We start from the raw sequence: 72,089 nt of genomic DNA on the forward strand, positions 1-72,089 counted from the left end.
CTCACGTTGTTGCAGACAAATTAAAATAAATTTGCATTTTTATTTCGTTGACTTATTTTCCTTTTTTTTTTTTGGCTTTTGTTTTTTGTTTTTGGTCCCTTTGCCACAAAATCTTCAACTCTCTGCGGCTGCCACGGTTGCTACCATTGCTGCCACCACTGTTGCTGCTTCTGTTGCGACTGCGGCTTTTGGTTAACAAATTATGCAAAAGCTTGCTTAATTGGCTACGCGCTGTTGTTGTTATTGTTTATATGATTCTGTTTCCCACGTTTAATACCCAGCACAATGGCTGTACAGGGAATGCTAGAAGAGTGCTGATCTATAGTCGAGGTGTTGCTCACTTGACTCAAAGAGCTCTTTCCGTTTTATTTTTTTTTTTTTTTCATTCAATAATTTAGTTAATCTCAAAAAGTGTGCTTTGATTTTAAAAGCAAAATCAATTACTGGTTGAATTTCTAACTTCTTTTTTGCCCTTAAACACTGATCTATAGCACGCATCTTAAGGTTGAGAAGAGTTCAAGTTGTGCTTAATCAATATTCAATAAAAGTTGTACAATAAATTATTGCGAATTTCTCTTTTTTATCGGAAAAACTTTTATTTTAAATATAATGCTTTCATAATAGGCTTATGATTTTTTGTTTTGAAAATTTTACAACTAATCAAATGGTAACCTTGAGTCGAGCACGCTCGCTTCAAGTAATCTCTCTTGTTGCTTTAGGGTTCTTTTGCTGCTTTTGCCACAATCTGGTAAAGTTTTTTGCGTTCAGCTTCACTCAGCCATTTCCATATGACTTAAAAACGTATGCTGTTGCCCTCAGCCCTCTACCACCTCAACCTCTCCTTGTAGCTGCCTAGCAGCCCCCTTTGTTGGCACTTTGCGTGTAAATTGAAAAATTAACTTGGCATTAGATTGCTTAAAAAATAAACACAAAAAATATGTTAACTTGTTTCTAAGTTGGTCCACAACAAACAACACCAAAGTAAACAACATCGACCAACTAACTAATTTTAATAAAGTTATAAAGCTGAACATTTCACTTTGCCTGGCTCTTTTAATACCCTGTAGAAATATGCAACAAACTTTTCGAAATGTTATAAATTTTTTGATCATTCAATTTTTGTATTATTTATTTATGTTTATGGTAAAAAATACATTTAGTTTTAATTGCAAATTATTAGATCTCAACATTTTATAAAATGTTGTTAATCATATTATCTAGTCGATCACAATTGGGTTGTCTTATATAATTGCTTTTTTATCGCATTTAATTGTTTCGCAAATATTAAAATAACCGTTGCTGCATGCCGCAATATTGTTGTTTTTCCACATGACATGTGGTTTCAACTTTCGCTGTGTATTCATGCAATTTTCCAAAACAAACATATGTTCACTCGAGGGTATGTGTCCATTGATAAGTATGTGTTAGGGTCTATTAGACAGGAACAAGTACTTTGTACCTCAACTGATCAATGCTTTAAAAATATGTAAAGTAAATAATAAGAACTTTTGAATTGGCCATGACGGAACTAGCCATGTTACAATTAACATTAAATGTAATAAGTTAAAATAAATTTTTTTTAAATTGATTAGATATTAAAAAATTCATTTTCTTAAAAGAATTTATTATGGTTCTTAAGATTAACTTTGTTCTGCCTCGTCGTGTTTGAACTGATTTGCAACTGAAGAGTAACATAGAATAGAGACTAAGAATAGTAAATGTCTAATCGTGGAACCAAGCAATTCACAAGATTCATAACTCTTTCAGTTTGACATGCTGAAATCGGGACGTAACTATTAATCAAAACAAGCATTTAGTTTGGTTGAGCATATGACAGGCGTCCAATGAGATTTAGAATATATTTGCATACATCTGTAGAGGAATGTATGTTTTTAATTTAGTTGGAATTTTGGAAGAAAATCACTGTTAAGGTAGAGCACGCAGTTTGCGCCTACAAACATTCTTTGGGACGTGATGAATGGCCTTAGAACACGCAATGTTCCCCACGGCAAATGAAGATGAAAATGAATGACAGCGTTTTGATTGCCTGGAGCCATAAAGTAAACGAAAATTCGCAGAGACAATTCTAAAATGCAAATATGAAGTCCCCAAAGATGTAGATAGAGATAGACAGGGAGTATCCAGTACAATTTACTATATACCATAAAGATGACCGATAAGTTGGCTATAAAATTCAACCTTCAGTCACTATGGTGTTGGACACGATCTACCTGTTTTTTTTTGACATTTACGATGCGACAAGCTCTTTGCTCATTCCTAAAAACAAATCTTATTTATGGCTGAGTGGACAGTTTGAAGTACGAATTGCGAATGACTTGAACATTTTTTAAAGACATCAGTAAATAAAATTCAAGTTGTTTTGCTGACTGTGAATTAATGTCGTGTGAATATCTCAATTCATTTTAGTCTGCTTTTATTTTACATTTTAAACAAGCAAATCTTGACAACCAAATTTAATAAATACTATATTAATACAATTTTGTACAATAAAATACGTGACGTATGTGTAATATATAGAAGATACAGCATGTCGTCAGCTCTGAGTCCTGTGACGCGTTGCCTGGCCAACGTTCAAATGGCGAATTCAATTAAGACTTTACCTGCCACATGCGAAAACTGCTGCGCCACGGGCCACGAGCCACACGGCGTATGAGCGATGCGCTCGTAAAACAACAGCCAACAAAAGCCCCAGGATAGACCCTTTGAGACAGACAACCAAAAAAAAAAAAGTATAAAAAAAAAATAGAAAATACACGCCCTTTCCCATGAAACGCGTGCTGATGTATGTATGTGTGGTGTGTATAGCACAGAATTAAATAGAAAATTAAAAATCACATTAACTGCCAAAGGCAAAGGCAAAGGCAAACATTTAAGTCACAACAGCTGCGAGGGCTATTTAAAACATAAACGAAATTGTTCAACAATAAAAAAAAGCAAGTAAAATGTATGTACATTAAAGTGCATCAATTTGTATGGGCCAAAAAAAATTGACAAATGGTACCCCATATTCGTAATCTACGGTCAATTCTAAGATTTTTTTACTAAGAAACCATAGTTCTAAGGTCAATTCCGATTCCCCGCTTTTTGAGTTGAAAAACGTGTTTTTTTTATATTTTTATCAAGAATTATTACCATATTTTTAAAATTTTAAGTCCGATCCTGACAAGATTGGTATCAAAACTCGTGTTATGGCCAGGACTTTCAAATACAAAGACAAATTGTCCTTAAAAACTCAAAATTTTTCAATTAAAAAAGCGGGGACTAGGAATTGATTTTATAACTACGGTTTCTTGGTAAAAACATCTTAGAATTGACCGTAGATTACGAATAAGGGAGAATCATTTTTTTTTTCGAAAAAAGTGATGCACCCTAATGAACATACATTGTAATTTTTAAGAGAAAAAGTATTTAAAATACGTTTACAATAACATAAAACGTAACATTGTAGCATTTAACATTGTAATTATTTTATTGTTTACTTAACCTTGTGATTATTTATTTTATTTGACAATTATGAGAACGAACTTGAAGTTAAGCAAATAAAGCTAAGAAGAACTTCTTCTTTATCCTCGTTCTTCTGCTTTTAAATTAATAAAATCATTATAGCCAATATGTAAGATAGTTATTATTTATCGAAAATGGAGTATTTACTGAAAATCCAACCTTAATGTGAATGGAAGATAATACAAAAAAAAGTCTTAAAATTATTGACTTTGACTGAATTAACTTAAGTTAATTATATTGGCCAATTAACTATCGATCGGAACAATTGCCTGTTTCAACCTTGGATAAATGCCCCAAAAAGTGTGATATAGAAAACAAGCTGATCAGAAAGATTGAAATGATCTCAAGTTGTGCTAGACAACCCTCGTTTGTGATGCCTCTGGCCTATGCTAGCTAGTAGCTCCTACTTGCCACTTGCCACTTGCCACTTGCTACTTGCTACTTGCTACTTGCCACTTGCTACTTCAACATCATGAGCATCGTTGTCAGCATCGTCAACGTGGTTGTCGTTAGCATCGTCGGCTTTTGACTTTCGCTCGTCACATCGTCGTCTTGTGCACTTAATTTAATGACCAAAGTTCGCCGCACGAGGCGTTGGCATGACAGTCCAGGAGACGCCTCCTTTAGCCGCATTCTGTCTCGCTTTCTCTCAATGCTTCCAGGTTATTTCATTGCTTTTATTCCTGGTCTAGTGTGTGTGTGTGTGTGTGTGTGTGTGTGGCTGTTTCTCTTACTTTACATAAGCATCGCCGTGTTTATTTACATTTGAGCAAATTGTTATTTAATTAAATTTTAATACGCTTCATTAAAACTTCTGTTGTGGGGCCGTCTGCAATCCTGGCCAGCTTTCTACTGACTTGGCCAAAGGACGAAGCGCGGATTTAGTCATTTTATTATGCAATGATAATCAGAAACCAATTTATTGTGTATACAACAGCTCGGCAAGCTGGGCCGCGATGCTCTATCCGATGCTAGCAAATGGTCAGAGAATGTCAGGAATAAAAAAAATGAAATGCGGCTGACGCGCGAATCAAGTCAATAAAATTCAATTTGCTGCTCATCAGTGGATGGGCCAAAAGTGAAGTGGGCGCTAATGTGGCGCACAGACATCAGGACAATGCTTGGCCTACACTTGCCCAACCTCTGTGCCAAGTTGACTGAATTGTTGGCCCGTTTGTGCGTTTAAGTAAATACAAGCACATTAGTTCAACAAAAACAACAACTGTGAAAACTGTAGCATGCCACGCATTTTCCTTTTGGCCAAGTTCGAGGCACAAGTAAAAGCTACTTAGACAAACACGAAAAAAATTCAAAGAGCAGCGTAAAATGAACTGCCAGAGCACAAACAGAGAAAGCCGCTTTGGTCTCAGAAGAAAACACTAAATCAGACAGACAGTAAGACAGCAGGACGGACAGACGGACAGAGGAAGCCAGACAGAAAAGGATCGGGGAAAGTGGAGGAGAGATAGTCAATACAATGAACAGTCGACTGTCGTGTAGTCAATAAGCAAACGTTTAGATTAATTCCTTGAATGCTTTTGCAAATTCTCAACACTTTTAGAAATCTCCTAAAAATTTTTTTATTTCATTTTCTCTTTTCCTTTATTTCTTTTATTTCTGCCAGTGTGAAATTTTGCTGATAATTTGGCTAAGCGGATTCGGGTAAGTTGTTACCCAATGTTACCATTGAGAGCCGACTTATTGATAATGATAACCATATTACAATAAAGGGGACCAGCTTAGGATTACAACTTAAACTTATAAAATATTCGTGAAACCTCGACATTACACTTATTTGTCGTATCTGTTACTAAAACAAAATCATATCAGATATTAATTGGCAGTAAATCGAAATTAATATTTCTATTATTTTATCTTTATTTTTATTACTTATAAATAATAATAAATTTCAGTCGCAACTACACACAATAAAAATTTAACAATACAAGTTTAAAATTCCCTGATTTTTCAAGTAGGTATTCAGAATAATATTAATATTATTGTGATTGATATGAAATAAAACAATATGCGGATTAAATGACAATTATGCAACATTAAAATAGACATATATGCCTAATTTATTTGTTTTAAGTATATAACTCTTATGTTATACAAATTCAGTTATTAAAATCTTAGCTGAGAGCGAAATCAAAAAAATTGAGTGAATTCTAGACCATTTAAATTTTAATATTCTTTGATATAAACAACATTAAAACTGTATCCAAACTATCTCAATTTAAAGACCAACGAATATTCAGATTAAACACGAAATAAAAAAACCAACCGATTTTATAAATATAAAATTTAATTTAATCTAACCGATATCATAAATATAAAATTTAATTTAATCTAATAAGGTTCAATACCTTATGAGTAACTTTATTATGTTGTACTTTTATTTAAATTACATCGAATATATTCTCATAAAAAGAAGCTTTTGCACAAAGCAAAAATATAGACGGACTTAAATTCTATTCACGCGACATCAGATTTGAGCAGCCTGATAAATATATGAACCCCGGGCATTGCCCCCACTTTAGAAAGCGGCAAATTAATGTAATGGAAAGAACAAATTGGAGATGGAACATGAGAAGTTCAATCACACAACCCTGACATTGAAACTTGACAAGTTGCCTTGACTGGCCATTGTCACGCTCAAACAAAGTGTTGATGGCAAAAGTGCGAGACAGTTGAATATCTCGAGCCAACACTTGACTGAAGACACTCCCTAAATGCTGAGAAGGGGCATGTGAGACTTCAACGATGAACACTCCAAATAGAAACTGCGCAACAAGTGGCAGCTCTATAAATTGGGTTTAAACTCAAAAATGAAAAGATACATATAGCGATGAGCAATTGCTGTGCATACGAGTATATCATCTTTATTGTTGATTAAACAAACAAACTTGAGAATTTGTCAGAATTATAACTGTTGCCAGACATCAACTACAAATGAATAAATTGCGTATGAAATCAGTTTATGACTGACTGAAACGGACTGGACAAATCTAATAAAATCATCGCTCAAATATGCAAAGCCATAAAGTCTCAATAGAAACAACAAAAGGTTTGCAAATCTTCAACAAATTCTCGTTTCCTGTCTGTATACGTTCCCATACGCATTGCTAAACATACTTGTAGCCATGTTGTTTGTATTATTCTATTTTATGTAATTCCATGGAATCCAATCTTATGCCGTCTAGTCTGGCTTGGCAATTAGCATTCAGGCACTGACCTGATATGGAATATTTCTCATTATTGAAAGGCTGAGCAGAAGCAGCAGAAGTTGAAATAAATCAAGCAAAGCATGTATCAAATCACACATACGCTACGTTGTCCAGTGAAATGTGTAATAAAATATGCTTTGAGTGATGTTGGCCAACTGTCTTTCTGTCCGACTGTCTGACTGTTTATCTGTCTGCCTTGATTAAAGGTTAATAAATATTTCATTGAATTTAGCCATTTCGCAATTCGTTTAATATACAGCAATAACATTGAACGGATGCGTTCGGCATCCTGATATGCTTTAATGCTCTTTTAATGCCCTGTCCTCACTCCATGCACTCGGTGTGAGAATCCTTGCAACGGTTCAAAGGCTAAGCTCCTATTAAACGCTTGTAAATGTGCTTTAGGCCACATTAAAGCCATCACTCAACTGACTCGACGCTCAACTCACTCGGCCATTTGGATTTCACTGTGCCCAGTTCCATGTACTCTGTCACGCGAATATCCTTTGACTCGTTTCGTTGTCATTCACTCAGTCCGCAGCTGGAAAGCAACGCATTTGGAAACCTTTTTGCAAATGGCTTTTCAACCTGAGCTCTTCTTTCGTAATTTGAATTCACTTTGCGAAGATCAAGCTGTGGCTTTCAGACAAGTGAAGTGCTGGCAGCTGGGACACCATGGAAATTGGCCACTATCCTTTGGTAAAACGACTTTTAGGACAGTGACTGGATGCTCTTTGAGGAGCACTCCCGTATACAATTCCCTTGCAGACTTATACCCTATTTACACTACAAAAGTACTATACATACATTTTACATTATCCATGTACTAATGTTAAACAAAATAAGAATAGATTAAAGTTAATTATAATGAAAAATAAATTAATGCCATTAATTATTATAACGAAATTGTTATTGGAAGGCTATTCAAGTTGGTAATGCTAATATGAGTTTCAACAATATTCAAAAATTAAACTGAGAAAGTATTTAAGAAACAGAGAGAAAGTAAAACTAATTGTTTATCCAATAAGCGAAAAAAAAAGCCAGCACTCGACTGACTTTAATTTAAATTCATAAAAAATCTTTTTTGGAGTACCTCTAACGTTTGCTTCAGACCAACACATACATGTAGACATCGTATTTATAATCATGCGTTTCTTCTGACTCTTTTCATGCAGTAGAAGCAATTAAAATGCAAAAAAATTGTTACCTTCAGGGTGTCTAACATATATGTTTACCACCTGACAACGATAACTATGGGCAATCTGAGAACAAGAACCAAACCCTTTTGCAGGATAACGTAGGGATGGAGAATTGGTGGGAGAAGGGGCAAAAGTTATTATACAAGCATATTAATAAACATAATCCGGAAATCATATACGACGACATGAAGTTGATGTTGAGGGCTGACAGCGATGATACCAGTCATGATGATGACTCTGATGATAATGATGATGATGTGAGGTGGTTGGTGGGATGGTTTTGCTCAAAGTCCCTCGCTGCTTGGCAAATTTTGCCTACGAGTATTTATCATACTTTGTGAATATTAAATTCATTCAAAGATTTGAAACATTTTCTTTGCTGCCTGCTGCTCATTTTGTAGTCCAATGCAAATAACAAAAGGTGCTCCCTTCCGTCCCCCTCTCGTCCCTGCCACTTCTGCCATAAAGTAAACGTGGGCCAAATGTCTGTAAATGAGTAATAACTGCGCCTGAGAAAAACACCCATACGGAGAAGGAGATGAGAAGGAATCGACGGAGGGTAAACTTCAGATGGGAAGTTGAAGTCCCAGTTCCGTGGAAGGACGCGCCATGAAATTTGCTTAGGTTCATTCGCCTATTCTTTTTTTTTTGTTTTTGTTCCCTCTGGTTGGGGCTATTTTCTTTATGTGCCTCTTCAATAAAACAAAACAAAGCAAAGCACAAGAGAAAAATACCAAACAATGAAAAAATAGAAAATATTCAAAAATGTTGCAGCTGTTTGTTTTATTGTGTAAATATTGCTATTTTCCATATACAAGTATATCTCAAAGTGTATCTCTTCTAGAGGTGTTCAAGTAAATTCCATAGTTTAATTGGGCAACAGCTTTTAATTGATAGCACAAACAAAATTCACTTGACTGCCCAATTTGCAGTTCAATCAGTAAAAAGCAAGGCCCCTAATATTGATTAAATTATAAATAGCAAATGAGCGAAATTCTTCTTCTATAAATTTCGTTTAAGATAAGCCTTGAATATTGATTGTGTCGTAAATAGAGAAAGTTACCTAATTTCAGCCAAACATTTTATTTTGGTTCAGTCGCATATCCCAATGACAGTGCCTTAAAATAGCACTTAGATTTTTTTAAATTTATTTAAAGCTTTAAGTTTTATTTAAACTCTCAAAGACAGCTGCTAAAAAAAACTCATGGATATTACATTAAGCAGGATTGGTTTGAAAGAGAGTTGAAGAGTATTTAATTTTAATATGACTGAAATTAAGTAGTACCTACATAGGTACTTGGCGATAGTCGTGGGTAAAAAGAGAAAAATTAATTGTATTATTATTACATAGTAAATAATAGAGTAGAATTCATTTACAGTGACCCTGATCCTTTAAATGTTTATATAATCCATGAAGCTTTAAGTCAATACACTTTTCAAATTCATCTCTAAATTGATTACACATAATCTAATCAGTTTAGCTGCTTTAACAAATTGTATTTATAAGAATCAGATAAATTTTATTGCATTTGATGAATATTTGGTGATATCTTCGTAATAATTGTTTCACTTTTATAAATGATCTTTAATTTGTTGAAGAAAATGAGATTTGGTGCTCATTATGAAATATCTCTTTCACATTGTATATCAAAGAAACCAAATTACTTGCTAGCTTTATACCCTTATAGTAGATATAAATCTTATGCATATGTTTGCTAGGATAAATACGAGTATTCGATACAATACGCTGATTTATGCATAGCATTTAACATAGACATTGGAGAATCTGCTGGAGGCCACCTGGTTGAATTGCCAGGCACAGGATGTTTGGTATTGTTTCCTTTTGCTCTTTTTTTTTTTTGTTGCCTCATTTTGTGACTGCTTCACGCATCGGCTCTCTTCACGCTCTGGCTGCGGAGTCTAGGAATCTGCCCCATTCCACATGCCACACCGGCGGCACATGCAAACTTTCTCAGCGATGTCAGCGAGACGGCGACTGGCACCCCGACAAAAAAAAAAAAAACACTTTGCAAGCAATAAAATGAGCAATTTTTACGATTAATGGTAAAATTAAATATCGCTTTTTTCCCCATTTTGGGCAAGTTTGACGCTTTGACGCCTTGAAGCATCAGTTCTCGGTTTAGCTCAGTTTGATTTCGTTTTCGATTCAGCTGGTTTTCGAGAGCCATGTGAGTTTTTGTTATTTTTCTGCTATTTATGCCATGAACCCATTAACAATACACAAAAAACGGTGTAATGATGTTGTGCAAATGTAAGGAGGCACTTTCGAACTTAAAATATTTTCTTTATCTGTCGAGTTGATTTTGTAACGTCGATCTCCGAAACTATAAGAGCTAGAGACACCAAAACTTGGAGCATATTATTAGCAGAACAGGTTTATTATAAATTTTGTATCATTGCCCACAAATCGAAATAATAACAAGAATAACGAGAGTCATTCATAAAACAATAAACTTGAGTTTTGCCACATACGATAAGATTCATAGTCCCGATAAGCTCTAAATTTCATCACAATTGAAAAATAAATTCTGAAGATCTTCAGGAAAAACACAATAGTGTACTGACATCACTACATGACATAAATGTCTCTTATATGAACTAATCTTTGTGAGAATACGTATTAGGGCATCTAACAGCCGAGGTGCAGGGTATCTAGCTGTCGTGCCATCTCTACTAGAGCGTTCTTAAGTTATTTCTGACCAAGTTACTCGAAAGCTTATAACAAAATCACGCACGAAAGTTGGCAGAGATGTCTTTAACCTGACATATGAGTACGAACCCGTGAACCGTGAACCAAGAGTCGCTTACGGCTGCAGTTGCTCATAAAAATGCCAAATAAAATCGGGAATTAATCAACTGAGCGACGCCGGCAATAGCTGAAGGATTTACGTGCACCCAGCCTGACCCTGGTCCTTGGTGCCTTTATTCCTAAACCTGATCCTGAACTTATTGTCATCGGTTGGTCGACCTCGCATGCTTTCTAATTTTATGGCAGCTGCTGTGGCTTTGATTAAATTGACCCTCCCGCCCAGGCCAAAGTTGTAAACTTCTAATATCGCCAACAACAACTCTGTCTGAGAATCTTGAAACAGACACTCGTCTTCGTCATTTCGTTCCATCATCAGCTCTGCCTGGCTACATATGAGTTACTTAGTCAACATTTTAATGAGTGCAAAAAGCAATCGAAACGATTCTTGTGGTTTTATGAGTCATGAATTATGCTTTGATATCTCGATATGTAAATAAGATACTTGTACATATTCACATACATGTTCATATGAATACTCCCATATATTATACTCATGAATTGTAGCAGTGTATGGGAATTAAATTGAGCTTATTACGAGTACACTCGTCAACGCATGTGCTTCGTATTGTACTAGAGTGTCTAATTCAATTGATGATGCGCATGTGTATTTAATTGGATTGTACATCGATTTCAATGTGTTTCTTCTGCACACAAGTGGACAAGATCCTAGCTCTTAAGGTCTTAGCTAACTAACTGTTATTTATTTTGACTTTAAATGTAAGGAAATTAATGTCAAAAACTAAAATTTCTCTCAGCTAAAATTTAACAAGATTATTTATAAATGTTACTTTATGTTCCTTACATTATTTTGTTCCGGTTTTCACTTCATATTTTATCGGTTTTCAAAAAAAAGTTATTTTTTACGTTGCATTTGGGCTAACCACTTTAAAATAATATTTTATCACTTCATTCGACTTAAATTCACCAACTCAAAGTAAATTTAATACGCAAAATATTTGCAGATTGATATTAAAACAGGATAAAGATTTTCACTTTTGACAAATCTTGCCGAAAGTGAAAACCGCAACAGACCTAAAATATTTTTAATTTGAACTCGTTGATCAACTTGAAAGCTGATTTTCTAATTTATTTATTTCGAAACAATCAGATGTACAATAAAAATTGTACATAATACTAACTATAACTAGCTTTAATTTAAATATGTAAAGCGAAACACACCATAAACTATAACTATTACCCAAGTGATTATCAAGTTAATAACTCACATGTGGGAAAATATATAAATAGAATAAGTATCAATATAATTAACAGTGTAGATTTGAAGCAAATAGGAAATGACATTAAGTCACAAGTTTTTAAACGTTAGGAAACATTAATCATGAATATATTTTAAATTCGGTGAAATAGATTTTATTTAGATTATACAATAAACTTTTCCACTTCGGGAGATGAACTATCTGAAATGATTATACATTTTATTATATTTTATATGCTTGAAAATGAGCTTTATCACTCTTGGGCATGGCATTTTTTAAAATCCCACTTCAAAATTTATTTAAGTCTTATATGAAAGAAGTTGCATAGTAAAAAGGTCTACTTCCCAGACTTCCCAGACAAATTGGAGTAAGCTACTCGAATGAATTCCCTTGAGGGTAAATAATCATCGACATAATATAATCATTCAATAAGAGCCTGCTCTCGGCAGATGTAATTGCATTTGATATTTAACTGTATCGAATATTGTTAATTTGACCTGTAACTGTGTTTTAGGTCAAGCATATCAGTCAGAGCACAACGCGTCGTCAATAACAATGGAGTCGTTTTTTTTTTGCGTGGACAAAAGGGGGATCGTTATATAATAGGAGGGAAACTCTTGCCTGTAGGCGTCAGCATAATGTGTCTTATTGAAAAGACGATGCCTATAGGACAAGGACGGAGTCTAAGGCGAAAACCGAACGCCGACGCATATAAGATTAATATCAAAGGCCGGGCCAAGTGTGTGGTGCCTGGTGCCTGGTGCTTGGTTCCTGGTGACTGGAGGAGATGCCCACGCAATGATGGTGACTCCACAGCATCCAGGTTCACTTCTTATGCTTCCCACTGTTTCTTGTTTCTGTGTCTTTTTGTCTATGTATCTGTCTGTTCTTTTGCCACTGTCAGCTGCAGTATATACTCGAATTTTGTAATTTATGATGGCAAACGTTGAGTGTTTCATGTGTACATCATACTTATACATGAGACCTGCCTAGATACTCTGATGCGACAACACGTGCCAGTCTCGAGAACTTCAATAAAAATTCATAAATTATTGTTTATGCGTATTGAATTAAGCGACACACACACGCACACACACACACGCACACACACACTCGTGTGTTGTGGAAAAGTTAGCTGTGTTTTGAAATATATGCAAAAAATGTTTCAAGTCGTTGGAAAACTTTCGCTGTCAATAAAATTGAAATTTTCTAGTCACGCCCACAAAATGCCAACTGAGAGGCATTAAACAATGAGCCAACAGTCGGACGATATTTGTTATTTATTGAGATTTGTTTACATTACTGTATTCGGAATCTGGAATGCCACCGCTCATCGCATCCTCCACTTCCTCCACTTGGGCACTTAACATATTTCTCACACTTTCTTTCTTGCCAGCATTTTAATATGTGTTTACTACGGTGCCTATGTCAACTGTGTGTGGGCGTGGCATGTCAACAAGAAACAGGAAAGTTTCCTTTCCTTTCCTTTCCGTTGGGGGAGGAGGGGAAACAACCTGAACAGCGACATGAACATTTCAGACCATCGCTGAACTTGCCTCCAGCTACAATTAACTAAAGACAAGACAATTCTATGTTGTCGATTCAATGTTATTTATTCAATTAGGATCTATTGTATTATTATTAATGCATTTACCAAATTAAGCTGCTGCTTATCAAGCATAGATCCCAAAAAGTGTTAAAAAAAACACAAATTTTGAAATAAACTGCTGGAACCAAAATGTCTCATTCTAGAATTAAATTAATGTATTTGAGAACCTATACAAAATAAATGAAGACTACAATTTTAGTTAGTTATTACATTTTTAACACTTAATAAAATATTTTTAAAACATTTTTTGAATCAGTTTCGAAGCTTTTATTGTTCATAAACATCCGTGGCAAACGCTTTAACGCGACTTGGATAAGCTAACCGCCTGCGTGAGTTCTATTTCATTTCAGCTATCAGATGGGCGTACGCACCACGCGGCGTATGAGTTACGTGCGCTGTCCATGGAGTTGTTTTGTGGCACATACATGTCAGATACAAGCAGAAACGACAGCAACAGCAGGCAGTAAAGCATACAAACACCCACACACTACACACACACACACATACTATTCATGTAGGCGTGTCACTTAATTTGGGTCGCATTTTGTTGGTTGTATATCTATGTACATATTTCTACCTGCATTGAAAATATATATGTTTTATGTTTCTGCTGCTCTTGTTGGTGTTTATTTTCGGGGGTAAATAGAGGCAAATATTTAAAGTTCATAAGCCGTAGAAATCCCTTGCAAAATTAATTAAAAATACGACAAAAACAAAATACAGCCGAAGGAACATTTGAAATGTTGTTATTGTTGTTGCTGTTGCTGCCGTTGTGATTGACTTGATGAAGGACAACAAGGACGAGATTGTTAGCTAATGCCTAAGCGGTAGCTTATGCGACGCATTAATTAACTTAATTCACGAACAAAATATTGAAATGAGTAACAAAAAGAGACATAAATGAAAGGAAAAATACATAAATAATTAAATACGATAAATATGCGCATCATATTCAGTTAAGGGGCGTAAACGGGGGTGGGGCGTATCCATTTAAAACACTCCGACAGAAGCCTGACACAAATGGGCGAATCGAAATGAAGACATTAACCCAACAAACACAGATAGAAACATTCACATGACACTCGTAGATCCCATCCAGGACTTGGCTAACCATCCCCCTGAAAATGCTCTGGCATTCCCATTAGACCCAGCTAATGACACAGACCTTTTAAATACATGCATATTTATGTTGTAAGTTTGTCTCCCCCCGCGTATCTTTATAAATTTATGGAAATCCGTCAAAAGACTTTTGCCTGACATTTGCAGACTTTTTGGCAGAACGGTTACCAAAAGAATCCTAATCACTGCGCCATTAGCTAAGTTTTCGCAATTGAGTCAGCAAAATCATTGATTCCAGAGGAGCATGAGTTTCCGTTTGATAAATGTGAAGACAATGGGTGTCGACGAGAAACCCAACGGAAATTGGAAAACAATTCACAAGCATGTCGACTAATGCATGGACAAAAGTTTTGTACTGTCAGTTATTAACTATAGCACATTTATGACTGAGAAATACTCTATCATAATTCTAAAATATTAAATAAGTCAAGTTAGTTCTTAAAACTCCTTTGAACTTATCATTTGATTAATAAATTCTTTTTCAATATGTGTTTTTCGAAAATTCAAAGGTATTAGATTTTAACTAACTTTTTATATCATAATTAATATAAAACAATCTTTATAAATTTTATGTTTATTCAAAATTGTGTTTTGTTCCGGAACATACTGGTACTGATACCGGAACCGAAAACCGAAAAGAAAAAGATCCGGAAATGATATTTAATTCCAGAAATTATTCTATAAGCTATTAAAGTCTATTTAAATTTAATTAAAAAACTATATAATATATTTAATATTTATAATAAAATGAAAATAATATAACGAAAAGCATATTGAATTTTATTTTTAGTTGAAATCTCTCACAAAATACAGACATAATGACAAATTTCCCAAGATTAATCTGTACCTATATTGATGCATCTAATTTTTAAGCAAACAGGTTGTCTCAAATTTAAGCCAAACAAGTGGGCGGCTACAGTCGAGCACGCTCGACAGTAGGATACCCTGTGCCCAGGTACTCTGTACTGAAAGTTGATTTTCGACCGATTGTTCCTATGGCAGTTATATGATATATGGAACCGAACTAAACCAAATTTGGTTAGAATGTACAAAAACAACTTAAAGTCTTATTTTAAAAGTATGGTAAAGATATCTCAAAAATCAAAAAACTTTTTCATACTAAAAGTTGATTTTTGACCGATTGGTCGTATGACAGCTACATGATATAGTCAACCGATTTGAACGAACTTCGGCCAGGATGGACAAAACCAAGTAAAATGCATATTATATCACTTTAATTAAGATATTACAAAAAACAAAAAACCTTTTTCATACTAAGACTTAATTTTTTATTGAGCGTCTCTATTGCAGCTATATGATATAGTAGGCCGATTTTAACCAAACTTAGTCAGAATGTATAATATCAGCCCAAATGCATATTCTATAAGTTTGGTTCTGATATCTCAACAAATAAAAAACTTTTGCATACTAAAACTTCATTTTCTATGTATAGTTCCTATGGCAGCTATATGATATAGTGGTCCGATCCAAAAATAAAAACAAACTTGATCTGCCTATGGTATCCAGAAACTTATATATCAAGTTAGAAGTCTCTAGCTCTTATGGTTTCTGGGATCGACGCGTTCAAACAGACGGACAGACAGAAGGACAGACAGATCAAGAATATATATACTTTTGGGAGTCTGCCACGCCCCCTTCTGCCTGTTACATACATTCTGCCAAACACATTATACCCTGTTTTGCCTATTTTCAATGGACTCAGGGTATTAAAATCAACAGAGCAAATTGGTATGAAGTTTGAAATCCTCAAAAATAAAGAGAAAATCAGAATAAAGTTGTCATGAATTTAAGATGGCATTTTGACCTTGTCCCTGTCATGTCCTGGGGCGTTCAAGGCTCCAAATATTTGAGCTAAGGACCGGAACACGAAACTGGTTTATGTTGGGGTGGGAGGTGATGGAGAAGTTTCCGGCTTATAATAGTCGCTAAACTGCTCCGAATAGCAGCACAGAGAAACCCGAAAGATTAGGGAAATCTGCATGCATAATGGGATACTTAAACGCACACACCATTATATTTTTCATTCTTTTTTTTATACACATAAATGTAAGTATATGGATGTGAGTGTTCGAGTATATATATATTTTTTGTTGCTGCCTGACTGACGCCCATTGGCAGACGCATAATTTATTGCTTCGTTTAATTTTTGACAAGCCGAAGTAGCGGATGAAGGGTTGCCCAGACCCAGACCCAGACGCAGACCGAAACCCCAAACCCAAACCCAATCCCAATTCCCAGTCAGACAGGGTTTTGGTCGCATGCAACAGTGCGTATGCTTGATATGCCGCGCTACCAAGCGTTAAACTTTACACAGACAGAGAAACTCATACTCAAACCAAACACTGATGCTCTCGGTGCCTTACGGCATTGGCCCCCTTAATATAAATTTGTGAATGGCAACGGTCATATCGATAGTGACAGCGACAGCGGCAACGACAGCTCAACCGCTTTGGGCCAGCCGTAAACTGAAAACAGAAAACTGAAAGCTGTAAAGCAGTAAAATGTTTTAACTTTTTGCATATTCTTTTTATTTCAGTTTGAAAAAGTGGCATAAAAATAACGCAAACAAGTTAAATTACTGTTGCAACTCCCCAAGAAAGTTGTCACCTATGTTTTGATATCGTCTTTATATAGTACAAAAGGTTAACTTTCCAGAGAAAGACTTGGCCATAACTTGATTCAATTTAAATATTCACAATTTACACAAATGTCTTACTTTTAACGCTGAAGCACAACATGCGACACACATACACACACACACACCACCGTCCATACATACACATACACAGAATAATCATAAATGTTGTTAGTTGAGTTGCCATTATCATTAACTGTGAGTATTTAATACTATGTCACTTTGTGTGTGTATTTCTTATTCAATAGATTGCTGAACGTAACTGGGTTAAACCACAAAAGTCCTTTAGAATCAATAAGAAATTCACAAAACGATATAAAATAAATTTCATGCATTGTTTTATTTGAGTAATTTCGAAAGTAGTAAAAAATATTGCTTTTACTATTAATAATCAATAATATAGCATACTACTTGGATTATATATTTTGATCTGTTCGAAAAGTCTTTTATTTGTATTATCAAAACACAGATGTCATTAAATTTTAAATAATATTTATTATCGATAATAGGTTGTTATAATTGTCGATCTTATGTTATTATGTAAAATGTACTAAAAGTGTTTTTGTGTTTCAATTTCGTAAGTAGAAAGAAAGATTAATCAATTTTCAGTAAAATTAATTATATTTCGTTGCAAAAATAAATAATTACAGTTAAATCTGTTTAAATATTCTTAAGATCTTCGTATTATTGTGTCAATTTAAAACATATTATTTGCTTCTTATGAATAAAAAAAATAGGTATAGGAAAGAGTTGCAACTAAAAGTTTTAAGATTTGCAAGGGCCGATGATCGATAACTACTGTTTTCACATGAATGTGTTATCGGCTGTCAATCGATCCACTGATTGGCCGATCAACTTGTTGGCTTATCAATTTTATTGGCATTTGTCACATATTGACAGAAACACTACTATCATGGGACTATGACTAGACTGCGACTGATACAGAGACTGAGAATGAGGCATGGTGTGTGAGTGTGTGTGTGTGCGTAGGAGTCAGGCTCAGTGATGTGGACACACACACACACATCAGTCAAACGGGATTCAACATTGACACGTATGAAACATTAGCATCGGTTATTGTCTTAGCGGAAGCGGATGCGATGAGACCATGGTTGAAGGCAGCAGTTTGGGGCGTGTTTTGACTTCACATGCCTTACCGATAAGAGCTCGACCCGTTTATCTTTTACCGTTACCGGTTCGCTCTCCTGCTGTTCATATAGCCAAGTCAAACATTTAGTCATCACGTTTAGCACCTCAGCGCTTTTACCAATGCCAATGCCAATGCCTTGCCACATGTCCTTGCCACGTTTGATTTGTTTGCTGTTCTTACGTTTGTTTCAATGGCAGGCACGTTTCTGTAGACATGCGTATGTGTGGGTGTGTATGTGTGTGTATATGTGGGTGTGTATCAAGCTGAGTCTCAAACTGTAGCAACGTTTGAGACTGAGTCACTGGCAAATCTGCTACTATTTACATTAGCGTGCTCTATAATCCATTTAGTCATAAAACGTCAACAGATCGCAACAGCTTATACTTGGCTATGCAATACCCTATATTTATTTTTATTTTATTTTTCCATCCAATATATATGTATTAGATTGCATCGATTTGTATGGACCTTTAAAAAATTGAAAAATGGTAAAATGGTAAATTTTTAATCTACGGTCATAGCATTGTTGGATTTCAGTCTAGTGTTGGCAAACTAGAATTGGCAATTGAAAATTTAAAGAAAATTCTATGTATGTAGAATAAAAGTTTCTCTCACTCCTATCAAACTGGTATGTCAGAGAAATATCCCCGTTAAATATAAGCAACCGAGTGTCGCAAATAGAGGATTCTGTGAAAAAATTGGTAAGCCAAGGAATTGAGACATGTGGTAAGATGCTCGTATGTGGGGCAGGGGTAAGAAAGTAGGGCAAGTGGTGGGGTAGAGGGAGGAGGCACTCACACGCGGATACATTAGCATCTCAATGGGCAGAGCTTTGGAAACGCCTGTCTCTGAGATGATTCTTCAAACTGTCCATCTGACAATGGCATTCGGCAAACGGAAATGTGAATAAAAAATGTGGCACTTGAAGTGGTCCGTGCACCACAGAAACAACCACTCCAATAGGTTGATGTGGGCGAATGCAAGTGGTTCATTGTTAGAGATTCCATTCAAATGAATGCCAAATTCTCCAACGTTAAATGAACTACACATATGAGGAGATTATCCAGTATAATTCGTGCAATTGTACTCAACTACGAGCCAGTTAAAAGTTTAATTTAACCGCCATTCAGATAAAGTCAAGAGTTAAACATAGTTTAAATGGATGGTTGGAAACAAAAGTGAGATTAGATTTAATTATATGAATATGATGATATAATTATATTATGTTAGCAAATTCTAACTAAATTAATCAATATAATAGAATTATGTTAGGATAACATGCAATACACCAAAATTTCTTATTTTTGTGGTAATTAGCGATTTAAGCTAAAAACTTTAATTTCCCATAAAAATTATAAAAACCATTTTTAATTCTTATTTTTGATTTTTATTAAAAAAGTAAAATATAATAATTTAATAACAGTTTTTATTTAAAAGTTGAAAAAAAAAAACACTTATTCTTGATTTTTTTAATAAGTATTTAAATTAAGTGTTATATTTGATATTTATCTTAAATGTCGCAAATAAGAGTTGTTCAATAACTTTTAAGTAAAAAGTTATATCGAAATTTTTAAATAAAAGTTTGGAAATAATTGTTAAGTTGCAATTTTTTTTTTTTTTAACTTATAAAAGTTACGGTCACTAGTTCGGAATTATAACAGAACATCTTCAATGTCTTTTTAATTTTCATCAATTTAGTTCTCCACTGCAAAATATTTTTAAACATTACTTTAACCTATGTATTTAATATATAGAAAACCCAAAAAAAAATACATATAAATTGTATTTAATTAAAGCATGCCACTTGAAAACCGGATCATTTAATTTAACATGGTCGCAGACAAAATGCATAAAGTTGCCGGATCGAACGACAATGATGCTTCAGTTACAATAGCGAGAGAGCAAATATTTAATTTGTGTGAATGAGCGCATTCGTTACCGTTATTTCGTAATACGTATTTACCGTTACGCTTTCAACAATATATGTTGCAACCCCCAAAGTTGGAGGAAGTTTTTCCCCTGATATGACAGAGCATGGAGAAAAGAGAGTCGCACCCGCCGCTGTGACAGAACTCTATGAATGGACACGCAAAGCAGAAAAAAGAAAGAAAAGGCATGCTAAAAATGGGTGTGCTCGACTAAAAGATAACCTTTAAGTAATGGCAACGACTGCCTTACTCATACCTAGGCATATTAATATATACCCTATCCGAGAAGGCACAGCGGCTTGCATCTTTTGCTTGAATAACTTCTGCTTTCATTATCCAATTCTATTGAAGCAAGCTATATTAAAATCTCCCTCTGCTGTCAACTACCCATGAACAGAGATTTCTGAGTTGATTTTCTTCAATTATGCAATTTTCAAAATATTTAAGTGATAATTAAAATTCAAATATAATAATTCTCCGTATACTTAATATTGTGGAAAACAAAATGGTAAAGAAACCGACGAAGCCTCCCTCTGCTGTCAACTACCCATGAACAGAGATAACTCATTATGCAGTTTTCAAATATTAAAGTGATATTAAAAATTCAACTATAATTCTTCGTATACTTAGTTTTGGGAAAAATGTAAAGGCAATGCTGTAAACTTCCCATGAACATTATCTACTTATTATACACTTTCAATATACTATAGTGCTACTAAATACTAATTTATAATTCCCTGTATACCTAATTTTGTAAAATAAATACGCTGAAGAGGTTCAGCTCTCTTCCTCTGCTGTAAATTACCCATTGCAATAAATAAAACCTCATTCCAAAAAGCTGCTTATTAAAAGCTTTTCATTTCATTGTTAAATTAGCTGGCGAAAATGTTGAATGCAAAAAACTCAACTTATGCTCGTTGGGTAATTAAACATTCAATATATAGTATGCAGATTATAATAGCAGAAAAAGTTGCATTTTATGAATTATGAATATTATAAAATTCCTAGAATACCGCAATGATTTAAAAAAACAAAAATCCTGATTCTTTAAGCTACCCATTCGAGCAAATTACCAGGTGACAGGGTATACAAAGAGAATGGCTGTAACGACCACTCACATGCTACATTAAATCCATTGCGCCTGGTCAACTTCTGACCGAGTTTCAACGGTGTCCTGACCCCGGCCTTACCTTCGGGGTTACGTTTTGTCATTTCTACTAATGATTTCATTAATAAAATCAAATTAGCCCTTCGCTGTCCCCCTCTGGCTGTATGTGTAGAGTGTGCGTGTGTGTGTGTGTATGTGTGTGAAACTACTTAACATTTAAGTAAAAGTTATGTTCGAGCCAGGCAAGGAAGGAAACATGCAACAGCGTGACAGCACGCGAATGTTTGCTCAAAATCGTAAACTCCTCGAATTCGCGTAACTTAGAGATATGAACAAACGTTAAATAACAAGTCAAATGTAAAGTTTTGGTTAAGTTGCAGACATATTTAAACATTACAAGGATATCGAGTTGGCGAAATAGTTAAGAATTGGAAAAGCGATTTGCAAACTTAGTTACAAGTTTCATTCACGCTATTCTGTAAATTTACGTCACTTTGAAATTGTGAGCGATGTGTGCGGTGAGGAGGTGAGGAGGTGAGGCGTGTGGCCACGCCCCTTAAGCTGTCTTTCAGTGAGCACCACCATAAAGCACCACATGCATTGTTGAGTTCATAATTTAATGCCAGGATCACGCCCCAAAATACCCTATTTTCTTTCCTCTTCACTTCCCTTTCACGTTGCCGTTGCTGCTGCTTAACCCGCTGACATATTTTCACATTTCTTTTGTTGAATTTTTTATGCTGCCTCCGTTGCTTAAGCAACATGCTCCTTTGTGACATTTGACTCCACACACACTCACACACACACACACACACACACACACACACACACACAGACAGATACACTTACGCACACCCACACGCACACAGTTACAGAGTACAATTGACTACAGTAACATGCACATTGCATACTTTTTGGGGGCGTAAATGTTTTATTACTTGAGGGGCGTACCCGACTTTACAATTTGGCAAAAGTTGTAAAACTTCTCCATCACAACGAACCACACCATCACACACACACACACACACACACATACCGCACATACACACTCGAACAGAGAGTAAAATCATAAATTTTAATAAGCAAGCACGTTGATGTTTAAATTAAATTAGTTTTAATCGTGTGAGAGAAGAAAATCTGCACAAATCCAGTTTCATTAAGAATGACAATTGTGATACGGTCTCAAAAGAGACGAATTTTCAGGAATGGCTAGGAAAATGGTCATCTTTGGTAATACTTTAAGAACTAGTTCACAAAAATCTGTTTTTAAAATATATTATTAATATAAAAATGATTTTGTGTGTATTAAACTGAAATATTTCGTACGATAACCAAAACTGTGAAAAATAAATCAAAGTTTATTTATAATGTATTTAGGAGAAATATGAGTTCTATGAACTATGAACTTTAGTCAAACAATAGTTAATCTCTGCAAGTCAGCTTATTAAAATGCAAGGAAAGTAAATATTAATAATAAGCATTTGAAACCAATTCGATTAAATAGAAACGAAGCCACTTCAACGCAGAATTTGACTTTATAATGTAATAAAAATCTACCACAAAGTAAATTAATATGCAAGTAAATTGCATAGTAACAACACCTTAACTTTAATGACATTTAAATATTTTAAGAACTTAGTTCACAAACTATTTATTTAGAGTAAAATTTAATTTGGGAACTAGCTCTTGAAATTTTAATTTAATAGATACTCATAAATATGTTAAAGCTATAGCCAGTTATAGCCGATTTCCCTAAGCTAATTTAGAGAATATGAACTTGAAAGACACAGCTAAAAGAAAGAAAAAAAAAACAACTTTACAAACCAATTTATTAATTAGTAACTAGTCCATTAAATTACAAGCAATACTCAAGCTCCTAAAAGTTGGCACCATGTGGCATGTTGTGCACTGAGAGTTCATTTGAACAAAATGAACTGGATTGCAAGTGAAATATGAGCGCACTGGCAATAGACAAACCAACAACCAACAGCTGATAAATTCGCAATTAACTTACTCGTCTAAGTCCTCTTGCTCTGTGGGTGTAGTTGTCTATGTGTGGGTGTGTGTGTGTGTGTGTGTGTGTGTGGGCTTGTGTGTGAGTATGTGAATGTGCGGGGGCGTTGCTCATTTGACTGCTAGCGAGTTCCCGGAACGGAAATGAATGTGCGCAATTTCGTGTGGCCAAAATGCAGAGCAAACTATTTTGCGGACAAAGTGCTCCGGCTCCGGCTCCGGCTTTGACTCCAACTCTGGCCTTGTGGCCCCAGTCAAAAGCAACAAGCTAGATACCATCCTTGCTTGTAATTTGTACATTCTTCTCCTACTTCTCCTGCTGACGTAGCCAGCTCTTATCCTCGTTCCAAGTCTGCGAACAAGACAAATACGGAGCATGCCAGAACGAACTTATGTATGACTGTTCTCCAGCTCAAAGGCAATGAAATCTTGACTCTGATGCTCATAACTTTGCTTTGCTTGTGTTCTTCATTTGCCACTGTGTGTGTGTAAGTGTGTGTGTAGGTGTGTGTCTTTTTGTCTGAAACAGTTTTCCATTTTTGGCATTTCACAAATGTTTGCGAGGCAAAAACTTTTCAAAATGTGCGCTTCCATTAGCTAGTTTAGCACAAGACTCTTTTAGACCCTGTACTTCAAAAGTATAAAGGGTCTATTAAGCTAGAAAGAGTGTACAAAAAAACTGTTGGTAAAGTGAAAGTGTATTAATTTATAATCAGCCTTAACAGCCATGTTTGTCTGTCAGTCTTTCTGTCCATTATTTGATTTATTTTTACTGAATAAATTCAGGGCCCCTCACAGTCGAGTTTGCTCGACTTTTCTTAATTCGCCAAAAAGCAGGCAACAAATAATGAACATGCAATATGTGTACATTTGTATGTGTCTGGGTGGGTAAGAGAAGATTAAAAACAGAAACAGTTTAATTTCTTAATAAATTATTTACAAATGCCGCGACAAATAAAACAACCGCATCAGAAGGTCCTGGGGGTATATTTTGACTCGATTAGCATGCAGCAGCAATTGCCACAGGCGCCCCCACATCCCCCCTGTTTCTCCCTCTACCCCTGCTCCAGTTACTTACCCACACTAGAACAAACCGCCTATCATGTTTTTGTGCAAGGAACTTCAAAGTAACTTTCTCTCTCTTTCTGTTTCGCATTCGCTTTCCCAGTCTCTTTTGCTGTTTGTTTATCTGTTTCATTCTGTGAATGTCTGTTGCTTCTAAGAAATGGAACTTCACTTTCATCTCGATGAAGTTGACGAACAGCTGAGCCAAGCAACAACAACAACAACAACAAACGCAATAACAAGATGAACAATTTAAAGTCAATTAACTAATTGTGAGCAGCGCTGTTGAAAGCATTTTGCAGTCTTGCAAACGACATTTCATATTCAATTTAAACATAACAACAACAAAATCACAAAAAGGAGTAAGAACAACACAAATGGACATCAAAACAAAACAGGCAGGCGTGTTCCCAATAAAAAAATCTCTTTCAATTCGCCCTAAACCCGTTCGCCCTTACAGTCACTACCGGACATTTGTGTACAGTACACGGTTCTCCCCTTATAAAAATATCTTTTTTTTAAGGAAATTTCGTTCAAAGTTATATATTTATTTTTTTACTAAATAATATATCTTATTTTTCAAAATCTTAATTCTATACTTATATAGTTGTATTATTATAGTAAAAGCTAAATTTATTTGTGTTTTCTTTGAGCCAATGAAATCGATCATAATTACGAATCGCTTTTAAAAATTCACTCATTTACTTAGTTAGTGAATGTTAAATACTATTACACAAACAATTGAAATAAAATTCAAAGTTACCATTAAAAAAAAAAGATCTTTGAACAATAAAAGCAAATTAAGTTTTATTATTTTCGGGAACGCTGCTGTGCATAAACAATTTACATGTCATTTGTTCAATTTGTTTACTGGCAAATTTTGTCTTTACGCTTAAATAATGTCAATCAATTAAATTTACGCACACACACACACACACACACACACACACACACACACAGGGGGGCAAGGCTACCGCCCGCTGGCAGCATTTCGTACATTTTTCATGATATGCATCAGCGACTGTATGCTCATGTGTGTGTGCTGTCAGTGTGTGGGACTAGCTCATAAAATTTGTAACCGTGTTACCTTAAAAATTTTCTCTCTGTTTTTTTGTTGCTCTTTTTTTTTTGCTTACTTTAGAAGCAGGCGCCGTAAAGTTTGCTACAGCTCATGTTGTCTTTGCATTCTGTCGGGAGTCGCGACGCGAGTCAAAACATTTAGAGGAAAAGGATGAAAATAATGCCTAATATATTGATACCCTTACAAAATTATTTTATTTAAATTATGAGCTGAATTTGAATTTCGTTAAAATACACATTTTGCAGTAAACATAGTGAAATGGAAATTATTTGACATTTCCATGAAAACAATAAATTTTGTACACAAAATTCTTATATTTGAATAATTAATAATTTGAATAATTAATTATGTGGATGTTACACATACATTCGTGATGTAAGCCAAACTGTGAGTCGAGTTTAAGATCGAATAGTAAAAATCAAATAAAAAAAGAATTGAGTTCTCGATCATTAGGCAAATAATGTGTCTAGTTCCGAATATTGGCTTCTCCAAAATGCATTGATTTTAAGTATGGCAAAAATGGACTGTGATGCAAAAAATTCTGATACAGAATGAAGTAAGGATAAAAATAAGTTTTAGGGCAATTTTATTATAAAATGAATTTATATTTGACCTTCTTTATTCGACAGCTTAGTAATGTTTTATATATTTTTTTGATTTCGATGATATTATAATTATGGTATGTTAAGTTTGATTAATAAACAAAGATTGTAGAATAACCACAAAGAACCTTAACTAACTCAAGAACAATTATTGCAAAATAGCTTTACACTATAGTGAAACGATCTAGGTTGCTGCGATAAATGAACTGTGAACAACAAATATAAGTGGTTTTTTTTAACATAGTTTCAAAGCTGATTGATAAGCTTGCACAGAAATAAACAGTCATGACTTTATCGACCACTGATCAAGAAATAAGGGTTTCTTAATCTCCCATCTACGAGTTACGCATTCTGTGACAAATAACTCATAACTTGTAAGCTTTATAATAGTCCGAGCATCTACTAAAGACCGATGGCAAAAGCTTCATTCACGAAAAACAGAATTCGAAATTAAAAGAAAACATTTAAAGGCAGCATCTTGGAAATTAGATCAGAATGCCGACTGCATTGAATACAATTTTATAAAGACAGCTAACTTGACTCTCAGCCAGGCTAATGCCAATGAAAAGCTTCACTGCAAAGCAAAAATGTGCGAGTATCTCGGACTGAGATACACTTTGTAGATATAAATTTGTTTTAACTGGCGCCACAAAGTATTCAGTTTCTTTGCTGCATTTGCTGGAATCAAGCGAAGCCAAGGACTTAGCTCTGGCCACAATTGTCCATGTCCATGTCGGACTTGAACATGGATATGGACGTGGACATACTTATCAGACTGTCATCCTGGCTGCAATTGCCAGGCCAACAGAACGACAATAAGCAAAACATTCAAACGGCAGAAAGTTTGCATAATAGGAAGGGACAAAATGCGAGGGATACTTATAGTGGGATGTGGTGAGTGCTTTGGTCAGGCGGATGCCACGCCCACCTGCTCTCATACCACAGCATTGTTTTGACTTTGCGTTGCGGTATTTTTATGACTCCGTTCCCATTTTTAGAGTGATGCAAGACACAGACTCTGGAGAAGTCAACGCTTTGCGTAGCTTTTTCATATGCATACCTTGTAATACATAACGAGCACTCGGTTGTACTGACTATGCGTAACAAAAATAGATATTCATATATTTTTTTCACATTACATAATATAATAATTTGTTTAAGAAACATAGACTTTTGTCTTAAAAATGTCATTTACAGGGTAATGCTAAGTCATGTCATCTGTTTCTTTTAGCACTCTAACTTGTTCATATTTAATGGCTTATCTTGGTCCATTTGCCTCAGTGTAGTACGTAGCTTGCTGCTACCGGGTTGAGGAAGAGTAGAGTGTGGGCTTTTCCTTGCCTGTAGCGTTAAATTCTTGTTAAAATATTATGAAAAGTTTATACATTTTTTTTTTCACTTTCTATAGCATAGCTAACCGGCAACTCGGATAAGCTTTAAGACTGCGGCCAGTAAAAGAATTTCCAGCAAGCTTCACATTTAGCCCCTCTCCGCTTTTTGGCGCCATTTAACCCATTCAAATTTGACATTTGTCTCATTAATTCAATGCGCAATTCGCATATCTCGCATTTGTCCCACTTCATTTCACTTCACTTTGCTGAGAAAAGTCTTCAGTTAATCACTTACTGCGAATGCTCACATACAATTTACGGCCATGTCGCACCTAATTAGGCCAATTAAATTAAGACGAAAATTACGCACATTAAATGCAAATTAAGTGGGAATTTAAATTAAATGCATGTCGCGTGCTTCTACCCCTCTTCATTCATATAAATATTAAAAGCAAAACCAGAAAAAATAAGAATCGCGTGCAAAGTGCAAGCTACTAAATGTAAGTGAGTTCTCCTCCTTTATTCGCAACTCCTCTCTAATAACCCGAATTTAATTTAATTGAATGCTTTCACTTGTTCCTAATCCGTTGACACTACCTTTTGTTAATTATACATATATCTAACCACAGGTTAGGCGACTTTTCTATTGTTTCTCAATTGAGAATCTAATGGGCTTCAGTTAATTAATTACTCGTCAATTTAACGATATTTACTATAAATATGTCATCAATTGGGAACAATAATATACAAATAAAAAGGTTACAGCAATAAATAATTAAAAATGTCATGAAAAATTTAAATAAAAATAACAAGTAGAGTCTAAATATTAATAGTTATATTTTAACTCAAATTTATTTTGGAATTTTTAAATGTGCAAATCTTAAGAATGAAACCGAAACATTTTTTCATTAGAAGTTTTTTTATATTGAATATCGAATATTTTCAAAATAAATTGAGCAGCAATAAAAAAATGTTTTATGTTTTAAAAACATTTATAGCTCTGCATTTTAGTTTATCGTGGGCTAATATTTATCTTCTGAACAAGCTCAAAGTATTTAAAGTACTTCTCAATACTTAAAAAAAAAAACAAATCATATTTAATTTAAGAATTCAAGAATTTGAAAATCACTTTTTAAAGAAATGCCAACTTTACATTATTGAGGAATATGTTTTGCTTTATTGAGAAATGGATTTTTTTTTTAATTTCTTCAAGGACATGAATACAAACGGTTTTCGTAAACTTAATTTAAATATATTAAGAATTTGAGCAAAGAATTTTGTCCTGTATTCCAGTTTTGAATCAATTACTGTATAAATAATGAGGAAAGCTGGAATGATTTCCAAATAAAATAATGAGTAAGGCAATGATTTCAACATTCTCTGCTATTTAAGATTACTTGAATTTAAAATTACAGTTTCAGACATAAAACTTAATGTTTTTAACTCTTTCATTTAGCATTCAAAAGAGAATTTATAATGGCATTAACAAAAATTATATATTAAACTATTTTTATTTTAGACATAAAAGTTTGTTTCCGAAAATTGAATCAAAAACAATTTTAAAAAATTAAAAGAAATTTGTAATTGACACATAAGACTTCAGTTCACAAGGGATTGTGAAAATTCCCTAAATTTAACTAAGGCAATGGTGTTTCATCTTTTTGTTTAATGCGTTCCATTTCTCTAGCTTAACAGAACAGAAGGTGAAATTTGTGAAGCGGCCAGCTCCTTGGCATATGGTCTGTCTCTGGGACAAGGACAAAGAGGGGAAAGTTAAATGAATCAGCATTTGTACTTTGTAACTAGGAGCTTGGCTCATCAATCAACTGGAAACTTAGAACTTGGAACTTGGAACATCTGCCTCTAAATTTGATGACCGGCGACAATATGCTAATGAGCTTTATGCTGTCTGTGAATTTAAATGTCGTTGGCTCTGCTCTGCCTTTGAAGCAACCATCCATTCACAAACTGAAAGTGAGAGAGGTCAGGGACTCTGCACCTTGAGCCCCAAATGGAGGCGCTACAAAATGACGGCCGCCTAATTAGTTTAGGTTTTAATAAAAATGAAAATAAAAATAAAAAAATTTTGAAAACTTTTGCGCCAACCTTTTGAGATGGAAAGTTTCGTTCGAATCGCCTCTGATTGGACAACCGCAAAATTTCATTTCAAAACAAATTGAAGCCAAATGAGCGCTAAGCGAGTACTCTGTCATTTTTGTTCGATGGTGCGAAAGGAATGAGAAAAAGTAATACAATTACCGTTTACAAACTCAACGCCTCGCCTCATAATTCAATTTCCAACAATTATGCGGTACACTCACCTGTTTAGATTTGAGGTCAAACACGAGACCAACAAATCAGGTGTTATTTTATCTAATGAATCGCGCGTTGAAGAGACAGGAGACATGAGCAATTCGCCACGCTCGAGACTCCTCCTTGCACTAATGTTTTGCTTTTGTTTTTTATTAATTTAATTCATTTTAGAATATTTAATTCCAATTTTGTAATATTGCACTTTAGATTTAGTCGCCTTTTCGATGTTGGCCACACAAAACAAAAATCAAGAAAATTATCTGCATATACACGTAGTATTTTGAAGTACTCGATGCAACTGCACACAATTTTACATTCCGAAAACTATTTTTGAATTGTTTGCTTGTTTTTTAAGATTGGATTCGGTTTGTTTGGATGCTGCGCCGGCCACACAACCGTGAGTCAGGACTTTCGCATGCGAACTGCGGGCTTTCAATTCAAATCCCAAGCCAAGTGCCCGTCTGTCGACTTAAACGTACCAACCAAAACATTAACGAACCAAAACCCGAACACGCATCCAACGACTGCCGACGCGGCGTATGAGTAATTTTTCTATTTCTTTTGAGCGCTTTCACTGTATCCGCCCACTCAAAGTCCTGAGTGAGCTTATTTCCTTTGAGTGTTAACAGAAAATAAATAAATGCAATGAATATGAAAGCAAGCTTATTACGATTTAGTTAAATTTAGCAAGAAAATTGAATTTATTTCTGTTTATTTTTCTGTTGTCATTTGTAACTCAATTCTGGGTACAAACGATTAAAAACAATTTGCAGAAATTTTACAAACTGTTTTAAACTCTCTAATATCCGATAATTTTGTTAACCTAATAAAAAATAAATTCGAATTTCGGGTTTTATAGAAGGTAGCTTGAAAAATTTAATTTGATTTTGTATTTGAAATTGTTTTAATTATTTGTAGTTCTTAGTTTAGACAAAACTGAAGTATTTTTAAGTACCATAATACATGTTCTAAACAAAAGGAATATTTGAAATATTTGAAAAAATTTTGAGACAAATACTATATATCGGCAAAAGTCACAGATGCCTGTTTGTCTTTTGTTATTCAACTTTGTCTATTGTTCTTAATTAATTTGATTTGTCAGTCTAAATTGCTGTCTTAATTGTTTTGTTGTGGTTTTTATTAAGGCACTTTGTACTATAAATCTTTGTTATAGTCGTATTCAGAGTACTGCATCGACAAGCTGAGCAGTTGATTAATATGAAATTAAATGGCAATGGCACAACTGATAATCAGATGGGAGGACCACATAATTTAATTATCACAAATACCCGTACAAATGTCAGCCAAGGCAGAATCCATTAAAGCAACATTCAACGGGCGCACGCAACAGGCGCGCATGGATATCTCTAAGGATTGCAAACACGACAGAATACTCGTATTTGTAAACAAAAACGAGTCAAGCTGCGGAACCGTGGCATCGCCAGAAAGGGGTTATCCCCGCCGCTTGTATTAGCTTCGTCTATTGAGATGCTTTTGCCCGAGGGGAGATTGAAGACGCAAGTTGAAGTTAATGAGAAAGTACTCGAGTTGAGTGAAATGTGAAGCAACTTGCCGTTATGAATGAAACTTAGCTACTTGACTCAATGGAGAAGTGCGGTCACCAACTGCGCCGTTGCAAATAAGGAATAATAGACAACAGCTTGGCTTTAAATCATGAAACGCATAATTGGGTCTAATGCATGTGACGCCATTGTTCGACTGGATTTGCTCTACTACTCATTTAATTCAATAACAAGTCGGTAATTGGTTCGCGACTGTACGAAAGTGACTCCTTTACTTTTATATAGTCTTACACACTTAGCACAATAATTAAATAAATACAATCAGTTTAATTATAAACAAACAGAAATTTATTTGAATTTGCAGCGCTCACTGAAACGATAACTTTATCGATATGACAACAAGCGATATATCGCACATCAGCTGTTCGCTGGTAGAGTTGTCAAGCGCAGTTGCTAAACAACTTTCGTCACAGTTTTTCACGTTAAAGAGCATTTCAATTGCTGAAAATAATTTTGCAGCATAGATGACAAAACTTGTAATATACAAACAGATAAATAAATTGCACTTAACTTTAAAAATAATATATTTGATTGGAAATTATTCAAAACTTTTCTTTCGATATTTTTAACAGGCAGTAAATGTATATCGGTCATAATCTATTTATCAATCATTTTCATAAATTGGGTATTCATATGCCTAATTGTGTTAGCTAAATAAATAATCGATACATGAAATGTTGCATCGATATAGTGTCTCGATATACGCACAACCCTAGCACCCAATACGCTCTGTGTTTTTTATTGCATGTATTAAACGAAACGGTCGCGACGTAACAAATTGAACAAAAGACGCGCGATAGTTAAGGGCACGAAGTCAATACAAAGTGCAAGTGGGCGAATGTCGCCGCCTACATATCGATATGTATGTATGAATCGTGTCTCCGACTGGTATGAACATAAGTGTTGGCTGTGTGTGTGTGTGTGTGTTTGTGCAACGCTGTGTGGAAATTAACGTAGTGTGAAGAAGTTGCAAAAACGACGACGAAAATTCGAAACTAAAATCAAAGACGCAGCAGCATCTCGAGCAGCTGCAACAACAACAACAACAACAGCAACAGTAACAGCAACGAAATTGTAAGTTTTACTTATGCGCTCGAACAACAGCTACGGGAACGGGAACAGATTTTGATTACAAATTCGATTCCTGTAAACAAAAACTAAATCAGAGGCAGCAACAACAAAACAAAAGGCCTGTCATTGAACAGCAGCAGCAGCAACAACAACGGCAGCGGAAACGGCGTTGAATCATCATGCGGAACTTGTTTTTGTTGTACTTTGTGGCCGCAGCATAATATAACACAATAAAAAAACAACAACAAAAAACAGCAACAACAAAGTCCACGATACAAGCGACGTCAACAGCGACTGCGACTGCGACAGCGTCGTTTCATATTGAAGTTCCAGCAAAAAGTCGCTTGGCTGTTTTATTTTTATTTTTACTTTGGTTTTGATTAAACTTGTGTGTGCATTTGTAATCAGCTTTTGGCGATAGCAGCGACGTCGGCAATGTAAACAATGATTTTCCCCCCACTCCCTCCCTCCTACTCCCACTCGCACTCCTCAGTTGAATCTATGGCGCTGTCTGTTGCCTTAGCTCCTTATTTTTTATCTTATCAATGGAACTTAACTTTTAACTTTTGGCATTTGCTTGCAGTCAAGGCACACACAACTACAGACGACCCGACATGGAGGAGAAACGTATTGCGGACTATTTTGTGGTAGCCGGAATGCCAGAGCAGCCGCAGCTGCTCCAGGAGAACATATTCAATGATTCGGGTCGCCTGCGGGCGGCCAACACAATAGAGCCCATCACAGATATTGGCGTCTACTTTCCACTGCTGGGCGAACAGTTGCCCGACGGCTATGAGCTGCTGGAGCACACGCCCACTGGTCTGCCCGCCAATCTGAATCATGGCTCGGTGCGTACCACCGAATGCTACATATACTTTCGACGGGGCAAAGATCGGCCGCCACTAGTGGACATAGGTATGTGTGTGAATCGCGTCAAATGAAACCATCTTAACTAAGCTAGCTTCTTCTATGTGCAGGTGTGCTCTATGATGGCCATGAGCGGATCATGTCGGATGCTGAAATAGTGGCCGAAACGCCAGGCGGCCGTGTGGCCAATGTGAATAACTCGTCGGCGAAAACGTTTCTCACATATCGACGAGCCCGTCCAGACATGCCCTGCAATGAGCTCGTGGTCACCGAACTCTGTGTGATTGTCCAGAGCAAGGGAGAACGCCCACCGCACGCCTTCTGTCTCATCTACAAGACACTGAATAAGGGTTACGTGGGCAGCGATGTCTATTTGTGCTACAAGAAGTCCATGTACCGTCCCAAGCATATTAGCTATAAACCGGAAATATTGTTACGATATCCCACCGTGGATCACACGGACTTTCCACTCAAACTGTGCCCAAGTGTGCCACTCTTTTGCCTGCCCATGGGCGCTAGTCTGGAGGCGTGGCCACATGTCAATGGCACCGAGAAGCGCAAACCGATCAGTCCAGTTTTCAGCACCTTTGTGCTGACTGTCGCCGATGGCACCTACAAGGTCTATGGCTCAGCTTTAACCTTCTACGAGGATTACGAGTAAGTAGACATGAATTTATTGAAAACTATCAATTGATATTCTTTATCCTAAACATTCAATGGTTACTTGCAGTGAGTCGCAGCTGTCGCCGGATCAGAAAGAGTTGCTTGGCTGGAGCGAGGAGTTTGGCTCACAGCATTCGCTGCACATGATCAAGGCCATCTGCCTGCTGTCACATCATCCATTTGGCGACACCTTCGACAAGTGGCTCAAATATTTGCACGTAAGCGCAATTTCACAGACAATTGCTAAACAGTTTCTAATGTTTCTCGCTCTCTCACTCTCCCGCTTAGCGCATGGTTCTGTATGGCATCAATATACCGATTCCCGTGGAGCGTTATATTATCCAACTGCTGGACGAAGTGCCATTCCCAGCGCCAAGCATACATCTACAGCTGTCCAGCGAATCGAATGATCGCATATTGCTCACACAACCCGAGGATTCGCCATTGCCGCGCAGTGGAGCCGGGTTTCATATGCTCCTTCAGAATCTGGGCACCGACAATTGTCTGCATGTGCTCCTGCTGGCGCTCACCGAGCAGAAGATACTCATACACTCGCTCAGGTGTGTCAACTCCTCGCCTCGGCTCCCCTTCAGGGCTTTTGTCTAATCTCTCTTAATCCCTTGTAGACCTGCTACGTTGACTGCCGTGGCCGAAGCCATTGTCTCGCTGCTGTTTCCCTTCAAATGGCAGTGTCCCTATATACCGTTGTGTCCACTGGGCCTGGCCGAGGTGTTGCATGCCCCAGTGCCGTACTTGATTGGCGTTGATTCGCGCTTCTTTGATTTGTACGAGCCGCCCACAGACGTCACCTGCATCGATCTGGACACTAATAACATTAGCGTAAGCCTTTCAATCCTTCAGTTAATACGATTCCTAATCTTTTAATGATTTCTGTATGCAGTTGTGCGACTCGCAGCGTCATTTGTCCCCCAAACTGCTGCCGAAACGTGCGGCACGTCTGTTGCGTCAGACGCTCACCGAACTGGAGAACGCCAAGCCCATTAGCTATGACTCCACCAATAGCTTGGATCGGGACATACGCAAACGCAAGCGTGAGGTAAATATGACATGCAACTCTCTACACATACAACTGGAACTTACTTATGTTTGTTGGTGTTCCTCATGCAGCTGGTGCTGGAGCAGCGCATTCAGGAGGCATTCCTGCTCTTCATGGCCTCCATATTGCGGGGATATCGTGACTACTTGGTGCCCATATCGAAGGCGCCGTCTGTTGGCGCCACAGATCCAAGTGCTCTATTCCAGCTTAAGGCTTTTCTACGCTCTCGCGATAAGGTAAATATCAATAAAGTCCGAAGTTCTCGCGTTCGCATATCTTTGGTTTATGTGTCTTTCGTGAAAACCAATAACAATCTATTATTTTACTCAATTGAAAAGCATATTTCTTGGCTGACGTCAGAATCGTCTTTGCGAGAAGCGTAGAGATAACAAAGGTGTCCCGTTTATATTTCCAGCTAAACCAATCCATAATCATGATTGACAAATATCATTTAAAAGTAAACAATCTTGATTTTATTATCAGTTTAGAGTTTATACCTACATTTATTATCGTTTAGTTGAAATTATTTACAGATGATAAATTTTTTGCAAAATTTTTAATTAAAATTGATTATTTGCAATGTTTGTTTATTAAGATCAATTGTTGTTTACTCTAGCCATTCAATTAAGTTCGAGAAAATGTGTACTATATGATCGTACGCGACTTAGAGATACCCTGTAGTCATGTATCTATTATTTGATATTTTAAATTTAAAATCAAACAATGTGTGTCTACTTTTTATATTCCCCGAGATAAAGAGAGTCGCATATACGTAAAATACCCCAAAGCTGGTCATGCTCTGAGTATTGCAGGGTATAAAAAAAAATTGATCGAATCATCTGTGAATCATTTGAAGTGATCTCATAAATTCCTAAAGCAACCACAAATGACTTATTTTGGGATATACGAAAAAAAATCGATGAATAAGAAACCCGCTTCAAATTTACATTTCATTGGTTATTAATATGATAATAATAAGTTAATGTTACTATGCGATGACATACTATAATTTTCAGTCCATTTCCTTTTTATATTGTTAGTATGCTTATCATTGCATAGTTCAAATGCACTTTTCGTAATTCCACTTCTTAAATGGCTTAAAACTAAAAATTTCCTTGCAATAATTGTTTTCCACTTAATACTTTATGGATTAGAAAATAATTGCTCACTGTTTAATAGTTAAACTTTAATCTTTTATTTACATTCATAAAATAACAAATTTTTTGATCTTTTTCGATATCAAATATACCAAAAAGTAAATAAAAAATATGTAGTAGAATTAAAAAATGAACTAAAACATAAATGTAAGTTTTGCGCGGATTTCTATAACTAGGACCATGCCATTTCCACCAAATTGATTAATTTAGTTAAAATTTGAATTTATTTATTTTTAACACTTCCCTATTTCCCCTTCTCTTGCCTTGGCAGTCGCACCAGAAATTCTTTGAGCTTCTGATGAAAACTCAGATGTTCATAAGATTCATTGAGGAGCGCAGTTTTGTGTCCGATGGCGATCATGGCTTGAGCTTCTTTGACGAGTGCGCCGAGAAGGTGGGCGGTTACGATGAGACGCCCGCCCAGCTGCATCTGGTGGATTGGGACACGGGACAAAACAGCGAACGGACCAAGTACATCTTTCCGCCGGACAGCGTGACGAGTGCGTCGGGTGGAGGCACCTCCAACTATCATTATCATAACTTTACGCTGCAGCCAGAGCTGTTGCAGAGCACAAGGAAGACGGCGCTGTCGCAGTTCCTGCAGCTGCAACTGAATGCTTCACTGTCGCCGGGTTCCCCCATCGCACGTCGGACCAAGCACGAGGTGAAGCTGTCGCAGAAGATGGCCAGTCGTTGCCAGCAGCATCCGGAGGCATGGTCCAAGTATCTCTTGGCCACCTGCTACTCGCTGTACTTTCTGATACTGCCCTCCATGGTGTTGGATACACGGCATGCGGGCAAGGAGCATGATATACTCCGTGCCGCCTACGATGTCCTGGTGCGTGCCAGCAAGCTGAAGATCACGTGTGATGAGTTCTGTTATCGCATCATGATGCAGCTCTGTGGCATTCACAATCTGCCGGTGCTCGCCGTCCGCTTGCACTATCTGATGAAGCGTTCCGGCGTTCAGCCGAATGCCTTGACCTATGGCTTCTACAATCGCTGTGTCCTGGAGTCGCAGTGGCCCAGCGACAGCACGACGCTTAGTCAGATACGCTGGAACCGGATTAAGAATGTTGTCATGGGCGCTGCGCACTTTCGACGCGCCGGGAAGCGTCGTGCCGCCTCCAAGGTGTGCAAATCTCTCAGCGCCTCGCATGATCACAATCTGAGCACCTTGGAGATGGTCGATGGCCAGTCGCGCAGCAGCCTGGCCAGCTCTGGAGAAGGCGGTGGCGGTGGCGGTGGCCTCCTTGACTTTGCCGCCTTCGATAGGTTGCGCAACAAACTGGGCAGCATTGTGCGTCAAACTGTAACTGGCGGTGCTCCAGATGCGCTGCCCACGGGAGATGTGGTGAACAGCGCTGGGCTCCTCATCAGTGGTGAATCCAACGCAAGCAGCGCCAATGGAAGCACTCCTCACACGCCCCATACGCCCACATATGGTGATGATTCCCAGTTGCTGAGCAAACCTCGCAAGCAAATCATGAGTATTGGCGATGGGGAAGATGATGACGATGATGAAGATGCTGATGGCGTTGCTGATGACGATGAAGATGGGCAGGTGGAGAGTGAGGAGCAAACGACGCCGATTACACCTCAAAAGATCAAACAGGATCGACAGTTTGCAGGCGGCGATTATGAGCTAGACGTGGATGTGGATGTGGATGAGGACCAGGACGTAGACGAGTTGGATGAGCATGTAGTTGCACAGCGAGCCAGACAACGTGTCCAGAGTCCCACCAAGTAAGTAGCAGACATCCAGCAAAAGTTCAAAATATTATTCATAAATCACCTTTTTTTTCAATAGAATCTCCCCGAGGACGCCCGTCACCCAAAACGATCCACTTGGGGCACTCAACGAGGAGGAGGCCACGCCCACACAGCAGCCAGAGACACAACCAGAGATTGCAGCAGCCACAGCTCTCAATAGCAACATGTACAGCGATAAACCGATTCTGTTCCGCGGACAACGTAGCGCCACCTTTGACGAGTCCACGCAGATTGGCAAGAGTATGCACAGGTCGGAGACGATGCCGGTGGCCAGCAGCGGAGTCACACACAGCTTGGCCAATATTGGGTCATCGCTCAAGTTCACATTCGGGTAACTATATCGCCTCCAGTTGTTGGTCACAAACAAAGTGAAACAAATATGATGATGATAAAGAAGATGGAAAAGGAGGCGACAACTTGTTGTTGTAATAAGTATTGTGTGCCTTTCACTTGCAGAAGAATCACTCTCACACGCAATCCACTTGCATTCCACAGTCACTACACATACACACAATCAGCTGCAATTTTTCTCTTTTTTTATTATTTTTATTTTTTTTTTTTAATTTGTTTATTTGAATTCTCTTGCATTTTATTCCATATGAAAACTCTCTCAAATCGCTCCAATTCGTTTCTGTGCAACGTTTTTTTTTTTTTATCGTAGACGTTATTCACCCGCACGATTGTCCCTTAAGAAAGACTTGAAATTGCCCGCCAATATTATAGAAAATATATCAAGCATAAGGTAAGTACGTCCTCGAAAAGATATTCGATTTACACACACAAACACATATAAATATATATGACATACACTAAGCGAATGCTATGCAATATATGCATAATTTACAATCCACAAACTCCACATTGCTATTAGATGCTCAAAAATGTGTGAGATTTTTTCATTTAAGATATTTAATTTTTTCAAGCACAAAAATTTTGTACTTGAAATTTATTTGAATTTATCACACTTATAGTAATTTTATTATTCGCTTTAAAAAACAATTTCCTTATCGAATCATTAAAGGAATTACATAACATAGCTATCTTCATTAATATTCTTTTGGAAATTGCCTTTTGAACTATTATTATTCAACTCCTTAAAGTTAATTTGCTTATAAGTCAAATAAGTTAATTAACTATAATTAAATACATTTATTTTGACGTAAAATATTTAATTTTAAATTTAAATTATTAATTGATCAATAATTTTCAGCACATCGTATTATATAAAAATTTATAAACTAGCATTTATTGCAAAGCATTTGTCGCCTTACACACTTACATATTACAATTGAATTTACTTATGTTCCACATGAGTTCCACATTGGAATAAGTTGCTTGCAGCTTTACACGTTTTGGTGTTTGGTTATCGGCTATCGATTGTCGTTTCGCTCTCTCAACTTTTATCTCCTTGCTTCGTCGTCGTTGTTTGTCGTCATCTACTTTATCTCAATATCGATGCCGATATCGAAGTCGTTCTGGTTGTTGTTGTTGGTGGCGGGCAATTCAAGGTTTGACACAAGCCTCACACACACACACACACACACACACTCACACATTGATCGTTAACAACTTACAATCGTACATTAAATTGCCAAAAACGAAGAAAACACCAAATTTAACATCCACATAACTGCAACAGCACTCACTCTTACCATTTCTCTCACTCTCTCTGTTTGTCTGTCTCTCACTCTCTCTCTCTCGCACTTGTGTAAGCAGCTCAGCAACTAACGAAAAATACCGTATATAATCCACATACACTTACGATCCATCGTTAACTGCTGCTGTTGTTGTTGTTTCTGTTATTTTTGTTGACATTACACTCTCTCTAACTGTATTATACACCCACCATGTGCTTGTGTAAACAGAAACTAACGGCACTTACTCATGCATAATTCTACAATTACATCCATATCCCCAACAGCCCCAGCCTGACGGGCAAAAAGTCCAATGAACTGATCCAAGGAAGCTTGAGTAGCATTAAATTTGCGGCGAATTCGTTGACGCGCAAATTTGATGAGATCAAGGGAGCAATTTCGGCGAATTCGACGCCGGTGAAGACGAACAATGGAAACTATGTGCATCATCATCCCCATCACCTGCAGCATCATCATCATCATCAGCATCATCAGCCGGATGCATATGCGGGCGGCGAGGAACATGACACACCAGGCGGCACCGAGGAGGGCAAATTGCGACGCGTCTCCAGCGATCTGGATCCTTGGGGCAGGTTGAGTGAGTCCCGCAAGTCCAGCTATAACAATTTAGTGCCGCTGGGTGAGAATAGCTCCAGTGCAGCTCTACAAATGCACGCATTCCCCGCGGTGCCCGACAATCTCTACAGCCTTATGACGGAGGTGAGTACACTTGCTGGAGGAATACATCTATCTATTTAGCATCATCAAGAAACTAAAGGAATCATATAAATACACTTTACAATGCAAAAATCATTTGACTTTGATAGATTAAGAACCAAAGGATCCCAAATAAGATTTATTTGTTAAAAAATGAACCAATTATTTGGATGCATGAGAAAATCACAAATTTTCTTTTTTTCTATGGGGTAATCTCAAAGAAAAAATTATTATTCTCAAAATTTTATAAAAAAAAAAAATATATTTGAACTCTAATTTTACATTTTTATCATAAAAATTTAATACTTGTTTGGTCAGTTTTTGGCTTGAGATTGAGATTATATTAATATGTTTTGCCTGACTTTAGCACAAAGAAATTTAAACACAAATACATATGTTCATGAATCTATAAGAACAGACAGACATCTCAAGTGATATTGATGATTATTTTAGGCTTCTGCGGATCCCGATTGCGATGTTCTGATACAGTTGACGACCTGCTCACAATGCCACAACTGCTCGGTGCTCGTCTATGATGAGGAGATCATGAGCGGCTGGTCAGCGGAGGATTCCAACTTGAATACCACCTGTCATGCGTGCAACAAGCTAACGGTACCCTTCCTATGTGTCCAAATCACACGACTCTCATCCACTGAGAGTGAGACAGATGGTGAGGGCGTCGCAGCTGACAATTCCAGTCTGACGGTACCGTATCTAAATCCACTGGTACTGCGCAAAGAGCTGGAGAATATACTCACCCAAGAGGGCGATATGGCGCTCATCAAACCCAACTTTGTTGAGGAACATCCTATCATCTATTGGAATCTTTTGTGGCTCATGGAACGCATCGAGGGCAAGACACATCTGCCGGAACTTTGTCTGCCGCCAACAGTAAGTGTAACGAGATTTGAGTATAATGAATCGGTCAGGGATTAATCCCTTCCATTCCAGAGTGATGAGGAGCAACTGGATCCACTGACCAAGGTCAAGACGGTGCACATACAATGCCTGTGGGATAATCTAAATCTGCATAGCGAAACCAGCGGTCCACCCATGTATATTCTGTATCGGGAGACGCAACCGACGAGTCCATTGATCAAGGCTCTGCTCACCGATCAGGCGCAGCTCAGCAAGAAGTAAGTTTTGGATTCGATTATTTAAGGAAATTCGTTTTCCATTGTTGTGTCAGCCTCTGGTATTAAATATATCGAAATTAGAATCCTTATTAATCATGAAGATTTAATAATACCTACAACAACTTACGGATCTTTTATGATATTAAAATAGAGACTTAAAACTTGGTTTGTAGGTTCCTGGATACCGTACACAGATCAAGTTTGTTTTAATTGTTGATTTGGACCACTATATTATATAGAACGATAGGCCGAAAATGAAGTTTTAGTATGAAAAAAAATGGTTGTATCGGGACGTACCGGAAACGAAACCGGGACCGAAACCGATATTTTTTTCGGTTTAATTCCCTGGTAGATTCATTAGTATTATTTGCATTTCTAGTTCATTCACAAATTAATTTTGTAATATTTTTTTTTTTTACAGCGTTATACAACAAATAATTTCGGCGATACGTTGCAACGATCTGGCAACGCCGCTAAAGCGGTTGGCCAACGAACGCCACAAGCTGAAAAATAACGGTGTGGAGAGATCGCACTCATTCTATCGGGACATACTCTTCCTGGCGCTAACGGCCATTGGGCGTGCCAATGTCGATCTGGCCACATTCCATCGCGAATATGCGGCCGTATTCGATAAATTAACCGAGCGCGAGTGCAACATGTACTATCGGAATCAGGATCTGCCGCCATCGGCCTCAACGATCTTCTGTCGGGCGTATTTTAAGCCCTTGTTGTTGCCCTGACGGGCGGCTGTGAACTATGGAGACTGTGACGAGGATGTGGATGCGGATGCGGATGATGAGGCGGACGATGATGTGAAACCCTAAAAGACAAGGCGACCAAAAAGTAACAAACAACAACAAACTACAAAACGCTTAACACAACCCACATCAAATGACAAAAACAAAAATGAACATGAAAAACAACAATTTGACTTGTAAATGACTTGAACTTAAATTTTAAGTACTTAATTTTTGTGTGTTTTCCTTTGAATTAATTGACAATGATTTTGTTGCTTGGCACTCTCTCTCCATCTCTTTTTTATCTAGCTATCTCTATCTAGCTCGCTCCTACATGCAGAGCCATCTCTTTCACACACACAAATAATCCTGTAAATGACTGGTTTCTAAGACAATACACCCCCTCCCCTACACACACACACACAGACAGACTCAACTGTTTTATAGATTCTTCTTCCTTCAAGATGACCCTCGTCATATTTGCCTTATTATATATAATATAACGGTACATATATGTATGTCTGTAATTAGTTTGTATATGAATGTTTGGATCTATGTATGTATGTAGGATGTATGTATTTATCATCATTGGATCGCATCGCATCGCCATTTTCATTGGCTAATTATTAATTAATATTTCTAAAATATTAATTAAACCGATCGATTGACATCCACTTTGTTGATAGCTATGAAAATGGAAAATCGTCTCGAAAAGAAGGGGGTATAGACTCGGGTGGGGTGGGATAGGCTCGGGGTTAGGATTTTACGTATATTCGGGGTAAAATGGGGCAACAACAATAGACAGCAACAACAACAACGATTACAATAGAATATATATAAATTAAATCGGTTATAAAAGTAAATAACATTAACAATACATTCACTGCACGTTTAAAATACATAAAGTCCCCTTTCACACACACACGCACACACACATACTGACACAACAAAAACATCGATAGCAAAAGAAAATTTATAAGATTACAATTGTGAAACAACTTATTTACATCTTCAGCAATTTTTTTTTGTCGGGCGTATTAATTAAATGTATATTTAATATATAATTAAATTAATTTAAAATAAATTGCAAAAATAAAAAACTACGATTAAAAAAGTGATTTTTTGTCAATGTTTTTAATTAAATTCAATTTCAACTAAAGATTGCTTAGATTAATTGTGCGACTTCTTGGCGCCGCTGCTTACAACATAACGGAAAGAGCACTCTTAACCATTGCGTACACATCCGATATACTATATATAATATCAACTTGCAAGCTATAAAAAGATTACGCAATTTGGCGTTAAAAAAATTAAAATTCAACCACAGGCACGTTGCAATTATCAGATCGTTGCAAAAGTAAAAAAAATTATATATATTAGAAGAAAAACATAATTTTTGAACGATTTTTTGTATCATTTAGTTATAAATAATAAACAAAATTTATTTCTTATTGTGGAAATACATACGGATCGAAAAAAAAATCATATTCTACTCGTAGATAAAGGCCGAGCTGACGGACAATGGAGCAATCCAAGTGGATATTGCGTTATTTGGATTGCCGATCATCGTTGACGACACAAATGTGGAACGTACACGGCTAGTACAGTGAACACTACGGCTAGGCGAACTTACAGACTACGTACGTGAGGCGACAAATATATAATTATGTATAAGCGGAAGAGGTAAACGGCTGAGGTAACTCTGGGATTAGATCCTCAGCCTAATCGGAAAGCAGCACAACATCATCAACGATGACGGGAGGAGGTGCTGGCGAGGAAGAGTGTTTGCTTTCGGGGGCTGTCGGTTCATCGTTCTGCTTGCGCAGATATTGACTGATGAGAGCATTCTTGGTGGGGGCATGGAACTGCTGATCCCGTGCCACAGACATGAGGAGTGTGCCACGTTTCTTGGTGCTCGAGGCAACTGTCGAGGGTGAGCATGTGGATGTTGTGGGCGTCGATGGCGTTGATTCGCCGCGCTTGGTTAGCTTTTGGATATCTTGGTTGGACTTGGGTGTGCCGCTCGCCTCAGTTGACTCTGGCGGTGGCGTCGGATCGCGCAACGAAGTGTCCGCCTTGCTGGCTTTGGGTGTGAGCGTATAGTTCCATTGATTCTGAAGCGTCAGGTCGTCTAGTTTATACTTTTGTAGCATTTCAGCGTTGACCACCCAGCAGAGGCGTTTCTTGGGCTTCTTGGATTTCTTTGTGTCGCTAACAGTGTCCACGACGACGGGCTTCCAGCTGGCCAGCTCATCGAACTTCTCACGGATAAGTGTCTTGGAGGGCAGAGCTTGTGTCTCCTGCGTCATCTGTGTCTTCAAATACTCCATATACTCGGAGATGAGAAAGACCTTGGCATTGCTGTTGCCATGGACTAGACGCACCAGCTGCTGCAGCAATGGCTCATCCAGCTGCAGCACCATGGGCTTGGCCTTCGTTTCCTCGAGCGGCTCCTCCTCCCGCACCAGCTCCGGCGGCGGCTCCAACGTCAGCGGCTGAAGCAGCCAGCAACCGTACATGTCGATGGTCTGTGTGAAGACAGCTGGACATAGCTGGGACTTGTTGCCGTTCTCGTCCAGCCAGACGGGTCCCAGCAAGCGAGGCTTTATCTTTTTGGTCTGTTTCTTCATCTCCTGGGCAAACTCCTGTTGCAGCACCTGCAGCTTGGCCTTTTGCGCCTCGCGTGTGTTGCCATCCTCGAGCTCGCCATCGTTTTGCAGCTCCTCATCACTGAGATGGCCATGGGGCACAAACCATTCATTGTATTCCTCCTCCGACTCCTCCTCGGACTCACGCTCCTTCTCATCCTCACTGGCACTCAACGATTCACCCGGCTCCTCCTCCTCCCACTCGCAATCCGAGTCCACCTCATAGTCAAAGTGAGCCTGCAATGGATTACACATAAATATTATAACTAATCTTGGATGAGGTGTTCATATACACTACCTTATCCTGTCCCAGTGGACGTCTTGCGCTGATCATCTGGCTGCGCTTGCGCCAGGTGCCATAATAGGGCGGACGTCGGTTGTCCGCAAAGTGCAAATACTTGGCACGCATCCAGGGCAGCTGCTTGGCACGCTCCTCCACAATGGGTGTGCCGGCATTTGCCAGATCATCTGTAAGGAGCATTTACGTTAAAAGTTGTCAGCTCATTTTGGTCATTGATTATTGTTTACCATTATTTATTTTTCATTATTTTATCTTTTATTACAACAAATTCATATAAAAATGGAACTGCCACGAAATTCAGTATTTCAAAATCTATACATTTATATTGATATCAAATAATTATTTAGGGATCTATATTTGTGGTAATTAATGTATTATCTATTAACCCACTGAATCGCATCAAGACCGGACAAGTAGAACGGCAGATATGGCGATTTAATTATTTCAAAGTAATACCAGTAATATCTTTAAAGTACTTTTATATATATCGATATAAGTAATTGGTATCCTATGGTCGGGATCTCGATATTATAAAACATTTAAATTGACTTTTATATAAATATTGAAATTGAATTGTTCTTTTATAATCTGTTTATATAGATCTAATTATAAAACATGTTTTTTTTAAATGGAAACTAGTATTGATCTATTTACTGAATTCTTTACTCAGATATAAGGTATCTCAGTTAATCTTGCCTCTTTTGGGGTTAGATATTCTTTTTTAGGATACTTACCAACCACCTGGACATCGTCATCCTCCTCCTCGTCCTTGGCGCGTCTCTGCAGCCGGGCATCGCGTTTGCTGCTCAGCGGCTTGTGCCTGGCCAGACTCAGTTCGCCCAGGTACAGCTGGGTGCGAGTGGGACGCTTGACGCGTCCAATGCTCTCGTTCAGATCCTCGTCGTCGTCCTCATCGTCGTGGAAGAGACGATCCAGTTGGTTGCGCGTGTCGCTGGCGATTGTGGCCCGGATGACGGGTGCCATGATCATGTCGTCCTTGATTTGGAATGGGCGAAAGGCCAGCGATTGACTGTTGCCATTGCTGGGGCCGCTGTCGCAGCTGTTCTGATCCTGATCCAGGGATCCGCCCATCGACTGCCTCGGTTGCTTGGCCACAAAGAATTTGGTGAACGAGGCGGCGGCGCGTTTCTTCTTCTGTTCGGCCTCCTCCTTCTCCTGCTCCTTGCGGCGACGCTCTTCGTCCTTTTTGCGCTGCACCTCCTCCTTGGCCTCGTTGCGTTTGCGTTTCTCTTCATCCTTTTTGTCCACCTCGGCTTGGCGTTTGCGTTCCTTCTCCTCGCGCTCCTGTCGCTTCACTTGCTCCTTATCCTCGCGCTCCTTGCGCCGCTGCTCCTCCTTTTGTTCGCGCTCCGCTTTCTTTTGCTGCTCCCGCTGCTCCTTCTCCTGCTGCTTGAGGCGACGCTCCTCCTGCAACTTGCGCTCCTTCTCCTCACGCGCCTTGCGTCGCTGCTCCATCAGCCGCAGCTGCTTGGCCGTCAGAGTCTGTGACTTGTCGGCCACAGCGCAGCTGGATTTGTCCTCTTTGTCCTCCTTATCCTCTACCTTCTCCCCCCTGTCCTCTTTCTCTGGGGACGTCTTGTTCAGCGTGTCCGTGTCCACGTCCATGTCCGCATCTGCATCCGCATCCGTGCTAGCAACCTCTTCCGACTTGGACTCGCAGTCGCTCTCTACAAGCGCCTCATCCGAGTCCACATCCATCTTTGACTCCGGCTCCTCAATCGCTTTTACTACTTTCTTGGACTCTTTCTCTTTCTCCGTTTGTTTCTTTGCCGGCACAGGTGTCTTGGCCTTTGCTTTGGACTCCGTCGCCTTCGCTGTCTCAGTCTCAGTCTCCACCACCTTGGGACGCTTCTGGGGATTCAGCTCCTCGGCAATGGCCTCGATATCGTCACTGGAGTCACTGCGCTCAACTGCCAGCGGGATCTTGGCCAGAGGCGCATTCTCCACAGACTCCGCCTTCTTCAACGACTTGCGACGCTTGGAACGTTTATTGCTCAGCGGCAATTTGATCTGGACAGGCAACGGATGACTGACGCTCTCCGAAGAAGGCTTCTTCTCCTTGATCTTCGTGGCAGCGCTGTCCGCAACAGCCGCGTCCTCCTCATCCTCGTCATCGATCAGCTCCACGACATCCTCGGACTGCAGAGTCTTGGGCTTCTTGCTGGGCGTTAGCGCTGCCACGCCCAGTTCCAGATTCTCTTTGCTGTTGGAGCGGCGCAGCTGCTCCGTGTCCGACTCCTTGTCGCAGCCGTAGGACAGCTTTCGTTTACGTGGTTCCCGTTCCCGCTCCACTTCCTCCAAGTCAACGACCACAACAGTGGACGCAGCTGCAGCCAATGATGATGACGATGATGATGGTGATGCTGATGAAGATGGAGTTGCTGATGATGTTGTGGCTGCTGCCGCAGTCTTTGCCACAGGCGTTATCAGCTTGAAGGGCAGACGCGTCTGCACAAACTTCTTGCCACCGCTGCCCGTGTTGTTGCTGTTGTTGTTGGCATTGCGTTCTGCGGATTTCGCCGCATTCGCGTCTTTAGCACGTCCAGAATTTGGCGTTTTCACAATGCCGGCTGGCATCTTATGACACTTGATTCGACTTTCGTTTATATTTCTACGTTAATTGCAGCGCACTTTACTTTTCTTCAATTTTACTTTAATCGTTCACGCGCGCACACACAAACACACACGCATAACAATTGTGGAAAAGCGCGCCAAAAACAAAACATACACAGATGTTTTTAGTGTTGCATCAAAACAGGGCTGTAGATAAAATATCGATGTGTATAGCGATAACATATTTAAGAGCAATATTTTTTCTGATGAAAATTGATATTAATTAATATCGAAATATGATCGATATTGATATTTTTTGAGTTATCAACTGCCCAACTTTAAACCTGCGAAGCGATAATTATCTGCAATCGATACTTTGTCATAGTTGGCAACGCGTAGCGACCTGCAATGATGGTAGTGTAGATGGCGCCAGTTCAACTATTTAAATTTCGAAAAAGAATAATTAAATCAAGTTGTTGTTTATGTTGTAGATTTTATTTATTAATTGAAATATATGAATGTAACATTTTTTTTATTGGGTCACAACAGCTGCTCTCCACTCCCGCCTACGAAACGCCCACCCTTGAATTAATTTGATTGTTGTTCAATTTAATTAATAGGGTGGCAAATCGATTACATTTGTATAAATTAATGTAATCAGTTACGTTTTTGTCCCAATTATTAATTTTTTTACATTGTTTACGCAGTTTAATGTAGCACTTTTATTAATCCTGGATAAGTGCAAATAGCTTGCGGCCACAACGTGCACAAGTTTTCACATCATGCCCCCCTTCCGGACTTGTGCCACACCCTTGCCATGTGACGCACGGGTTGACATGGTGACTGAGGATGCTGCTGCCTCTGATCAGGAGCGTAGCCAGCTTTGTGCAAAGGTGTGGAAGGCAAATTAACATTTTTTTTAAGCCCTGTATTTCAAAACTACAAAGGATCTTTAAGGAGAAATGTGTTTCATGTAAGCATTTAAAAGAATCTATTATTAAATCAGCGAGGTTACGAGGTGACATTCGTACGATAAAATGCAACAAAAAGTTTGAAAAAGTCGTATATTTACAAATTGTTGTTTATATCTGAGTAGCAAATTTGTTGGACTATATTTAGTTAAAAATAAAAACCATCTACCTTTATGATTCAAAGATTTAAGTAAAAGTACGCGATGACGTTACGCTACAAAAATAGAAGTTGGGTTTGAATTGAATTTGAAAATCCCAATGAAAGAACTCTGTAAAATGCGAAATACATTTACACGCAATTTTGAAACTACTACCTAAAATTTTAAGCACAATCGCATGATAATCTTGAAAGTTATTTAATGAAATCAAAAAATGAAGATGATTGTACAAAGAACGAAGTAACTTCATAAACTTCGTGCCTTTTTAATATTGCGACATTATTGGAGACTAAATCATTTTATTAGCTTAAAAATTAAAAAAAAAAACAAGGATAGGAATGTCTAAAATTGAATTGGAACCTCGAACCTGTCGAGCTATATGGTTCGAACTATTTTCTCCAAAATCCTGGATCTTGGACCCCACTCTGTACACCCATGCCAACGTACTTGCCTCTGATACATTCATTTAATTACAATTTGTTTCAATTGCAACCGATGTACAAGTGTATAACCTCTCCTGCTCCTTCCCTTCCCGCATCCAGCACGCTGTAACCCATTTAACTTTCGCCCAAATCTTAAATCTAATATTGACATGTGTAAGAGAAACAAAGAAAGGTTCCTGCTGCGGTTACCGCTGCGGTTTACCAAAGGGGGTGGAAGCAAAGCCCGCAACCGCATCGCCACCCCCACCCCACCCTGGACCACCCTTGGTCGTCGGTTGCCGCTTGGCATGTGGCATCTTATACGCATTTGGGCAGCTCGGATTTGGCTCTTTGCCCGACTCGACATCGACTCTTTTAATAATGATAATAATAATAATTTTGCGTTGATGTCGATTCCGTTGGGAATCCGCCGCAGCGGCATCAGCAACGTCAGCAGCGCAGTAGCAGCGCAGCGGCAGAGCATCTCTCGCGTTTGGCGAGCGTAAAATGAAAATTCGTTCATGCATGTGAACTGAACATGGAGGGGTGGGCGATTGGTGGCAGGAGGCGGCAAGGATGCGATGCCCTATGTAGGTAATAGAAAATCTATTAGCGCGTACAAAACACGAAAACTCTCTGGAGAGAGGAGGCAGCATTTTCCTGGTGGGCGGGGAGTTGGTGGGGTTGAGTACACTAGCCTTCATTCATTTATTCATTCATCCTTTTGATGACACACGCATAGGAAAAGCAAAGTAAATTCGGCACAATACATAAATGCATGTGAGTGCGAGTGAGAGAAGAGATAAACTTTGAGAGAGAGAAAGGGAGACAGAGAAGACGCATGAAATTAGAGACCTGTTGGCGTGAAGCGTGCATGACAGGACTGACTGACTGACACATTGACAGACAAGCACACGACATGCACACAATCTTAAAAATACACATATATTCATATGTGTGTGAGTTAGTTTTCATAAAACAACAATACTTACTCTGTTTAAACGGCGTACATTTCGCGAAATCATTTCATTAAATTTTGGAGATTTGCATTTTTGGCCTAAATTGAACTTCCGTCATATTTCAGCAAATAATAAATCTCAACCAACTTCACTTTTATGTTTAAGAAGCTGTTTGCAAAATTTTATGTTGTATTTATAAAAACAGAGGAAAATTTTGGATTCACAAATTTAAGAAATCATGAAATTGTCCCCATAAACGATGAAACTGTTGTTAAAATGTGCACAGTGTGCGTATGCGATAACTCACGTGCGTTTATCGATAGCTTGCAGTGATCGACCAAACTGAACGAAATCGTTAAACAGACGCCATATTGACATTATTATTATATTGCTAATGCCATTTTACCTTTATAAATAAATAATCAAATATTAAGTTCAATTATTTATTTAAATTGTTTTACAAATTTAAAACAGTTTTCATTTTGATTTCCATATTCTCATGATCATTATGAAGTTTTGGTAATTTTATGAAAATATAATGTCATAAGGTATATTTTAACATATTTTTTTGATTTTGACATAACGTTTATAGTTGAGTATAACCACGAATGTTATAGTTAATTTTTAAGTAAGATAGAAAGAAAATATAATGTAAAAAAGTAAGAGTTAAAAATGTTTTCATAATCAACAGAATCATTAATTATAATCATATTTTATTTGTAAGTAGTTAGTCAACTTTTCGATGCTTAAACAACTTTTGCCATACTGTAAATGACTCTGGTCACAGTAACAGCTTCTCCTCCCCCCTCTCCCACCCACACTTCCCACCACTGTCATGTTGTTGTTGTCTGCAATCGCAGTAAGTATTGTATTTAAGTAATTGGAGGGTAAAATGTGTTTCCAATTTGTTGTACCAATGTGTGTTAGCAACATTTTTCTCCCACTCTCCCACTCTCTCGCTCTCACTTTCTGTCTCTCTCTTTCACATTGTTCTGTGCAAGAACAACAACAATGTGAACTACAACAGAAACAAGATTGAAAAAAGTATTGAATTACATTTATACAACATTTGGTTGAATAGCTTTTGCCCCCCTCCTCTGACCCACCCTCACCCCCACCCACTCCCCCTTGCCGGGTGAAACGTGCGCTGCGGTTTCTGTTTCCTTTTTGTTGTTGTTGTTGTTGTTGGGTGGCTCTATGGGCTGGACCTGACTGTGTCTCTCTGTCGGTCGGTCTGCTGTAGATTTGTGGCTTCCATGGTGTGTCTAGATGCGTCAGCAGCAACACGGCGTTGAAAGCCATTGGCATTCCCGCAGGAATCGCTATGAAAATTCATTAGTTGCCTTAGTTTTGACTGGCATACGACGCGACGCATGTGGCACATAGTAAATATTTCTATAGAGGCACGCATGCATGCATTTACTCGTACACTAAGAAAAAAAATGTTATAAAATCAAGATTTTGGTCGAGAGCACAACATTCTTAAGGCAAGAAAACACATTTTAGTTTAATGTTCTACCATAATAAATGTTTTTAAAATTCAAGTAAAAAAAAAAAATTAAAAATGATATTTCAATTTATAATTGTTTATTTCTACCAAGGCTGCGAACCACCAACATTTTTGGTAAAGGTTCGGTTCGATGTATCGAACAATAGAGGAAGTCTTAGACTCGGTTCGCAAACCGGTATATATACCTCCTAAACCCAAGGTTTGGGTTCGCACCTTGGATCAATTATGTGTCAAAAAAATATATATTTTTTTTATATAATTTTTCTTGATTTTTATATCGCAGTACATTAAAAAAAAAATATATATAAATATAATAGTCTAAATTGAATGACCTATTATTTTATGATCTTTAATGTTATATTATATATATATATTTTATATTTTGTTTCCGAGCGATTGAATTCACTTCACTTCTCGATAAGCACTAAATTCCATGAAAAGTTTCGATTAAAGATCATTTAGTGCTAAAAATGAACTTTGATGAACAAACTCCAGTGAGTTGTCGCTGTTTTCTTGAAATTCGATTCAATCAAATCGATATATCTTCGCTTTCACGATATTCGAGTTGTCTATACTTCGATGTATGTTTACATCACTAATAAAAGGAATGTAATCATTTTTTTTCGAACCGAACCTTTTATTTAAGAAATGGGTTCGATTCCGGTTCGGGTTCACGGAGTATACAACATCAAATGTTCGGCTCATGATCCGGTACGGATTGCTTAAAAACCCGAACCGAACCGGTTCAGCGAGGTTCGGTTCGGAACCAGTTTGCAGCCTTGATTTTTAAGCATTTTATTCTGTCTTGGTAATTTTATAACTGTTATTATTAACTGAACCGGCGACTCTAACCCCACTACTTGTTTCATATGAAATAGTAAATTTTTTTACTTTTTAAGATTTTTATTCTTTTAGAAGATTTTTTAGATTAATATTCTCAGTATTATTAAAATGGTCTTAAAATGGTCTTATTTTCAGAACAAAATATTTAAGATGCATGTTCTTGATTCTAAAAGTTGATTATTTTTTTCAGTGTAGTGCGTCCATTCACAGGGCTTTGTGTCTGAATCTGGGCTTGCTTTATTATGCCGTTTGAGCCACTGAAAGAGACGGACACGACGAAGACGGAGACGCATTAAAATTGTAACAGCCAAAGCGAAAATGAAAATGAACAACAAACAAACGTAATGGGAAATGGGTTTGGGATTGGAGTTGGAATTGGGAAATGGTAATGATAAAGGGAAGTTGAACTCGGCCCAGGTACAAACGCAAGACGGAGGAAGAGGCAGGGACAGTGGACAGTGGACAGGGACAGGTTGACACACTTGCTGGGAGACGCAACCGACAAACGTCCTTAACACAATGCGCCATTGTCTGTTGGACTCTTTCCGGATACGATACGAGTATTTCTTAGAAAACGCATTTCCCACACTTTTCACTCACTGTCTGTCTGTCTGTCTGTCCAGCCCACGCTTTGATCTGTCCAACTGTCGATCGCCACCATAAATAGCTGTCAAACTCAATTCCGTTTGCTTACCCCTCACATTGATCTGCGATCTCTTTTTTTTTCCCATTTGCTGCCTCATTCTGTAAGCTTCATTGCAACAAATTAGCTTGATTCACATTTTGACATTGCCTTTGATGCAATGATGTGGCAGTTTCTCAGTCTTCAGCCCCCAACAGCTTCCGATCTTCTGGATCCCCGAGTTCAACAAGTCATGCTTATAAATTGCCATATGGCGATGAAAGTTGTTTGTCACATCGTATCAAATGTCTCTAACTCTGCCCCTGACCCCTATACTCTTCCCACTACCTTCCCCACCGCTTTGAAGCTTCTTTTTATACATGCAAAATGTGTAGCACAGTCTTCGGCGTTATTTTATCCTGTCACTCAATACACAACAGTCTAGAAAGCTTTGATTTCGGACTTTAACTTTATCATATGAATGATTCCGTAGATTCCTATTCTTTTATTTCAAAATCTTACAGTGAATATTGTTTACTTCATTATACAGGTTTTAATGTTTTATTGATTTCCTAAACTGGTAAAAATAAACGTGTACTTTCGACTCATTTTTACTTGGCGAAAATGCTTTGTTTTGAGACAAAACTCATAATTTTAAGACCATTTATCTAAAAAATGCGTTTACAGTCCATAAAAATATTGAAAACCTCTTAATTGTAAAACATTTGTTTTCTATGAAGAATATTAGATTCTTAAAACCCGTCTATTTTTATCAGTATAATCATATATAAATCTGAAATATAACACAAGCCAATTTTTCCACATCGCTTTTAATTAATTCACCAAATTGTATTGATGTGAAAATAAATCAAAAGCCGATTATTATTTGGACTCTTTTTTGATTTTTCACTCAAATTGAAAAATGCTATTTTTCCTGTCACTGTCCATTTCCCCTTGACACTTGTTCAAAAACTTCAAACTATTATAACTATGTCAAATCCTAACCGATTTCCTTTCGGAATGTTCACTTTATTATTATTTGGCTTCTATTTTGATTCAGAATTAACTTTATTCCATCACTTTCCATTTTTTCCATACTTTCCCCATGAAACTTTTAGAAAAATAGTATTATATTTAGAAACAACAATTAGTATTGGCTACATATGATCTAAGAAATATAAAAAATGTTACTTTTACAAATTCATTATTGGCAGCTAATTAAGCTTGGACATATTTTCTGACTCCTTAGCATCTTGTTTGGAGCTTCAAATTTATTCAAATACAGTCCAGTAAAGTTAAAAAAATAAACTTTTTGAATATTCAATCAAAACAATACAAAACAAAATGTTGCTCAGTTATTAATTTTAGCTAGACAATGAGATAAAAGTCTAGTTGCGATTCTGTGCTTCCCTTTCGAACTTAAATCTTTTTCGTAAATATTTAAAAAAAATTGGAATTATCAACAAATATGTATTGAGTTTCTGTAATCTTATAGACATTAAAAATGAAAAATACGTAAATATATTTAGTTTCCTGAGAATATATTAAGTCCTTTAGTACAAGCAGTTTGATGCTTAGTTTAAAATCTTGTGTGAGATTTTAAGTAAATTTGAAAGCAATTAATTAGTTGAGTTAGTTGTATTTTGTATGCTTCCTTTGACTGGAAATCGGGTCGTCCTTTGGCGGGTCGGCAACTATCAAAACAAGTTGTGCTCTATATATAGACAAAAAGTGAGATGCGTAACGAAATTTGTTTTGATTTCTATTTGAAATTTGTTTTACCAAAATACATTGAGAATTGCCGAAGCAATTGGAAATGCATGAAATTAATATACTATACTGAAAAGAGTCGCCGTACAATAGAGATTGAAAGAGAGACTGAAGCCTCAGTCTGAGTCGATGTAAAGACGAGGGATGGGAAAGGCCACAGGAAGTCAAAGTGTCAGTCAGATGGACAGAGAGACGGACGGAGTGACACAGACGCTGCCGATCAAGAGAACGAGAACGAGGCGGAAACGCGGCTAATTTGCGCCCCTGCTCCTGGTCTAAAGTCGGGGCTACTGTTTTCCTGTTCCTGTGCCCATCCAATGTGGATTCCTCAGTTGCCGCTTTATGGTTGCTCAGCTTGTCGCTTGCTCTATGGCCTTTTCTGGCCCTGTGCGAAATTATTAATTTACGAGCTGTCAACAGTTATTGTTTGACGGCCTCGTGTTTACATCCACACACAGATGAAACAGAAAAGAACCAGCCGAAAACGGGACGAGGTTTCTATCGTTGTTAATACCTTTGACAAATTTAGTTTCCATTAATTCCTGCTCTCTCTCTCTCTCTCTATCTGTCTCTCTCTTTCTATCTGCCTCGTGCAACCCTCTAGACCCTGTTCAATACCTTTGTGTGCCTGCCTTTGACCCTGCCCTGAGGCGGCGGTGACGAGCATCATCAAGCAATTATTCTCGATTAGCCAATATCATGATGTCGACGTTTTCTCCACATGACGATCACGCTGACCATCTCTATCGCTATCGCTGTCTCTGTAACAATTGCTATACCCCTCTCTTTTTATCTCTGTGGCGTTGTTCTACGCAATTAACACAATGACTTGGTCAATTTTGTTTTGGTCGGGGCGCGACTTAAATTAGCGGCCCGATCGTCAATGATCGACAGCGATCGGTTTTGATCATTAGCGCGCTAATTAAATCAAGTGTTGAAAGTTTTGAACCGCGTCATTGTTTGGACAATGGCTGAGCAATTAGCTTGGGCCAATGCTCCGACGGCCACTCAGATCACTGAACAAACCTGCACACTGATCAGGTCTTGCATCTATATCAAATCGCAAGAGTTAATTTATCAACATAAATGTGTATATTTCAACAAAAAGAACTAGACCTTTACTCCTTTCAAGAGCGAAACTTAATCTGAAAAAAGATTATTATTTATCGAAAATATATGAGTATTAGTTATTCGGATATATATTTTAAAGCCAGCACTAAATGATCTTCAAATAGGTAAGAATTAACTCGAATTTATTGTTAATTTTTACATATCTTAAGATATTGCTAGAAATAAAATATGAATCGTAGAGTTTCTTTATTGAAATAAGATTTTATGAAAAGGTCATGACGCTGAAATATAGGCATATTTATTCAATTATTATTGTTACTATTTTTAATATACTGATGTAACACAGTACCTAATATTTATGATTTTGTTACATAATTTAAGATGTTGTTGATAATACTTATTAATAAAATTATTTAATTTGTATAAAGCATTATATGATGTAATATTATATTGGACTGCTAAAATCCAATTTTATATTCTTAATATCTTAAAGATAAGTCTTATTATATTCATAAATCATTGAGACATTATTTAGAAGAATTCCCCGTAAAAGTTGCCTAACTCGGTTTCATTTAAATAAAACGTTAATTTGTTAAACTAATAGAGAGATTGGAACATTACTAAACTGATTATATAACGAGTATAGGTGATAACAGTTATTGGGTATCCTTAAAGTAATGTGTTGGTTGATCCAAATAGAGATCAAACCGTTTGCCAGGGCTGCGTCTTAATCTGTCCTAAGTAAGCTACTCGCGATGTGTTAAGGCCGCGATGATCGCTGATGCTTAGGGCTTATCATATTAAGTCCGGACTAATCCTAAGGTTGCCCTACGGCATTGCCAGTGATCTGCGCATGTTTGGACCTGCGACTGTCGACTGGCTGATAAAGACAGCGACAAGTTGTGGATGACAAGAGCGCTGAGGATGTATACAATGATGACGATGATGACTATGATAATGATGATGATGATGGCCTCTTAAGCCGCTGGGCAAACTCTGAAAGAGCAAATGCCAAAGACAAATATACGCTGAGATGGCTGAGATGCTGTTGCTGTTGCCGTAGCCGATGTTGAGGCTGATGTTGAGGCTTGATAAGGAGGCACAGGTGCCACTTGCTCCTTTGGGACCTGGAATCAGGGGCCAGGCCCACTTTGCTTGTGTCGTCAATTGTTTGGCATTGTTTTTTTGCGACTCGACTCGACTTGAATCGACTCGGCGACTTGTTGGCCACTCGACGCGACGCAATTGTCCTTGTTTTTTTTTTTTGTGCTTTTCGCGTACACACACACACACATACACAGAGGAGCACTCCACAGCTCCTCGAGTGGTTCTCTAAATCTAAATGAGCAATTCATGTTGTTGGCAACCCTACTTGAGAGCAAGCTCTTCTCTTTCCTCCATCTCTCTGTCGCTCTCTCTCTCTCTTCCCACTCTGTCGCTTTGCCACTCGGCGTGCTCTCGTTTCTATTACACACACACACACACACATGCATTCGCACATTTTATTCACTCTTCTGCTTGTTCTTCTTCTTCTGCTGCTCCTTCATAGTGACTGAGCGTGTTATTGTCGCTAGCATCGCCTTTGTAGTCGGTGAGCACATTGAGCACAACTACAAAGCCAGCTCGTCATTATGATGCTTATTATTATTATTATTTTTATTATATATTTTTATTGTACTTGTATTTTTTAATAATAAACTGACTTGACTTTTGTTGTTGCACTCGCACTCGCACTCACACACATGCGTACAAAAAGGCAGTCATTATTATGTACACTCTCCACCCCAAACTCCCCAATTTCATATTCACATTCACACACACACACACACACACACAGACACAGCGGTAGACCTGTCGTGGCACGCCCTCTCCCATAATGCCGCCCACTTTTATGATAGGTCATTGCAAAAATTCACCATGGAACTGTAAGCACAAAATATTGCACATAATTTCAATTTTTCAATAACAATAATTAACATTTTAATTGATAACAAATTCGCTCCAGCTTATTAAATCCTTGTTAATCAGGGATGTCACAGAAAACGAATCCAATCGAAAATATCTCAAAACTCCATACATCGGTTGGTTTCGTTTTTTGTGGCACTCCTGAATATTTATGTAGACAAAGCTAAGAAACCGTCTATAAATAAATAAATAGTAGAAATTGTTTGAAAGCTACTTTGAAGGTTACATAAATTTATAGTTACTATATTCGTATTTTATACAAAGTTTAAAGATACTTTGAAGCAGGGAATCAAACCGAAAGAAATATTGGCTACGGTTTTGGTTCCGGTACGTCCAGAAAGAACTATTTCAGTAAAAGGTTCTATTTCAGTTATTTTCTTTCGCTTCCGGTATCAGTACCGGTACGTAACGGAACAACTAATCAATTTCGAAACTTGAAAAATTTTTTTTGAACGAATTTAAAAATATTTGAATGCAAAATAAATTAAGAGGCTAAATCATGATCAAAATGACATTCCGCTTGAAAATCGGTTCAGATTTGATCAAGTTATGACAGTTTGAAGTTGGTCAGACTGCGGATTTAGCCACTTTACAAGTCAAAATTTTTGTTCAATTTCACATGATTTTTTACAAAAAAATGAAAAGTCTCAGAATCAAGTTTAAAGTGTTGTTTTATACTAATTACGATATAAGGAGTTGCTTAAAAGTGAAAACTTGAGATTTAAAATTTTGAATTTTCGAAATTTCCAAGGGGGGACCCTTAGCATCGAAATCAATATCTAGTAGAGTCTAGAGAAAAATATTTTTTTTTAAGAATTTAATAAAATTTAAATGCAGAATGAATTAAAATGCCAAATAATGATTAAAATGACATTCCGCTTAAAAATCGGTTCAGTTTTGATCAAGTTATGACAGTTTGAAGTTGGTCAGACTGCGGATTTAGCCACTTTACAAGTCAAAATTTTTGTTCAATTTCACATGATTTTTTACAAAAAAATGAAAAGTCTCAGAATCAAGTTTAAAGTGTTGTTTTATACTAATTACGATATAAGGAGTTGCTTAAAAGTGAAAACTTGAGATTTAAAATTTTGAATTTTCGAAATTTCCAAGGGGGGACCCTTAGCATCGAAATCAATATCTAGTAGAGTCTAGAGAAAAATATTTTTTTTTAAGAATTTAATAAAATTTAAATGCAGAATGAATTAAAATGCCAAATAATGATTAAAATGACATTCCGCTTAAAATCGGTTCAGTTTTGATCAAGTTATGACAGTTTGAAGTTGGTCAGACTGCGGATTTAGCCACTTTACAAGTCAAAATTTTTGTTCAATTTCACATGATTTTTTACAAAAAAATGAAAGGTCTCAGAATCAAGTTTAAAGTGTTGTTTTATACTAATAACGATAAAGGGAGTTGATTAAAAGTGAAAACTTAAGATTTAAAATTTTGAATTTTCGAAATTTCTAAGTGGGGACCCTTAGCATCAAAATCAATATCTAGTAGAGTCTAGAGAAAAATATTTTTTTTTAAGAATTTAATAAAATTTAAATGCAGAATGAATTAAAATGCCAAATAATGATTAAAATGACATTCCGCTTAAAAATCGGTTCAGTTTTGATCAAGTTATGACAGTTTGTTATTTTTGTGATAGTTTTTTTTTTGACTTTTTATGTGTAAACTAATTACATATTAAATAAAAAAAAAGTTAGAATTTTGATAATCTAAATTTATTTGAAGATCTTATTTTCATCCAAAGTCCTTAATAAGTGAGTAATATTAGAAAAGCATTAAGTTTATGTAAATACTTTTTTTTGCGAACCGAACCTTTTAGTAAGTAAAGGGGTTCGGTTCAGGTTCGGGTTGGCAGGGTAAATAACTTTAAGGAATTTTTTGGCGAATTTGATGTGCCACTTTTTGGCTAATTTGCAACCATTGTGCGATGTGTGACTTGAATGTCCTTAAACACACACACACACACAGGCAGACATACACACGTATGTACACGGAGACAAATCGGGTGCGGTTTTTACACTCCAAATATTCAATTACGCTGCGGGTGGTCGCCGTTTACGGGTCTGAATACGGGTCTGAGTACGGGTCTTGCTGCTGTTTATTGCCTGCCGCTAGACCCGTAACGCCCTCCCCATGCATGTGTGTATGTGTGTGTCTGCACACATATTCATATAGAGTGTGTATAGAGTCTCTTGTACCGCTCGCTGACTCTGTTGACACTTGAGCTCAGGCGGTGGTATTTAATATGCGGCTCAACATTCTTTTCATTTCATTTCGTTGCGTTTCAGTTATTTTTTTTTTTTTTTTTTTGCTTTTTGACGATGCAACAACAAACAAAATATGAGAGAGTCTACAAAATAAAAGAATGGAAAAGGCTGCGAAAATGAAAATCGCCTGACGACAACGACAACGACAACGTCAAGTGTCAAAATCGAGGCGGGCGTCCGGATTGTTCTCCAACGCTTTGAGTCGGCTTTTGATGATGTGATTTGGTGCCCAGCAGCCGCCAAGGGACACTGGGGAGAGGAGCAGGAGTAGGAGCAGGAGGAGGGGGAGGACGAGTTGCTGGACATGTTGATGGGGTCCATCTCAGTTCACAGATCTCTCAAGCTGGCAGAGTGATAAGGCAAAGTGCGCGGCAAACTTCCTGCTGATTGCTTAATTGACAAAGAGCATATGCGATGCATGAATGAATAAGCGAGTATGAATACACTCACACTCACACTCACACTCACTCACACTCACTCTGTCATTGTTGGTGGCCTTAAGCTGTTAGCTATTGGAGTTGGAACTGCCTCTGTAGCTGTATGGAATACGCATGGGCGTTCAAAACGCTGAAAATGCATTAAGCAAAGCGACACGAGTGGACTCAAATTCAACAGGGCGGTGGAAAGACGGGGAGGGAAGGGGGGAGGGTGGAGTGGCGGTAGGATGGGGGTAGCCCCTATACCTTTGGGGCAGGCTGCTGCGCCAAAGATTAAAATCTAAAAACTGTCAATTAGAGCACACATTTTTCCTCATCAAAACTCAAGTAACAACAACATCAAGTCGCCGATGGAGGTGGAGATGGAGATGGAGACATGGCCAGTCCCAGTCCCAGCACCAGACCCAGAGATAGAGGCTGAAACAGACCCAGGCACAAACTTAAGCTGCGTCCATCAATGTGACGCTGACGGCAATGGCGTCCCACGTTGCACGTTTCCACAACGCCATCGCTCTGTTGTCCAGTCTGTCCAGTCTGTCCCAAGTCCGGACTCTGACTCTGTCTCTGACTCTGGACCACACTAAGTCGCTGGACGTCGCGTCGTCGTCAGGCATTTGGAATTCATTGACATTTTTCTTTTATTTTCATTTTTTTTTACTATACGATATACATATACATACACTGAAAAAAAGACCAACTTTTTAAATCAAGAACATTCATCTTAAATATTTTGTTCTTAAATTAAGACCATATTAATAATACTTTGCATATGAATTAAAAAAATCTAAGTTCTTAATACAATAATAAAAGTCTTAAATTTTTAGGAAAGTAAAATAAATTACATATTTTTATATGAAATAAATAGTGGACCCGTGGTGCTCCGGTTAGAGACGCCGCTTCAGTTGAAAGCAGCAGGCGGCGGTTCGAATCCCACTCGCAACAAGGTAAAGTAACATTTTTATATTACCAAGACAGAATAATAAAATGTGTATATAAATCAAAATTAAAACAACTATAAAATGTTATAAGCTCAAAAAGAAATTTTAAATTTTTCGGTATTTTATTTATTCTTAAAATCAAAACTTGGTCTTATTCGAAATATTCTTAAAACCAAAATGTGTTTTCCTGCTTTAAGAGATTGACGTTCTCGACGCATATTTTTAGACCATAGTTTTGAGACCAAAATTTGGATTTAAAAACATTTTTTTTTATCAGTGTATTTATATATATATATTCTTTTTTGTTTCTCTTTCGGTCTTTTGTTGCTGCTTACTTGAGTCGCATTCGTATTTATTTATTTGCTTTTTTTTGTATCTTTTTTTCTTTAATTCACTTCCAGTTGAGTGTTGTTGGGTCGCAGCGCAGGTTTTGAATTACATTGCACCCACCCAGATCCAATACGAATACGAATACGAGTACGAGTACATACAACAATATACAAGTAAATACACATTTATTTAGTTCGATCTGCCAATAACCCAACATTCCCAACCAACCAACCAACCAACGTCAACGTCAACATCTTCGTCTTCGTCTTTGTCTTGGTTTGCGTCTGGGAGGGCAGACAATGGGAGGAAGAGCTTAAAAATAATACCTTGGCCGCTTATGTTGGCGTTCTTCTTGGCCGTAGTTACACCAACATTATTACAAGGCACCACTCCATCCCCTTCATCCTGGCATCCATACCAACCGACCATACACTGATAAAAAAAATGTTCTAGAATCAAGATATTGGTCTCAAAACTAAGAATTTTAGTCTAAAAAATGCGTCGAGAAACACATTAACGAAAAAGAGAAACAAAATATTTAAGATGAATGTTCTTGATTTTAGATGTTTGTCTTTTTTAGTGTACACATATCTTTATCTATAGCGCAGTATTTGTATCTGTATCTGTTGAACATGCCTCGTTGTCACCAGATACCCGTGGCCCAGTCGACCGCATTGCATGCCAAGTGTTAAAGCTGCAAGTGCTTCACTTTTTTCCATGTTGCAAAACAACTCCAACTCCAACTTCAACTCCAACTGGCAAAGAGTGCGATGGCAGCACTTCCCTCCAAATGGAGATGCCTCAACTGGACTGGAGTCAGAGATTGAGGTAAGTTGAGCACAGCTAATTGGACGCTTAGTTTTCTGGGGATCGGCTCCAGAATCATTCAATCGATAAACAAAATGGCGGCATGCCGCTAACTTAATGTTGCCCCAAGTTAAATTTCTTACGATTAAACTTACACTTAAAATTAGCAAATAACGACTGCAGAGCTTTAATATTCATTAACAAATTAATCTCCTAAAGCTACGAACTATTTGTAAAGAGTATCTTAATAGTGCACAGTCAAACCCACATTCAAATACTCTTTAATTTCCACTTTATCATCGCACTCTAAATTAAATACTGTCCTTAAATATTTTTGGATTTATGAGATATAATTTGTAGTACTCGAACACGACTTGGATAATTTAATTATGAGTACGCCATTCTTTAATTTATTTAATTTAAACAATATTATTTACTAAGTTCTTAAATCATTTTCTGAATGTAATATTGTTAATCAAATCAACTGTATTACTGTTTATTACAAATAAAAATTCAATTATTATCATCTTTTAAATATAAGTAACTTATTTTTTGATCATGTTATTATTCGAATTTATCGAGACTATTAATGAAAAATATTACATAAAACTTGTTTAGATCATTTATTAAATATAAAATTGATTTAAATAAATTAGATTAAATAATATAACCTCTGGTAGAAAGATTAAGCTATGTTTTGTTGAATATTAATTGGTTAAAGTAAATTAGTAATTTGGAAAGATTAAGGGTAATAATGTTTTCAATTTAACTGAGAGTTATTCCTTATGAAAAAGCGCAATTTATTAAATTCTTAAAACAGTCAAAAAATTGAGTTACTACTCTAAGTAATAGTTAATTTTTAATGACAATAAAGACAAAAAATTAAGTCTACGACAAATTGAAGATACATTCAGAATTACATTCAATATCTGGGGATATTGTTTCCTTGAAACCTCACCAAAGACTTCGCCTTACAAATACAGAGATCGGCAATACCAAAAACCTATATCAAGGTCGTGCAACTAACAAAGAGTCATATTATTTGAATTAGTAATCAAATTAATAATGTCTATAGCTGTTGATAAATTGAGTTGTTAAGCAACGCTAAAAGTGCAACTGAGTGAGCTTCCGTGAATGTTCTAACAAGTGTTGCTGTTAATAGCTCGATCATTCACGATCATATTACCCTTTTCAGTGAAATGCCTAATGGATCAAGCGAGAACAATAGAAAGCAGCTACTTGATTAGCCATCTTCCTCTCTTTCTATGTCTATCTTTCTCTTTCTGCTTTACTCGATCAGTTTTCAACTCTCTGACAATCAACACCTCGATCACAAAGTTTTGCTGGCGGGATAAACTGATCTCTCTTTAGCTTATGCGATTGCCTTGCCTGCCTGTCCCTGCCTGCCTTGTGCTGATAGTTCCAATTTCTTTTGCGCCTCCGTTGATGGACTGACTGACTGACTGACGGACGGACTGACGGACTGACTGACGGACTGGCCCTGACAGGGCCTTTGCCTGCCTGTCAATCAAACGATCGGCTTTCAAAAATGCACTCAACTCATCTGCCCAGTGCCCATTGTTTAAATGTTTTGTGTTGTGTTTGTTGTGTTGTTTTATATTATATTTTGTGTTTTGTGTTTTGTGTGATGCCTGATGGCGACACGATCGCTATGGATGATAGTCGGTTCGGGGCAGGGTTATTTCAGTAGATTGCAGACTGTTTAATAGGTGTACGAGTCGAGGCGCATTTGGCTATTGCCATTGTTTATCGATATGGAGGCAAACCCAAACCATATTGCCATTGACATTTCTCACTTGGGCGCGATAAGAGATCTTTTTCTTTTTGAATACGAAACGCGTCATAAAAAGGCCAACAAAATGGGGCAAACATTTCAATTAGGCAATATCTGGTAATTTAATATGCCAATAAACTATTTCTCTCACTCTAGCTCTTTCATCTTCTATCTCTCTCACATTTTTCCTGAGTCATATTCGTTGTGCCTTTAACAAAATGGCGATCAGCAATCGATAAATGGAGATAGAGATGGACAAACAAATCAAAAGCAGTAATCGAAATACTTGTATAGTATTTGGAATTAATGGAGATCGGGATGGACTTTGGATCACTAATCAAACAAATCGATGACAATAATCGATATTAGAAATTTAATTTAAAAATCAATAATTAAAAAAAAAAAATGAGCCCTTAATTTGCTTGGATCTCATTATAATCGGGGGTAGTAATCGATGTTAAATTGTTTGCTTTTAAAAATAAGTGAAATCAAGCTGTATTTCTTATCTTTTGGCTGTGCTCGCCTTGATTGAATTAAGTGCCCACACGCTCGGCTTTAATTCGATATATTTATCGATAAGTGCTTAAGCTGTCAATTAGACACAAAATTATCAACAGCCTTGATCTTAAAAAAAAAATAAAATAAATGTTGACATATGTGTCTCTGTCTCTGAATAATGACAAAACAAATTCGCCCAACCTCCTTAGACATACCCTTAAACTCACTCCAGTGAGTTGGCTTAAACCCAGAGATAATTCAGTTTCCAGTTGTGTTCTTCGCTTTGTCTCTTGCTGCATGTTTGGTTAATGCCAGCGCCTAGCAACCCAAAGCAAAATCCAAGTTTGCGCAATGAATACCTCACCTCTTGAATTAGTTACCCCGATCTAATCAGCCGGCAAACCTGGAATCCGTGTGGACCGCCCAGTTGCCCCTGGTTGCCGCAGCGCCTAATTGAGCATATGCCAATTAGCATAACACACACACACACACACACACACAATCAAGAATGGAGAGTGAGAGAGAGAGAGAGAGAGAGAGAGGATGGAAAGGGGAGCTGGTCATTACCCCATCAGGATGTGCACATTATCAACGTCATTATCGACATGCACGAAAAATGCTCATTTCCCTTTGGCCTTTGGGCTGTGGGTTGTGGGCTGTGGGTTGTGGACTGCCAGTTGTTGCTGGCTGGTTGTTGGTTGTTGGTTGTTGGTTGTTGCTTGTTGGTTACTGACTGGATTTTAAACTACCCCCGCGGGCGGGCTGATCTCTCAACTCGTCGAAGTCGTCGCCTGATTATAACTGCGACCGACTGCTTGACTACCAGGCTTGGTTTCCATTCGACACACACACAGTAACATTTGAGCTTCGTTCTCTGCACTTTATTTTTTTTATATTCTGCTTTACGTATTCCTTTTTTTTCCATGCTCTGTGTTGATTCGCCTCCGGCTGCCCTCTTTTGCATTTAATTAATTTAAAAGCGTGTGGATAATACCTTGGCATTTGCAATGAAAAGTCAAATGAATTGAAAACTCAAAATGTTAATGCTCAACAGCAAATATAACACCAACAACAACAACAGCAACCACAACAACAACAACAATAACAATAAGAACAACAACGACAACTACTTATAATGACAGGTAGCCATCGAGGACAGCACCTCGGAGTTGTCCAGATGCCTCGCCCTGTTGTTTTAATCAGCAAATTACAAAAATTAAATCAACAACAACAACACCAAACATCATAATAATAAACAACAACAGTTTAGCAGCAGATTAACAATAATATGTAACAACAACAATGGAACAAAAATCGCATCAAATTAATTGTTGATTTTTGTGTCATGTTTGGGAAACTGACAACACATTTTACACATTTGTTTACAACGATTTTACGGATATCTAAATATATAAATACTATATACATGTAAGCAGCTTAGACTCACATAGATCTAGACCTCACTTTAATGCGGATAAATCCAACCTGTTTGCAATATTGCAACAGTCTTCGGATGACATTTTCGCTCAAATCAACGCAAATTCATTTTGAATCATGACTTTGCAATTACAGAAATTAACTCAAGATCATTTTTTTGTATATTAAATGTAATTACAGTTCAACATCGAGTAATAAACAATCTTTAAAAAGCTGTTGTATTTTGTTTTAAATACCCTTTATACTAAAAAGCCCATTAAAATTATACTACTAAATTTACCAAAGACAAATATCAATATTAATAAGGCATTTTCATTTTAGAAAAATCTGATTATAATTATTATTTTTGCCCGCAAAAATCAAATTTAATCCTTACTTTTTATAATTATTAATAAAAATGAATTTTAGTTTTTGGCTAACGGGCTTGATTTCTATTTTATATTGTTACATGTCCTTATTTAAGTATTATCGACTTATTTCAGCTGATTCATTGCAAAATTAATAAAATAGATACTTTATCAATCCATTTTTATTTACTTAGATAATTCCATTGGGTTTTATTTATGAGAAATTTAAAGAAAACCTTATCCTTCTATACTTTCTCCTCAAGTTTAGCAATAAATATTCCTAGGACAATCATTAACATATACACATATTTTAGTGTAGTTTTCACAACCAGCTAAATATAAACTTGTATTGTTTCTTGTATTAAAAATTGATGTCTTTAAATTTTAAGTCAAAATGTTACCAATATTACCTTCAAAAATTTCATTCAATAAGTTATTACTAGAATACATGATAAAATGTATGATCCCAACTTTTGAAGAATATGAAAGTGTAGTTAAGAAATAAAGGATAATTAGATCACAATTGTTTTACGAAATTTCAAATAAAATAATTTATAATGAATTTGAGATTTTGGGTAGAGTAGAATTGTTTTAAATGCTTAAATACAGGTTAATAGTTAAACATTTCCTTAGTTGGTTTTCAAAACCAAATTCCAATAATTTGGGAGTCTGTTGGGCAATGGATTGTGGCATAATCTTGTGTTTGAGTGCAATTGCAATGGAATCATGCAAAACGCATAGTTCATTGCAGTATGAATACTTGGAGTTGGAACCAGACAACATTGTGCTCGTATTGCCAAAAAAGGTAGACCTTGTTACTCGTTGCTACTCGTACAATGCAGATGCAGATGCAGATACAGTTATAAACACACAGCTGCAGATATAGATACAGATACAGTTGCAGATACAGATAGAGATACGTAGACGCGTGTGCTCAGAGATACGAGTATGGCAACGGAGTCTGGCATTGATATCAACGCTAGTTAGTTAGCTAGTTCGTTATCTCTTGGCTGGCCATAGAACAAGCTGGTCAGCCCCTCGTTCCTCGTCCCACATCCCTTGCCCCTTTCCCCTACTCTCCCCGTAACAACCCCGAGCCGCAGTTGAGAACTCGCTGCGAGTTTTATGTATAATATTTGGGCTATTGCTGGCACATGAGGGATGTGAGGGTTGGGCACGGTTTACTTATGTACGACTGTTCGCCATCCCATGGACGAGTGAGCTTTTTGGCTCGGGTTTGGGTTCGGGTTCGAGTTTGGGTTTGGGTTCGGGTTAGGTGGCACTGGGGCTTGATTGGCGTTGCCAGCTTGGGTAAATGAAAAGAAAAATTGCCAGCAAATGAAGAAAACCGAAAAAAAAAGACAAAAAAGGCAAATAAAAAATGAAGAAATAGAAAGAAAAGCGTACATATGCCAAAGGAAAATTCTGGGAAATAAGCAGAGGGAGAGAGCAAAGCAACGCAAACGAAAATGAAAAAGAAAAGCAAAGCAAAAAGAAAAAGCGAAAAGCGAAAAGTCCTTGGTGTGGGGTTGCCCACCCCACACAAAACCCCCCATCCCACCAACAACAAATTTGAAGAAGCAAATTGTGACTTTGAAGTGCGAGGCGAAATGTTGAAGGTGGCTCTGGTTAGCCAGGGGGGGGGGGCAGGTGCGGTGCGTGCTGTGGGTAACTGTGGGTAACTGTGACGGGAAGAGGGGCGGTGGAGAAAGACAGGGGGATGGGGAGGCGCAGGGTACACAGCGTTAATGTAAGCAACGCAAACGCTATATATGTATTGGGCAACGGCTCATCTGCTTGTCTCGCTCGCACGCACGCTTAGCAGCGCCGCAACAACAACTGCAATGGCGACAATTTAACGCTTGCGTCGACGTCGACGGCAACGGCGACGCCGACGGAGACGGAGACATCGTGGTGGTTGGCAACGCCCCACAGCGGTGCGAGCGAGACGGCGATGGCGGGGCGAAAGAGTAGCGTTCAGCGCGCATGTGGAACGTATGGAAGCCATGTGGAATGCAACACTGGGAACAGTTTTCGTGCAGTTGTCGTTTTGTGGACACTCTTTATTTTTCTTGTTGTTGTTGTTGTTGTGTTTGTTGTTGCTTCATTTTTATTTTATTCTGTCGGCTTGTCAGCTCATTTTCTTTGTTGTGCGTGTGTTAAAAACTGAAATTTATGCAATGCCAACGACGAAAACAAAACATCCACAGCAAAAAGAGCAGAGAGATGAAAAGGAAAATGAAAGAGACAAAAACAACTGCATTATTTATCGCATTTATCGACGAGTCATTTAAATATGTATTTAAAAAACAATAATGCCTGACTGTCAGCTGTTGTTGTTGTTGTTGTTGCTGTGGTTGCTGTTGTTTTTGTTGTTCAAAATAGCAGAGCAGTTCCCGAAATCGACGGCGTCGTGTCGCATCGAATCGAATAAATATTTCAACTTAAATCTCACGCTTTATATGCATACTTATCGTATGTAGATATAATATTTTATTATTTACGCGAATTTCGTTAACGATTCGCCTTTGTCGTGGCCATTTTTCAATACAAGTAGCACATTCCAAAAATTTAATTCTACATTTTGTGATCTCAGCTCACAACCAAATACACACAAACACACTCACAAAGATTTTATGGGCATTTTTCAAAACGTTTTTTATACTAATTAATCAAATTAAGGTGAGCCTTTTGTTAGGCGACTTTACAGACTGGAATCACCCAAAAAAAATAAAAAATATCAAATTTATGACAGACTTTTGTTGATTTTTTCTTCCGTTTTTAGTTTTTTGTTTGCCATTGCCGAGCAACTTTATCAGCTAGATTTTTATATAAAACCAATAATAATCTTATATTACAATCACAGTTTAAACGTTTTCTGTTTGAAGTTTTTCTAGTAGATGAGAGAGATGTTATTAATTATTTGGCACTTTGTTGGCTAAAATTAAGCTAAATTTGCAATATATTAATGCAATATTGTACGTTCCTAAATGAAACTTTTTGAGAAGAATAGAGTTGAGCCATTTAAGAAAACAATAGAACAACGATTCTCTTTACACTTGAAAGAAAAGGCTTTAATATTGTATTGAAAAGTAATTTGATAATTTCATAGTATTCTCCCTCTCTCCCTTCTATTTATCTACATTATATATTATATATCTTTTCAGCAGCAGCTTCTAAGTTTTTGACCTCAGGTTGCTCCTTGACATTAACGCCTGTCCATAAAATGCGTGTCAAATTTATCAGGCTGAATGACAAAACGAAACAATCATCTAACGATTGGAAATAGACAAAGACCAAGATAATAAAAATAATTCTCAATTTTGTTGTTGCTTAGCAAATTTCCAATGCTCTGAACAATGGCAGCAAAGTGACAATTAATCAATTAGACAAACGTGCACAAATTTCCCCAACGACTCGAAGTCGGAGCGACAAGTGGATTTAATATATTATGTATATTTTTGAATTTCAGTTTAGCATAAATTGAGACTCAACACAATTTTTGGCAGCCCTTTAGCTGAATTGAACGGCGGGCAACTTCAAAGTGGCTTGAGAGGGGATGGCCTAAGGGGATGGTCGAGCAGGGGAGAATCGGGGGGAGTTACGTGCTAGAAATCATAATAAACACACACGCTGCTTATTATCAGCAAAGTGCAGCGGCGTCCATTAGCAGAAGCCAAAAATTAAGTTGATAAATAAAATGGCTAAAAGGCAGCCCAGCGTGAATGATGAAAACCGGAGACGCGGGGCGGGGCGGTCGGAGCGGGGCGGAACGGGAGCTGCAAACGCAGCAGCCGCACTCGCACGTGTCGTCAGTCAAATCGGTAAGCGGCAACCACCAGCAACAACAACAACAACAACAAGAGCAAGGGTAAACAAATTTTTGAGTTTCAATCCTAGGCGAAAACTAAATGCTCTCTCTTTTAAATTTAAATATAAAATTATTAAAAGCTCAATAAATAAATATATAAAAAAAACTATATTCAAAATTAATTTATAATTTATTGTGTCATTCAATATTATAAAAAACGCATCTAAATTTTTCTTAAGTTACATAGAGAAAAACAATTTTATATTAATTTGAATTTGTATTTAAATATTATAATATAATAAACACATCATAATTAAAATTAAGTTTAATAGAAAAAAAAATGTGTATTATAAAATGAATTTGTATTTCAATAATATATTACAATAAAGGCATCAAAATTATTCCTAAGTTCTAAGGGAAAATAATTTGTATATCAAAGGAATCAAATGAATTTGTATTTCAATAATATATTACAATAAAGGCATCAATATTATGCCTAAGCTCAAAATGAATTTGTGTTTCAATATTATAATATAATAAGCGCATCAAAATTATTCTTAAGTTTTATAGGAAAAATTGTTGTACATCAAAATGAATTTACAAATTGTTATTGATTATTTTTTAATGCTTTTATATTTTTACTTAAGTAAAGAACTATAGTTGAAAGATGAGCATTCTATTTTGTATTATTCTTTTGTACCATTTAATAAATTATATCAAAATAAAATGAAATTTTAAATTTTTAAAATATGTATCAAATGAAACAACTAACGAAATTTATTTAACATACTTTTTGTTAATATATGTACTCCAAAAATTTTAGATAAAATTAGTAAAAAAAAATTCAAAGAAAAGCTTGCATTAAATGTGAATTTCAAAAAACGTGTGATATAGTTATTGATTAAAATAATTTTCTATGTTTTATTTAGAAAATGAGAATAAAGATCATCACAAAAAATTAAACTTTTCCACCAACATAAAGTACACATAAATAGTATATTTAAAAATGGATTTAAAGCTAATTAGAAAATTAGATGAAAATAAAAAGAGTCAGCCAGTTAAAGTAAGTAAACAAGTAAATCTTAAAATAGCATAACTACTGAATTAGGTAGGTATTTAACATCCAAACTAATTTAGCAGTTAAAATAAAATCTGATCATAATTAAGAGACTTGTTAAGGGGTGAATTCAGACTTTTTCATCTTTTAAACTCTCTACTTCTTTCATAA

The 72,089-nt window shown here is 37.2% G+C and overlaps 2 protein-coding genes across 5 annotated transcripts; one reads left to right on the forward strand and one right to left on the reverse strand.

Moving 5' to 3' along the window:
- The first annotated feature begins 32,287 nt into the window (after positions 1–32,287).
- On the forward strand, positions 32,288–42,648 carry LOC117794165 (DENN domain-containing protein Crag). 4 transcript variants are annotated; one of them, XM_034634677.1, is made up of 15 exons: positions 32,288–32,630; positions 33,211–33,542; positions 33,605–34,151; positions 34,225–34,375; positions 34,446–34,717; positions 34,784–34,997; positions 35,059–35,214; positions 35,286–35,450; positions 36,643–38,117; positions 38,182–38,475; positions 38,806–38,886; positions 40,066–40,498; positions 40,949–41,386; positions 41,447–41,631; positions 42,053–42,648. In XM_034634677.1, exons 2-15 carry the CDS (start codon positions 33,242–33,244, stop codon positions 42,369–42,371), a joined length of 5,031 nt encoding a protein of 1,676 aa, XP_034490568.1. In that variant the 5' UTR covers positions 32,288–32,630; positions 33,211–33,241; the 3' UTR covers positions 42,372–42,648. The 4 variants fall into 4 exon arrangements, with proteins under 4 accessions (XP_034490568.1, XP_034490572.1, XP_034490570.1 ...); XM_034634679.1 differs by having other exon boundaries at positions 32,290–32,418; XM_034634678.1 differs by lacking the exon at positions 32,288–32,630 and adding an exon at positions 32,973–33,064.
- Positions 42,649–43,784: 1,136 nt separating this feature from the next.
- On the reverse strand, positions 43,785–48,019 carry LOC117794168 (chromatin assembly factor 1 subunit A). The gene is made up of 3 exons (XM_034634684.1): positions 46,052–48,019; positions 45,315–45,484; positions 43,785–45,253 (listed from the first exon to the last, which is right to left on the reverse strand). The coding sequence occupies exons 1-3, from the start codon at positions 47,913–47,915 to the stop codon at positions 44,090–44,092; spliced, it is 3,198 nt and encodes a 1,065-aa protein (XP_034490575.1). The 5' UTR covers positions 47,916–48,019; the 3' UTR covers positions 43,785–44,089.
- Between the last annotated feature and the right edge of the window lie 24,070 nt (positions 48,020–72,089).

Source organism: Drosophila innubila, chromosome X, assembly GCF_004354385.1.
Source record: "Drosophila innubila isolate TH190305 chromosome X, UK_Dinn_1.0, whole genome shotgun sequence".
In the NCBI taxonomy this organism is placed as follows: domain Eukaryota; kingdom Metazoa; phylum Arthropoda; class Insecta; order Diptera; family Drosophilidae; genus Drosophila; species Drosophila innubila.

Coding starts and splice junctions, on each gene's coding strand:
- LOC117794165 (XM_034634677.1), top strand. CDS start 33,242: ATGGAGGAGAAACGTATTGCGGACTATTTTGTGGTAGCCGGAATGCCA. Junction 34,718..34,783: donor ATACTCATACACTCGCTCAG/GTGTGTCAACTC, acceptor AATCCCTTGTAG/ACCTGCTACGTTGACTGCCG. Junction 38,887..40,065: donor GAAAATATATCAAGCATAAG/GTAAGTACGTCC, acceptor TATCCCCAACAG/CCCCAGCCTGACGGGCAAAA.
- LOC117794168 (XM_034634684.1), bottom strand. CDS start 47,915: ATGCCAGCCGGCATTGTGAAAACGCCAAATTCTGGACGTGCTAAAGAC. Junction 45,485..46,051: donor TGACGATGTCCAGGTGGTTG/GTAAGTATCCTA, acceptor TGCTCCTTACAG/ATGATCTGGCAAATGCCGGC. Junction 45,254..45,314: donor GTCCACTGGGACAGGATAAG/GTAGTGTATATG, acceptor AATCCATTGCAG/GCTCACTTTGACTATGAGGT.